The sequence below is a fragment of the Gastrolobium bilobum genome, unplaced genomic scaffold (assembly GCF_033153095.1).
Source record: "Gastrolobium bilobum isolate Gb01-03AN ecotype WA unplaced genomic scaffold, APGP_CSIRO_Gbil_v1 utg15927, whole genome shotgun sequence".
Classification (NCBI taxonomy): Eukaryota; Viridiplantae; Streptophyta; class Magnoliopsida; order Fabales; family Fabaceae; genus Gastrolobium; species Gastrolobium bilobum.
The window spans coordinates 42,590-113,636 of NW_026898198.1; the positions used below are offsets into that span (position 1 = coordinate 42,590).

The 71,047-nt window shown below is 34.4% G+C and overlaps 5 protein-coding genes across 7 annotated transcripts; 4 read left to right on the plus strand and 1 right to left on the minus strand.

Annotated features, from left to right (window-relative positions):
- The first annotated feature begins 17,390 nt into the window (after positions 1-17,390).
- On the plus strand, positions 17,391-19,513 carry LOC133313751 (inositol oxygenase 2-like). Its single transcript, XM_061515160.1, has 11 exons — positions 17,391-17,421; positions 17,541-17,679; positions 17,874-17,955; positions 18,050-18,254; positions 18,405-18,464; positions 18,567-18,619; positions 18,709-18,831; positions 18,941-19,010; positions 19,121-19,199; positions 19,293-19,374; positions 19,470-19,513. The coding sequence occupies exons 1-11, from the start codon at positions 17,391-17,393 to the stop codon at positions 19,494-19,496; spliced, it is 951 nt and encodes a 316-aa protein (XP_061371144.1). The 3' UTR covers positions 19,497-19,513.
- Positions 19,514-23,105: 3,592 nt separating this feature from the next.
- On the plus strand, positions 23,106-33,170 carry LOC133313747 (uncharacterized). 2 transcript variants are annotated; one of them, XM_061515153.1, is made up of 22 exons: positions 23,106-24,172; positions 24,541-24,656; positions 24,821-25,029; positions 25,383-25,502; positions 26,021-26,149; positions 26,241-26,366; positions 27,242-27,294; positions 27,389-27,488; positions 27,581-27,698; positions 27,810-28,019; positions 28,122-28,452; positions 29,288-29,381; positions 29,628-29,736; positions 29,940-30,211; positions 30,318-30,445; positions 30,592-30,826; positions 31,181-31,369; positions 31,468-31,757; positions 31,834-32,014; positions 32,109-32,351; positions 32,570-32,655; positions 32,794-33,170. In XM_061515153.1, the coding sequence occupies exons 1-22, from the start codon at positions 23,346-23,348 to the stop codon at positions 32,939-32,941; spliced, it is 4,314 nt and encodes a 1,437-aa protein (XP_061371137.1). In that variant the 5' UTR covers positions 23,106-23,345; the 3' UTR covers positions 32,942-33,170. The 2 variants fall into 2 exon arrangements, with proteins under 2 accessions (XP_061371137.1, XP_061371138.1); XM_061515154.1 differs by having other exon boundaries at positions 31,468-31,712; positions 31,852-32,014.
- A 112-nt stretch (positions 33,171-33,282) lies between these two features.
- Positions 33,283-43,763, minus strand: LOC133313765 (ATP-dependent 6-phosphofructokinase 3-like). Its single transcript, XM_061515175.1, has 15 exons — positions 43,662-43,763; positions 43,503-43,549; positions 43,372-43,411; positions 42,762-42,824; positions 42,548-42,685; positions 41,441-41,599; positions 41,298-41,351; positions 41,072-41,140; positions 40,817-40,946; positions 39,712-39,977; positions 39,130-39,178; positions 38,844-38,998; positions 38,473-38,604; positions 36,507-36,593; positions 33,283-33,372 (listed from the first exon to the last, which is right to left on the minus strand). The coding sequence occupies exons 1-15, from the start codon at positions 43,761-43,763 to the stop codon at positions 33,283-33,285; spliced, it is 1,581 nt and encodes a 526-aa protein (XP_061371159.1).
- Positions 43,764-47,677: 3,914 nt separating this feature from the next.
- On the plus strand, positions 47,678-52,244 carry LOC133313766 (uncharacterized). Its single transcript, XM_061515176.1, has 5 exons — positions 47,678-48,262; positions 48,407-48,989; positions 49,319-50,466; positions 50,655-50,997; positions 51,061-52,244. The coding sequence occupies exons 1-5, from the start codon at positions 47,678-47,680 to the stop codon at positions 52,242-52,244; spliced, it is 3,843 nt and encodes a 1,280-aa protein (XP_061371160.1).
- Positions 52,245-55,560: 3,316 nt separating this feature from the next.
- LOC133313743 (mitochondrial-processing peptidase subunit alpha-like) lies at positions 55,561-62,512 on the plus strand. Of its 2 annotated transcripts, none has more exons than XM_061515149.1 (13): positions 55,561-55,675; positions 55,803-56,383; positions 56,486-56,782; positions 58,524-58,691; positions 58,809-58,976; positions 59,088-59,168; positions 59,330-59,396; positions 59,665-59,762; positions 60,947-61,019; positions 61,117-61,187; positions 61,331-61,380; positions 61,913-62,025; positions 62,117-62,512. In XM_061515149.1, exons 3-13 carry the CDS (start codon positions 56,576-56,578, stop codon positions 62,167-62,169), a joined length of 1,149 nt encoding a protein of 382 aa, XP_061371133.1. In that variant the 5' UTR covers positions 55,561-55,675; positions 55,803-56,383; positions 56,486-56,575; the 3' UTR covers positions 62,170-62,512. The 2 variants fall into 2 exon arrangements, with proteins under 2 accessions (XP_061371133.1, XP_061371132.1); XM_061515148.1 differs by having other exon boundaries at positions 55,622-55,675; positions 56,135-56,383.
- The last annotated feature ends 8,535 nt before the right edge of the window (positions 62,513-71,047 follow it).

Genomic DNA, 71,047 nt, shown 5'->3' on the forward strand with positions numbered 1-71,047 from the left:
ATTACTGTAATTATTGTGAAAAATAAAAAAAATAAAGTAAAAAAGAGGCTTTTTGTATAAGAAAGAAAGAAAAGCAAAAGGCTAAAATTCAAGAAAAACCTTTCAACTATGATTTGTGTGTAAATATTTCACGTACTTTGAAACTCATCATTTTGATTTCGTGAACTCATTAAACTATGTATATATACCGTGGTTGTATAAACTCAAATTAGAGGTTGATCCAATCAGAAGGTCGAGACACTGGTTTATCAGTTCCAGCAAACTCATCAACTAAAAAAATCAAAAAACAATAAATAGACAATTTAAAGCTTCTAAACTAGGGTTGGCAAAAACGAGCCAACCCGTCGGGTTGGATCGTAACCCGCAAAAAATGAACCGGGTTGGGTTGATGTAAAATTAGTTGTAAACCCGAGCAACCCGACCTGATCCAATCCTAAAAAAAAATGAGCCAGCCCATGGGTCAAAGGACAAGCTCGCGGATTGAGTTTTTTTTTTTTAATTAAAAATAATAATATAAAAAAGACAAAAACTATAATTAGTCGACGCTTAGTTTCTTTCATCGTTTTCAACGAGCCAGCCCTAATCTTCTCACTTAACATTTTTATCAGCCTACACAAAAGACCTAAGCTTTGCGTTGGCTTTCTACAGCTTTAAAATTTCATGTTGGCATGAGTGACTCATTTTTGGTTGATTCATTCCCGGTGATTCTTACCATAGTCGCCTTTACTTGCTGTTCTGTTCCTATATCTTGTTTCCTGGAGATTCTGATCCTGTATCTATGTACACATTGTATGTTGTTTTAAAGCAATTATGTGATGAGTGTCAAATTAGGAATATGCTATATACCAATAAATTGGCGTTAGATGCCTCTTATACTGTCTTCATTGTGAGTTTTGATGCTACTGCAAATTCTTCATTAAAAGAATATTAGGCCATTGACATTTTTTTTGTTAAGATGGGATTGCATTGTTCTCTTCCCTCTTATTTCCTTCGTATTGTGATAGCTTTGATTGTCAGTTATCTCTTTTAAAGTATAAGGAAAACCCATGAAGAATTCATTGGTTCAGCAACAGAAAGACAATCCCATGTCTTTATTGTCATAAATATATTTGAAGTTAACCCGCAGGCACTATTTTGAGTTAACCCGCAAACTTCTTTTTGAGCCAACCTGCGAGTCAACCCAAACCCGGCTCGGGTTGGGCTGGGTTGAGTTTTCTGGCTCATTTTTTTTTTCGAGCCAACCCTAACCCGGCTTGTTTTTTTCGAGTTGAATACGAGTTGGGTTGGGTCGGGTCGAGTCGGGTTGACTCGTTTTGCCAACCCTATTCCAAACTATTATCCAACAAAACAGACGTGACTTTAGGCATTGAATTGAAACAATAAAAAGTTAATACCTCTTAGATGAAAAAAAAAAGAAAAGCAACCAAACTTCGTTGGCACAGGTGATAAGGAGCCTGGATCCTTTAATAAGAGGTCTCGAGTTCGAGCCTTGAAAATGAAAAAAAAGGATTTGGGAGAGCCGCCCCCGAAAGGGTCCGACAGTGCTCGATTGGGGATTAGTCTTCGGTTACGGCCGAAAGATACCCTTCAGATTACTGAAAAAAGAAAAAAAAGAAAAGCAAGGTATAACTAGCCTAGAAAATCGGAAATTGCACCTTCTAAATTATCTCTCCTTATATTATGAACCTTATAAGGAGAGATATGAACCCGTTTTATTGATCCCGTTTCATTTTACACAAAAACTTTTATAATATAAATCTTATATTTTGTAATAATAACTTTTATAATATGAACATTATAAAAGTTTCAATCTTTCTTTAAATTGATCCCGTTTTATTGATGTAAAATAAAAATTGGATTGAAGGTTTTTGTTCTCATGTTGTTTTCCCATTGTTTTATGTTATTTTCAATACAAAAATCACACTTTTTTTGTGCCAAGAAAATTTGCGATCCATAACTTAAAAATCATTTTTTAAACTTTCAAAAGCTCTCAAAAATCGATAAAAATTCTGCTTTTTTGAGATGAATTAGATTAAGATCTTGTGGGTTGTTATTTCTGAGTTGTTTTGTGATAAAAATTGCTTAAAAATTTGTTGTTTTTTTAGCTTTAGTGAAACTCTCATGGCGGAACCCGGTTTTAATCGAGTCGACCCGTCAAAGGAAGAAGCATTGTAAAATATCAAAAAATCCTAGGGGTTAAGTTGAGATTGTGAGAGAGACATCTTGTTTATACTTTTCACTAAAAAGTCTCTTGAAATCCACATCAATAGAAAATTCACTAAAATCATAAAAAAAAATTCAATACCACGAGATTATTTTTCCTTTGTTTAAAATTCAGATTGAATACCATCTAATTTGGATGGACTCTAGAATAATCTTTTAAAATTCTAATCAAATATCGCGTGACTTTTTTTACAATCCTTTAAAGTTTTAATTGAATAAAAACGAATTTTTATGTCCAAACATAATCTATTAAAATTCTTTAAAATTTCAATCGAATATCCCCTTAAGACTAACTTGACAAGGTGACGCATAAGCTCAAACATTTGAAAAGAGAAAAAACATTTTAGAAAATATAAACAACAAATCCACATTCTCAAACTTATATTCATACATCCAGCGCAACTAAGAGAGCAATATTAATTTACAAAAATGTATGGAGGCGGTTCCTTGTTGAGGAGGTTTTGTAGAAAAACATGTATCAGAAATTTGGTTTATGACTGAATCGCAGGGGCAGGGTTTGTTTGTTGGTAGTGCGGCGCCTCTTTCTCAGGTAACGACTAATGAGCTCCCTTTTTTGTTTTTATTTAAAACACAACGAGAAAACAACCAAATAAAAATTAATGTCTAATCAGTATGGATTAGTTCAAAAAGTTGTGTTAATAAATTTCAAAGCAGTGGGAAATTTATACCCATCATCAATAATTTGAAGGATTTTTCTTTTTTTGGTAGATAAGGTTAAGAGGCGTTTGGTATATGAGAAATTTTTTTTAACCAGGTAAATATTATTAGTGAGGAAATAGTTGTAAAGTAAAATAAGTGGAGTGATTTGAAAAATGTTGTTTGGTAGAACGAAATATTACCAGGAAAATTGTCATTAATTTATTGAGATTAAGTTTGGTTGAAAGTAAAAGAGTGATGGAAAAATTTGACAAAATTTTGAAAATACTTCTGAATATGATAAAAGACACTGAGCAAAGAGACGTTGTACATGTGAAGGCATCACTATGCTGGTGCAAGGCATCTTTTTACTTCTAAAATTGCATTTGGTGACCAATTAAGTCGTTGGTCTTTCGCTTTCTATATCTGATCAAGTTCTCTCTTAAGTTGCTTGTTCTTGCTTTTTGACTCCATCCGAAGCAACCCATCATTTCCCCCCTCTTTCTTAAGCTATTTGCTATGATGGGTCTTTGTTTATTCCACTAGATTCCTTCTAATCAGCTTCAACTGAGAAGTGGGTTGTTGAATTGGAGTTAAATTTTTTGAAATTTGATATGGTTTTCACTGAAAGGTTGGAGCTTTGGTTGTTTAAGAGGAGAAAGGTGCTGGGAATTTTGTTCCATATTGTATTTGGACGGTGGGTTGTTCTACTGTTTCTTCGTCAAAAATATGACTTCCCTGATTTAGAGGAGAGAGGTGATTGCAGAGGGGCATTTCTGTAACAAAGTTGGCGAACGAAATATGACTTCCCTAGTTTTATCCGGATACCACCTCGAAGGAGGTATTCCAAAACAGTGATTAGTGTCCCATTTTACACTGATGTCAGCTTTTGATGGGGAAACACAATGCCTGCTTTATTTCTGAAACTCTTGTACCAAACACAGCATTCTCCACTGCCCACATTTACTTACCCATTTATCCCCTTAAAAACCATCTACCAAACACCCGTAGGGGGCGTTTGGTTGAGGAGAAATATTTTGAATACTAGAAAAAATGTAATTGATAGCGAAATGGTTGGAAAATGAGTTTGGTAGAAAAATGTAAAAAAAGTTGTTTGGTTAGAAAAAAATTTACCGGGCAAATTAGGTAAGATTTATAAAGTCTATATTTGGTTTGAGGTAAAATATAGATGGAGAAATAACTTCAAATACAAATATAACCCCATAAAAAGTGAAACCTTGGCACTTTAGATGAGGGTATTTAAATCTACTAATGTGTTGCTCTTTTACCATTTAGCTAGCTAAATGTAAAATACCACATTTAAGTTGTCTTTCTAAATTGTAACTTTGCCTTGTTTTTTATGAACAAATAAGGAATGCTATGCAAATACAATACTTAAAGAAATTTTGTAAAACTTTCTACCAAACATTGCTTTCTTACTTTGCCAAATTTATTTGCATATATAAATTTTAAAAAATCTTCAACCAAACACCACCGAGAGTTTTTAAAATTGTAGCCAAAGCAAAAAGGAGATTAGAGTTGTTGGGACATACAAATAAATTTAAGTCGATGATGAAGCCAGAAAATTTTACTTTCACACTAATTTAGACATAACAATACAATAATGAACCAACACGTACCTAGATTTTGAAAAAAAAAATTAAAATTTCTTCATACATATAAAATAATAAAAAAGAAGAGGACAAACTTAAGTCTTAATATAATGTAAAATAAATATTTGATAAATTTGAGGGGAAGCGATCACCTTTCCTTAACTCCATTATTGGTCATAACAATATTTTGAAACATATAATTATTTTTATAATTAGTGACAACTTTTATATGACAACTTGTTTGCACAAAAAATTATTTTATATTGATACAATCATTCTACAGCACATATTACGGAACATGTCTTAGTCTTAGTTTTAGCTTCCGTCGACGTGCATTTTATCAAAATATTAAGTCAATTTCGTCATTAATCATGGCATGACAACACTGGGTCTCACACTCTCATTCACAAAATTAGGTCACTCAAAACATTAGATCAGTTTTTATTTTATACTTTTTAAATTGGGAGGGTATAAAAATTTAAAGAAGATGCACCGAATTAAATGCCACGGGAGTACCCAAAAAAAATCTCAGGTTTAGGTTGGGTTAAAACTGATCGGGCTCGTTTTATAAACAGAGTAGACCAACAATGTAAGTCACGTTGTATTGTTGTTTATATGCGTGGATGTGCGCAATAGTTATGTGTGGTATACAAGAACATCCATAGTGCAAATGGAACAAGTAACAACCTATATTTTTTTGGAAAACAAAATTCATCATCAATACAGTATCTCATTAATGTTAGACATAGTCGGGGGAAAAACTACGGGTTGGGCTTCTGGGCTCAAATGAATCCAGAACTCATTTAACATGTGGGTTCACCAGAGGCCAGAGTTTAGAATTTGATAACTCGTCTAACATGTGCACTAATTGGTCCAACCGACAAAAGCCACTTACCCACAGGCCACAGAGACGGTGAGGTTACTAAAATTGGTATTCTCAATAGGAATATTACTGAAATTGAATTTCTTAATAACAATTTTGTTAAACTCGAGTTTATACATAGAAACAAAAAGAGATGGAAGAAACATAAAATATAGACACGAAACGTAAAGTTTTTACTTTTTATCACTTAAGGTCAAGATACAAAATTATATATATATATATATATGCATGTAAAAAAATATCTCATAATGAAAATGTGTGTTGAGCCACTTATCTATCTAAAAAGAAAAATTATTTTTCATAACCAAGTATCAAAATTATAAACAGTGATAATTAACAAGTAATATATAATCAAATTGCTCTAACTGCTTCATACACTCTGCAGTTATTAGATCATCGCTCATCCGGATATAATTTCACTTCTTTAAGTTCTTTTAATGCACACAATGATCAAAAAATATAAAACGATTCTCATAGCATAACTTATAATAGAATTGCAGTTTTATAAGACATAATTATAAAAAATATATATCCAAACAAAAAGATATTAAGATTTGGGGAAAACGAAAATTAGGTTTGTTTTTTAATTTTTTTTTTTTGTAAATCTTTTTTATTATTATTAAATTTTTAGTTTTAAGTAAAAACGGTCAAAACGATAAAAACGTAAGTTTTTACCGTTTTTACGCGGCGTTTCTACCAGTTTTTACGCGACGTTTCTACCCATTTTTACCAAAGACCGTTTTTACTTGAGTTTTAATACGCACCACTCTAGTAAAAACTTAAAAATGTAACTTTTTACGTTTTTAGATTAGTTTTTAACAACAATGCTCAATACTACTCTTCTTAATAAATTTCTCAAAATCTTGTTAATTATTTAAAAATTGTATTCACGGTGAAAATAAACTAGATAAAAAATTAAGCATTTAATGTGCTAAAAACTTAAAAGATATTTAATATTTTTAAATAAATAAAACAATTTATTAAGAAGGTATGAAATTACCTAAATGAAAGAGATCACCTCATGTCCTTTCAATAATCAACAATTTATAATTCTCTTAATTAAGACAAAAAAATTTAAATATTTTAAGATACCAATTATATTTATTTATTTTAAATAATCAAAAAAATATAGAAAGATTTATTGAAAGAATATAGCTTACTCAAATTAAATTTAAAATTGGAAGTCAGAAGATTGGTCAGTTAGGAATAGATGATGCCTTGCCCCGTCAGAAGGGTGCAAGTGGAGCTCAACCCTTAGCAACTTGTCATCGAGATATGATTCCCACCTAAGGCTGAGTCACGCTTAACTGTTATATTACTTTTTTTTATAATAATAATTAATGAGTAAGGATATTTTAACTACCAAAAACTCTCATTACTAACTTACTACCCATCACATCACCATTGGATCAAAGAGAGAGAACGTTAAAAAGTTTTGAAAAAAGAGAAAATGTTAATCTAATGGTGATTAGATAGGTAGTAAGTTGGTAATAAAAAAATTTGGTAGTTAAAATATCCTTCCTCATAATTAATAACTACTATTTTTATAATAATAATATTTTTGGTAAAGAGTTGCCAATTGAGACTTTGGAAATCACAAAATAAAAAATAAAAAAATAGTTCAAATGTCATGAAATTGTAGATAGGATCAGTGGCTTCAGGAAATTCACTTAATTTTCTGACGTTATACTGACATTCAGCCAAAAAAATTATGCATTGTTTTATCATTTGTGCGATATTTCCAAGCATACGACTATGTCCGTCGAGACTCCGTTCTTGGGACGACCCATTCTACCCTAACAAGTGATTGTCCGTTATTCTTGAGCACCGGAGGAAAGCACAACTTCGATTGAAGTCGGATTTCTGCATATATATGTGTTTACTGTCTTGTTCTCAGGTTCTTATTTTCCTGATTCTATTTTGGGGTTCATGTACACATGTTCTGCCAATCTTGTGCTTTCATTTATTGTATCACATACATTGGCACTGACAATAATTTCATGAACTTACTAAACTATGTATATTTATCAATTACCGTAGTTATATAACTCATGAGGTTGATCCAGTCAGAAGGCCGAGACACTGGGTTAACAGTTCCGGCAAACTCATAAATGAAACAAATCAAAAAGCAATAAATAGACAATTCAAAGCTTCCAAATTATTACCCCAACAAAACAGACGTGACCTATACTTATATTTATACATCCAGCATAGCTAAGAGAGAAGAATCCATGGAGGCGGTTCCTTGTTGAGAAGGTTTTGTAGTATAAAAAATGGGGTTTGCATTCATCATGCAACGTGACATAAAAAGTATCCTACACACACAATATTTTGTGGAGTCCGCATTTTTTTAAGCAAAAAAAAATTAAGGCACGCAAAACGAATCTCTATAACATTACACAATTACTTTTCCAACAACATAACTCTTATAAAACCCATAAAAAATATTTAGGGCAGGGTTTGTTTGTTGTTAGCAGTGCGGCGCCTCTTTCTGTTACCATGAGCTCCCTCTTTTGTTTTTTGATTTTATTCTTGGGAAAAGTTCATAACTCTTTTATCACTTGGGATGAATTACCCTCTTACGGTTTTTTTTTCCATCAAGTTCCCTTTAACATTAATAATTGACCTAACTTCTATTTTACCCTTTGTTATCTCTCTAGAAGTCGAATCGGCACTTTTGTTATCATCACCCTAATCAACCATAACTTGGATGGAAACTTAAATATAAATTAAATCAATACCATTGCAAGTAAACTTAAATACGAAAATTCACTTTTGAAATTCCAAATGAACGGTTAGTAATTAGGAATGAACAAGAAAACTAAACCCCAATTTTCTCGATTTATCTTTGCAAGAAAATATTGGTTCTATTGATGTTACTCGGTATTATCTTGACTGGTTCTATCAATTTCACTCATATTATTTTTGCAAGAAAAAGACTGATTTGTGTAAAAAATTTAAGACAAGGTACGCAAAAGATTTAGTCAAATGGAACCTGTAAATCATTTACAGAATTACAAAGCCAGGATTGACTCGTGAACATGGCATTCCATAGTAGCAGGCAATGTTAAAAACAAGTAGTAGTGAAAAAAAGAAACAGCCGAAAATATTATTTGAGACAAGGATAAAATCAAAATTGACAAGTTAACTCAATTAATAACAGTGTTAAAGGAAAATTTAGATGGAGAGTAACTGATAAGAAAAAAAGTATATGAGTGTAAGCCATAAAAGAGTAAATCACCAGGTGTTTATTATTAAAATATATTTACAATTCCATTGTAATTTTTATTTCTTCAGTTAGTTGTTATTTCTGATGCACTCACGTTTCTGTTTCTCCTCTTTTCTCTCACTTGCGCAATTTATGGAAGTTAGTTATTCTGTATCTTCCTATATAATAGGAACCTTCAGGATACTGTACACATCAATTTAATGAAATTTGCATTTTATTTCTGCATCCTGTGCTTTCTGTTTCCTGCTATCATATCTGTAAAATGGTATCAGATTTGACATTTCTTTATTCCTTGTCCTAGCCCTTTTCAATGACTCGTGGCGGTGGTAATACTAATACCTCTACCACCTCCAATCCTACTGGTGGTACCTTTTCTGGACCCTCACAATCTGTTGATGACATCAGTAGTCCTTACTACCTTAGTAATGGTGATCATCCGAGATTGATACTGGTCACTCATTCACTCACTGGTTCGAATTTTATTTCCTGGTCTAGAGCTATGCTTATTGCTCTGACTGCAATGAACAAATCCTCTTTTGTTGATGGTGTTCTTCTTCGTCCTTCTCAGGACCATCTTTTATTTCAAGACTGGAATCGTTGCAATTCAATGGTGATTTCCTGGCTTCTTAACTCTGTTTCCAAAGACATCGCTGATAGCTTGATGTATTTCATTAATGCTTATGACATTTGGTCTGACCTTCGCCATCGTTTCCATCAAGCGAATGGTCCTCGTATTTTTCAAATAAAACTTCAGATTTCTTCTTTACAACAGGGTGCCCTTTCCATCAATGCATACTATACCTGCTTGAAAATACTGTGGGATGAGCTCCTTGATTACTCTCCTTCCTATTCATGCACATGTGGTGCTTTACGCTCCATCAATAGTGATCGTAATCAGGATCGTGCTATGCAATTCCTCATGGGGTTACATGAATCTTTTTCTTCGATTCGAGCTCAGGTCCTTCTCATGGATCCACTTCCCTCATTATCCAATATTTTCTCCTTGGTTTTACAAGAAGAACGACAAAGAGAAATCACATCCTCTGTTTCTGTGGTTCCTGATGTTGCTCCGCTTCCTTCAACCGTATCACCACCATCTGTTGTTGTTGCTACTGGAGCAGCCCCATGCTGTCAGCGTCCATTCTGTATCCACTGTAATACTGTGGGCCATACCAAGGATAAATGTTTCAAGTTGCATGGATACCTACCAGGGTATAATCCCAAAACAGCCAGACCCAATTTTCCCCCTCACTCAAACGTTGTCGTTTCACTTGCTTCTGACTCACCCCCTCCTTTCCCAAATTTCACACCACAACAATACCAACAGCTCCTCACCTTTATCTCTTCGCAACCTACCTCTCCCTCGTTTTCGTCTCAACCTACTTCCCCTAAGATTGACATAAACCCCACCGTTGCAAGCTTCAGTGGTGAGTTCCCCTCTTCCTTGCCTTCATCTTGCTGGGTTCTGGACACTGGGGCCACTCATCATGTTTCATGTGCTCCTCTTTCATCAGTTTCTTCCTTTCCAATCTCTGAATCCACTGTGTCTCTTCCCAACGGCACGGTGGTTCCGGTGACTTCTAAGGGTTCTCGCGTTCTTTTCGATTGCCTTATTCTTAATGATGTTTTATGTGTTCCTGCTTTCTCTTTTAACCCTCTGAGTATTGCGGCTCTTACTCGTCATACTGATATTGTTGCTCATTTTCTGTCTTCTCATTGTTTTCTCCAGGAACGTCTCTCGGGAAAAATGATTGGGATTGCTAGTCTGATCTGTGGCTTATACATCCTTGATTCAGCTGCTCTTCTCCCCACAAATCATGTCCCCCACCCCTTTGTTTTTCTGTAATTTCCAAAAATGTTGCCTTATGGCACTCTAGACTAGGCCATCTGTCATTACCAGTTTTATCATCAATGAAAGATTGTTTACATCTAAGTTCTTTCTCTGATAAATTTCATTGTGATGTTTTCCCTTTAGCTAAACAAAAGCGTCTATCGTTTCTGTTAAATCCAACTTTATCTGCCAAACCCTTTGATTTAATTCATTGTGACATTTGGGGACCATTCACCCCTGTCTCTATTGATGGCTATCAATTTTTCCTTACATTGGTTGATGATTGTACACGTTTTACCTGGGTGTTTTTTCTTAAACAGAATCTGATTTTTAATCCATTTTTACCACTTTTTATAACTTTATCTCCACACAATTTCACATACCTATTAAGTTCATTCACTGTGATAACGCTCCTGAATTCAACATCCCCCTTTTTTACACTAAGGGCATTGCTATCTTTCATTCTTGTGTTGACAGACCACAACAAAATTCTGTGGTTGAACGTAAACACCAACACATCCTCAATGTTGCTCGTGCCCTTCATTTTCGGTCATATATTCCTCTTCCCTACTGGCAGGACTGTGTCTCCACCTCTGTTTATCTCATCAATCGTACCCCTTCCCCTGTTCTGTCTCATCACACCCTTTTCACTCTCCTTTACAATCAGTCCTCCAAATACTCTCACCTTCGCACTTTTGGTTGCCTTTGTTATACTTCAACTCTTACCCGCACTAGACACAAGTTTTCCCCTCGTGCCTTACCAGCACTAGACACAAGTTTGCCTTACCAGCAGTATTCATTGGTTACCTATCTGGTTACAAAGGGTACAAGCTTCTAGACCTCGACTCTAATCGTGTATTCATTTCCAGGGATGTTGTTTTCTTTGAATCTATTTTCCCTTTCGCTTTATCTCCTATTTCTTCCACACCCCTGGATTTTGTCCCTGTGTTATCCTTTCCAACTCAATTCACCACTGATGCTTTACCCTCTCGACTATCCTGAATATCTCATCCTCCTAAATACCTTCAAGATCATGCTTGTTCCATTACCACAACCCATCCCATGTCCAACTCCTTATCCTATCATCGTTTATCCCCTGCTCATTTGGCATTTGTGAATACTATATCCACACACTATGAACCCTCCACCTGTTCTCATGCTTCCCAATTACCTGAATGGTGTACTGCCAGGCAATATGAAATTTTGCCCTTGAACAAAACAGAACCTGGGACATTGTTTCACTACCCCCTGGTAAAACCCCAATTGGGTGCAAATGGGTTTATCGCATTAAATACAATGTTGATGGCAGTCTCGAAAGGTATAAGGCTCGCCTTGTTGCCCAAGGTTTCAATCAAAGAGAAGGTATTGACTATTTTGAGACTTTTTCCCCTGTCATTAAACCTACCACCATTCGTCTCCTTCTTGCACTTTCTGCTGTGCATGGATGATTTCTTCATCAATTGGACGTTAACAACGTGTTTCTTCATGGGGATCTCAATGAGGAAGTTTATATGAAACTGCCTCAAGGATATACTAGTCACAGCAACTCCCTTCCTCCGAATCCAGTTTTCCATTTACGTAAGTCTCTCTACGGCCTCAAACAGGCCTCTCGTCAGTGGTTCCAGAAGCTGAGTTCCACATTGCTCTCAATGCACTTTACACAATCTGCCACAAATCATTCACTGTTTCTGAAATTTACTGGATCAGTTATGCTTGCTGTGCTTGTTTATGTTGATGATGTTACAATGATTCTAATACAATTCAGCAGTTTATTTCTAGCCTTGATAACTGTTTCAGGTTGAAAGATCTTGGCTCCCTCAAATACTTCCTTGGTGTTGAAGTGGCTTGTTCTTCTAAGGGTATTTTTCTCAGTCAACGCAAGTATATACTTGACATCCCTCATGACACAAGCCTCTCAGGTTGCAAGCCCAAACTACTCTAATGGAACCACATTTGCATCTTTCCCAACATACTGCTGAATTGCTTCCGGATCCTACTCCATTTAGAAGACTCATTGGAAGATTGATCTACTTGTCTTTCACTCAACCAGATTTATCCTATACTGTTAATCGCCTCAGCTAGTTTCTTCCCGCTCCCTGTGTTCCCCATTTGCAAGCTGCCCATCGTGTTCTACAATATCTGAAGCATATTGTTGGTCAAGGAATTCTCCTCTCCTCAGATTCTGCACTTCAGCTCAACATTTTCTCTGATTCTGATTGGGCCAGTTGCCCTAATACACATCGCTCAATTTCTGGTTTTTGTGCTTTCCTTGGTCATTCTCCTATTTCTTGGAAGTCAAAGAAACAATCTACTGTATCAAGATCCTCTACCGAAGCTGAATATCGATCCATGGCTAATGCAACTTGTGAAATTATTTGGCTTCTTTCTTTGCTGTATGACTTTGAAATTGATTGTCATCTAATCAGAGAACACACCTCCAAAGGCTCGTTGCAAACATTCCCTATTGCCTCTTCCAATCACGAACTTATTTACCAAAGCTCTGCATCCAACACAATTCACTTTTCTTCTTTCCAAGATGGGAATCACAAATATCCACTCTCCATCTTGAGGGGGGTATTAAAAGATATTTACAATTCCATTGTAATTTTTATTTCTTCAGTTAGTTGTTATTTCTGATGCACTCACATTTTCTGTTTCTCCTCTTTTCTCTCACTTGCGCAATTTAAGGAAGTTAGTTATTTTGTATCTTCCTATGTAATAGGAACCTTCAGGATACTGTACACATCAATTTAATGAAATTCGCATTTTATTTCTGCATCCTGTGCTTTCTGTTTCCTGCTATCATATCTGTAAAATTTATGAACTTTTCCCTTTATTTTAAATACAAATTAATTAGTTAAAAAAGTTTTTTTTAATAAATTTCAAGGCAATGAGAAATAATTTATACCCATAATCTACAAAGCAGAAAGGAGCCGAGAGTAGTGGTGCAGACATACAAATAAAATACATGTATCTGTCATGAATATATTTTAAAATTTATAATTATTTTAATAATCAGTGATTAATAGTAAAACTTCGAACTTATGTTAATACCTCTAATATAACATCTTAATATTTTGTTTTTTGGAAATAAAAGGAAACTAAAACAAACAGGAACTAAATAATACAAGCTAAATCCCTCATTACAGATTGTAACAACTCATTAGGCTTCATGAATTTGAATATCGCAGTTGAAACTGCAAGCACGAGTGGCTAATTAGTAAACACACTGTTTCCTTTCTTGCAGTCGTAGATGTGGAGGTAATGACAAGTCCTGAAACGAGAAACATTAAGGCCTTGGACTAGATAAAAAAGAGGATAGTGCAAGCTGTGATCATCTTAATATTTTATATTGATATATTTATTTTATAGTACATATTATTAAATATGACTTAGTTTTAGTCTCTTACTTTTTAAAATTTTATGACTTATCTATCCGCAATGTCAAATTTCAGGCATTTTATCAAAATATTAAATCAATTTCGTCATTAATCATGGCGTGACTAGACTGGGTCTTATTCACAAAATTAGGCTACTCAAAACATTAGATCTGTATGTAACCAAAAATAAAAAAAAAACATTAGATCAGTATGTTTATTTATTTATTGAGACTTGAGACTCTCAAGTCCTGAAACGAGATATATTAATGCCTTGGACTAGATAAAAAAGAGGATAGTGCAAGCTGTGATATTTTATATTAATATAATTATTTTATAGTACATATTATTAAATATGTCTTAGTTTTAGACTTTTAGTCTCTTACTTTTTAATATTTTATGACTTATCTATCCGCAATGTCAAATTTCAGGCATTTTATCAAAATATTAAATCAATTTCGTCATTAATCATGGTGTGACTAGACTTTTATTCGCAAAATTAGGCTACTCAAAATATTAGATCTGTACGTTACCAAAAATAAAAAAAATTAGATCAGTATGTTTATTTATTTATTGAGACTTGAGAGACTCAAGTCTCAATAAATAAATAAACATACTGGTCTAATGTTTTTTTTTAGGCTTAGGTTGGGTTGGGTTAAAATTGATCCAACTCGTTTTATCAACAGAGTAGACCAAGTAACCAACGATATAATGTAAGTCATGTTGTTTGCATCTAGGGATGTTCATGGATCGAACATAATCGAATTTTATGAAAAATTGAATTAAATTAGTTTAAATGATTTGGTTCGATTTAAAACCCGTTTGTTTCGGTTCTGTTCAAAATCAATTTGGTTCGGAACCGATTCGGATTGACTCTATTTTAATTTTTTTTTAAAAACTAAAGTAATAAAAATAATTTTGATTTGGTTCGAAAATGGTTCGGTTCAAAAATAATTTGGTTCTCGAACTAGTTCTAAAAACAAGTTCGGTTTATGAATTGATTCTTTTAAAAACTGATTATTTTTTGGTTCATAGTTCCCTTCGTTTTTATTACTATTTTACACACCCTTAGTTGCATGTGTGGAATACAATAATATTCATGGTGCAAATGGAACAACTTACATGTTCCTTTTGGGGTCAGGGAGAGGGATATGAGAAAAAAATGCAGGTTCTTTATGGAAAACCAAATTTATCTTCTAATGATACAAAGCAATATAGTATCTCATTGATGTTAGACATAGTCCACGAGAAACCTACTGGTGGTGGGGGCTCAGATGAACCCAGAACTCATTGAACATAGAGATGTGTATGGGTTGAATCGAATCGGATTTTTTAAAAAACTGAATCGAATTGGTTTAAATGGTTCGGTTCGGAATTGGTTCGGTTTAGTTCAAAACTGGTTCGGTTCAGAACTGATTCGGTTCTAAAGTGGTTCGGTTCAGTTCAAAACTAATTCGGTTCGGAAGTGGTTCGTTTCGATTGGAAACAGTTCGGTTTGGTTCGGAACAGGTTCGGGTCGAACCTCTTTTGAAAGGAAAAAAAAAATTGGTTCGGTTTGAAAACGGTTCAGTTCAGAAACGGTTCGGTTCGGTTCAAAATAGTTCGGTTCTTAAATTAGTTTTAAAAACTGGTTCGGTTCATGAACTGATTCTTTAAAAACCGGTTCGATTCATGAACTGATTTTTAAAAACTGATTATTTTAATAACGGTTCGATTCAGTTCATGATTCAGTTCAGTTTTTTTGATTATTTTGTATATTAATTGAACATGTGGGTGCACCAGAGACCAGACTCAAGAATTTGACGACTCATCTTTTTTATTAACGTTTTTCCTATCTGATAGAAACATTTCCTTCTTTTTTTTGGAAATAATTTGATAACTCATTTATCATGTGCACTTATTGGTCCCAAGTCCCAATCGACAACAATCACTTACCCACTGACCACAAAGTTGGAAGTTACTAAAATTGGAATTCTCCATAGGAGTATTACTGAAATCGAATTTCCCTTTGTGTTCTGAAAATTTTTCAATTTGGGAAGGGATGTATGTATGCCAGTAGTACTGAAAGAGTATCTCAATAAATTTTTTTTAATACAACAGATGTACTGAAATTTACATTCATTTTTCAAAATTAGCAAAATTGTATATCATTTCAATCCATAACTCTTTTGGTATTTTGTCCGGAAAATTTTTCAATTTGAAGAGGGGTGTAGTACCGAAAAAGTGCCCCAATGAATTTTCTTTGAGTATCACAGATGTACTGATCTCAATAGAGTCATTTTCCAAAATTATTAAAATTGTATACCATTTCAATCCATAGCTTTTTTGGTATTTCTCTTTTATATCCTGAATTTTTTTCAATTTGAAAAAGGGCATATGTATTCCGGTGGTACCGAAAAAGTGTCCCCGCTTAATCTGCTCTTAATAAATTTTTCAAAATCTTGTTAACTATTTGAAAGTTGTAAACACGGTGAAAGCATCTAATGTACCAAAAACGTAAAAGATATTTAATATTTTTAAATAATTAAATGAATTCATTAAGAAGATATAAAGTTACCTAAATGAAAGAAATCACAGCATGTCGTTTCAAAAAATCTTTTTAACTCTTTATCGACATTTTGCTTTTGGTATTCTCTTAATTATGAAAAAAAAAATATTTTAAAATATCAAGCATATTTATTTTGTTTTAAATAATCAAGAAGATATAGAAAGATTTACTTAAAGACTATAACTTGCTCAAATTAAAATTAAAATTAAAATTGAAAGTCAGAAGATTAGTCGGTTACGACGGCAGAAGGGTGCGAGTTGACAGCTTGCAATCGAGATATGATTCCCACGCAAGGCTGAGTCACGCTTACCTATTATATTACTGTCTTTTCTAATAATAACTATTTTTCACTAGCCCCTCCTCAAGGAACCACATATTTCATTTACAACCCCAATGCCAAAAGCTAAATCCACACGCATGTAATGGATTTCCTAAAACTGAAAACATGATAAGGATAACATAACAAAATTAACAAGCCACGTACATTACCTCGTACTCAAGCAACGTTAAATTTTTCATTTACTCTCTCATTGAAGTAGTTAAAATAAACCTAATTTTTATTCACTCACGTTAATTTTTAAAGTTCTTTTGTATAGGAAAAAGGGCCATATCTATACTATTATCTATACTTACGCTGTTTTATTAGGAGAAGTTATATTTACAATCTATTTTTATTTATAATTTTTTACAATTATATTTTAATCGTTGATTTTTATTAATTAATGGTTATTATTTATTGTGAATTAATAATAATTAATAAACTTAATTCGTGAAAATTTTAACCATTGATTAACAGAATTTAACAATTAAAATATGATTGTAAGAAATTATAAATGACAAGTATAACATTTCCCATTGTTATTATTATAATGGCTGTATCTATACTATTATCAGTTGAGGACTCCAAGCTTCCAAATTCCCGGGCAAGGACTTCTCTACTGGACTACTATATATACCACCCTTCAAAGAGTTTTGCCATATCCATTTCATAGTGATTTCTTTTCATTGTTCTTTGCTGTCTTCTTTGAAATGACTATCCTCATTGAGCAACCTGACCTCGGTATGATTGTTTTTGTTTTGTGCCCCCCCTTCTTCTTCTTTTTCATTCTCTCTCTCTATTTTGGCTCTTAGTATGGCACAAAAGTCCATCATAACTAAGGTCATATTACATGCTTTCAGTGTCACAATATGAAGAGAAAAATGTGCATTCTGAAGAAACCAGTGAGCTTGTTTTTGATGGTGGATTTCCACTGCCAAAGCTTGAATCACAGACTGGTTTTACAGCCCCAGAAATCAATGCATTTGGCCACTCCTTCAGGTTTCAGTTCCATCTCATATTCTCTGTTCTTAGTTTTGTCTTTTTCAGAAATGGACCTTTATAGTATGTAGCCATAAAGGTTTTTTGTTTTTTTTCATAAGTGGACCCTTATAGTTATAGCCATAAAAGTCTGCATTTTTATTTCTTAAAAAAACAAAAGAAACTGAGACGAGCCTATGGGAAATATTTGGCAGAACTTATGATGCAGAAAGCGAAAGGCAAAAAGGTGTGGAGGAATGCTATAGGTTGCAACACATCTACCAGACATGTGACTTTGTAAGAAAAAAATTTAATTTCATAAAACATATGTCTACTCACATTAATGAAATGCAATACTGACCGAAATTCTATTTGCTAAATGCAAATATAGGTAAAGAGAATGAGGGAGGAATATAAGAAATTGGACAAAGCAGAAATGGGCATATGGGAATGTTGTGAGCTGCTCAACGAAGTGGTTGATGAAAGCGATCCTGATTTGGACGAACCTCAAATTCAACATTTGTTGCAGTCAGCTGAGGCTATCAGAAATGACTATCCTAATGAAGATTGGTTGCATTTGACCGCTCTCATCCATGGTACTAATACTTTGAATTTCTTTTTTGAATATTCCTTCTGAATATGCTAGGTCAAAAAGTTCAACTTTTAAATTTAAGGGCATAATCATCTATATCCGAATTTGACCCTTTCAACCAATAGGGATTAACATGAGTCTTGGCTTGTTTCAGATCTTGGAAAGATTCTTCTCCTTCCTAGCTTCGGTCAGCTTCCACAATGGGCTGTTGTTGGTGAGAACTGTTCCTTGAATCTTACCTGTATAATTTTTTTTCTCTCTCCCTACTTCCATTTAGTTTTGGTATTTAACTGAATGGTTAATGACATATCTGCAGGAGATACATTTCCTGTAGGTTGTGCCTTTGATGAATCAAATGTGCACCACAAGGTAAATTAATTTCTTCTAAGAAGCCTGTTAATGACACTACTTTTTCATCTTAAATTATCAAACTGGCCTAATTTTTATCCCTGCTGCAGTATTTCAAGGACAACCCGGATAATACCTGCCCTGCTTATAACACTAAAAATGGGATCTACAATCAAGGATGTGGACTAGACAATGTAATGATGTCATGGGGACATGATGATTATATGTATATGGTGAGTCTATATATAGTTTCATCACGCGGATGTTTTAAAATTTATGTATCATTCTATTCTATAGCACTTTATTGAAGATTTAATACTTGGTGCCCTCGAATCTGTGCAGGTTGCTAAGGAAAATGGCACCACTTTGCCATCAGCAGGATTGTTCATTATCAGATATCACTCTTTCTATCGTAAGCATTTTCATCATATTCTATCTTTCTTTGTAAACTTGTGCTACAATTAGGCATTCTCTGCCAGCAAATTTAATGACTATAGTCTGTAACTTATATAACCTTTGCAGCTTTACATAAGGAAGGTGCATATACTCATTTGATGAATGAAGAAGATGTTGAGAATTTGAAGTGGCTCCACATATTTAAGTATGTTATTCTGTTTTAACTCGATAGATCTGTTTATTTGTACATTTCTTTTTCTGCTGCTCACATAACCCCTAATAATATATGTTTGCACAGCAAATATGATCTCTACAGCAAGAGCAAAGTTCTAGTTGACGTCGAAAAAGTTAAGCCATACTATCTATCTCTCATTGAGAAGGTAGGATGATCTTGATGGTTTAGACAATTTGAATTTTTTTTTTTCTTTCTGTTGTTTTTCTTTGTGGGGTTCTTATATTTTGGCCATGTTTGCAGTATTTCCCAGCAAAGCTTAGATGGTGAACCTTGAAGATGCAGGACATCAGGGATCCAGGTCTCTGAAGGAGATTGAGTTTTAATTATTCTAGGTTTAATATCAAAGAAATTTCAAGTCATTATATTACAATGCAGTTATGTACTCATGTTACTCCCAATTACTTTGGGATAATGTTAATGATGATATTGATTTATGTTCTCATTTGCAATCCATAAATATTTACTTTCAATTCCACTCAAAAAAATAAAATAATTACATATGATTCACGCTACTTTCAAGGTTCAAATGATAGTTTATGTGTGATACTCTTATTTGTTATACTTTTTTCATCATTGACCTATAAATTACATATCGAATTCAACAAATGTACAATCATCCAACAATATAAACAGTACTGCTACGTATATCTATGATACAGATAACAAAGGGATGTTTGTGCTTAAAAGTACTAATTTAGCATTTATAGGAGGAAAGATATACTTACCACCAAAATAATTTACCATTTTTATAAGATACCTAAACACCGTTGATTTTTATCAATCTAATGATTATAATTTATTGAAAATTATTGGTCGTATTTATTAATTAATTATTAATTTTCAATAAATCCAAAAAATTATAACAATTAGATTCATGGAAATCAACTATAGTTAAGTTGGTTGTAAAAGTGATAAAATTTTTTTTCGCGGTAAATATATCCAACCCCTTATTTCAATAGCAAAATTCTTTGAAATTCTAAAGACCAGTTCTGATGTGAAGGACTAAAGCATAAGGAGAGACTAGGATGGCATTTTAATGTTACTAAGTGGTAGAGGGAAGTATTTTAGTAGTCCAAGTTCAAAAGGGGATGGTTATCGGCTTTGGATGGAGAATCCTATCCTCTTGACTAAAACAATTTATAATCTCTTAACCATTCTTCCAATATTCTGAAGGGAATGAGAATATTTGTTTGACTTATACAACGATGGCTATTTGATGGTTCAGAATCTGCAGATACTCCATAGAGGAAGAGACCAAACAAAAAATGGTTGGAATTTTGTGGATTTGTGGTAGAATAAAAGATCCCATAAGCGATTCCTGAGTGGCTTGAAATATTTTAGTGAGCGAATTTTGTTTGTTTTTAGCGGGTGAATTTGTTACATTTCTTCGCAGTGACGTACTGCATTAACCAATTAAACTGGTTAATTATGATAACTATACATTCAAGAATATAATACAGATCTCTACAGCTAGGTCTAGGGTAATGGCCGAATTGATGCTGAAAATGTAAAGCCATACTTATCCTTCGATCATAGTGGAATAATGAAGGTGGTCAAACTCATTTGATATATATTAAGTTAGATTATTCGAACCTTGTCCGTTCTTTTTTTCTAAGTGGGTATGCTTGTATACTGGGTGCTTATTTATTCCTCTAGGTATTCGGGCTTGCAGTATTTTCCATAACAACTTCAGATGGCGAACTTGCAGGTGAAGGAAAGTGGATCAGAAGAGGGTGTCCGAATGTTGCTGTTATGTTTATCCAAAAAAGAAAAGAAAAGAATGTTGCTGTTAATTTGACTTTTTGATATGAAAAAAACTTAATATTACCTGACTACATCTTATTAATAGAAAATAAAATAAAATTAATATTATAAGTATATATTTTTAAAAATATATAATTTGTAATTTTATTATAAATTACCGTGGTACCCAATATTTAATGTGACGGTAGTTGTGAAGATGTTCTCTTTATACGAAGAGAAAATATTATTTTTGGTCCTGACAAAAAACACGATCTCCACTTTAGTCTCTTACGAAAAAAAAATTAGTCAGTTAGTCCCTAATAAATTCAAAGTGAATTAATTTAATTGAAATCGTGGTCCCTCACAATTTTAAAAAAGACCCATATTAGTCTTTTAAAAAGACTAAAATGAGTTCACTTTGAATTTATTTTATTAGAGACCACACACTAATTTTTTTTTTATAAAAAACTAAAGTGAAAATCAATTTTTTTTTTTTAGGGACCAAAAAGATAATTGCTCTTGCATGAATGTGTTCCGTATGAAGATATTTCATTATGTATTCTCGATTTCCAAAGGCGTCGTTACTTGTAAACATCTTTCTTAAATTTTGTGCATAATACTATGCTATGACCACGGAGATGTTTGTCGTCACCGGACAGCTGTCACCGGCAGCCATTGGGGTGAACATATTGAGTAAAAACAAGAGACTTTTCGACCAAACTTAAACAACTTTTTAAAGAAATTACTCAAATAATGCGACTTGTAAAGGTAAAATCATTAACTTTCTCACCTCCTTTCATGTGACATCAGTAAAATTATGTGAATTATTATTTTTTTCTTGAGTTTTCAGTATTGAGCTTTGAACTAATTGAACAGGTGGAGACTGGAGAGTCAGGAAAGATTAAATATAACCTTAAGCACAAATTAATGATTTAAATTTTATGCCAATATATATTAATTTGTTGTATAATAAAATTATCTTAGGGGTTTATATTTTATTTTATTTTCTTTTTCTTTTTTCTTTATATGACCTCACATGAGCCTATACACTTTTATATATGTATATAACATAATTTTATTTTCAACTATATGAGAAATATCAAATCCTATATATCACAAATCATTTGTCTAATATATATAGGAAAAACATGGGATAAAATAATATCTAGCAATCTTAAAAAAACGTCATTTGAGGTTTGAAAAAAGAGAGGATATTTTAATAATTTTACGATCCTTTTGCATCATGTAATTTTACTAAAATACCTTGTATTTTTTTTTTTTGATAACAATACCTTGTATTTTTTAAACCCTTAAAACATCATCATTTTAGGATTATAGAGGATAAATTTATCTCATATTGAGAAACGTTAATCTCTATGTATATATAAGGTTTATTATTTCTCCTGCCGCATAAGATAAATTTATCTTCAACAATTTTAAAACTATGTCATTTCGAGAGTTGAAGGAAGTAATGAATGATGTTTTGATAAAATTTATACAACAAAGAAATAAACCAATATTTAAAATATCATTCATTAAATCTCTCAATTATTAAAATGAGTAATTTTGGGGTTGCTAAAGATAATTTTATCTCCTATATAACATGAGAAATATTAATCCATATTCTTAAAATTTTCTCGGTATATATAGATATGTATTTTTTGGTTTTCAATTTTCTTATGTAGTAGAAGAAAATTTTCTCATACTGTAAAGGAAAATATTATATTTATAAATTTTTTATTTATAAATTCTTACAAACTACACGAAATATGACTGGTCATATTTTTATCAAAAGATATATAACCGATCATACTTAATATAATAAGTATATAATTTGTAAAAAAAAATATGTAATCATATGGATATAATACTTGTTGAAGAGACATAAAGACCACGAACCCCGTGATGGTTGGACCGAGCAGAAACTGATGACGTAAGAGAGAAAGGAATGACTGAATAGTCTCAACAGTGAGAAAAGAGAAAAGAATAAGAATAGAAGGAAGGAGGGGAAGTGCACCGCGCACGTGCCATGTGTGCGTGCTGTCCCACCTTTAAGAATTAAGACCACCTCCACCTGTTTAGACTTTAGCCTCTCCGCTTCTTCTTTCCGTTTCTGTCTCTCTCACTCTCTAACTTCCTTTCTTACACAATTCTTTATTACTTTTTTACTCACAAAATTTTCTTCTTCTTCTTCGTCTTCTTCTTCATTAAGTTTTCTCATTCTTCATTCCAATTCACCAAATCCATCTTCCCTTGCTTGCTAATTGCTATTTCACACAACCCCGTTTCATTTCCCCTAAATCCCTTCTTTTTTCCCTTCCCAAAACCCTATACCCTAAATCCCTCTCTGTGAATGAGTTTGCCTCCTTTTTAATGGCTCACACTCTTCACAAACCTCTTTCCTTCACCCTTCTTTTCATCTTATACTTTACTTTCGCTTTTGCTTTTTCTTCCCACTCTCACCGTGATTTCTCCATACTCGATTCCGATTTCGACTCTTTCTACAGCGATTACTCTCCTCCGTCGCCTCCTCCGCCTCCGCCGCTGCCTCACCCTCCATCTCTTTCCTGCCAAGAGGGTCTCAACGGAACTGGGTCTCTGAACACCACCTGCAATCTCAATTCCAGCTTGGTGTTCCACAGCGACGTGTGCATAGAAGGGAACGGAAGTCTTCACATACTTCCTGGTGTGAATTTGAGTTGCCCCGTTTTGGGATGCGTGATTTTGATTAACATGAGTAGGGAATTTAGTTTGCAAGATGGTGCCGTGATTATTGCTGGCACGGTTGTGGTGGCGTCTCAAAATGCAAGCTTGCTTGGTGGGTCAGTGATAAACGTGACCGGTTTAGCCGGTGCACCACCGGCTCAGACCAGTGGCACGCCGTCAGGGACTCAGGGTGCGGGTGGAGGGCACGGTGGGAGAGGTGCCACTTGTGTCTCGGATAATACCAAGCTTCCCGATGATGTTTGGGGTGGGGATGCGTACTCGTGGTCCAGTCTGCATGAGCCCTGGAGTTATGGGAGTAAGGGAGGGACCACTAGTAAAGAAGATAAATATGGTGGAGAAGGAGGTGGGATAATAAGGCTTGTATTAAATGATTCCATAGAAGTCTCTGGGGATCTTTTGGCAAATGGAGGTGATGGTGGGATCAAGGGTGGAGGAGGTTCTGGTGGTAGTATTTATGTTGAAGCTCATAGAATGTATGTGTCTAACTTTGAATCTTAATATTGTATTTGTAAATTGAGTTTTATGATCATGTTTTCTTTTTTCAATGCTTGTGTATTGATCCTATTTGGGTTGATTTTAGTTAGTGAGTGTATATTTTGCCTTAGGTACATGACCTCATAATATGCCGTTGTAACTGTTACATGCTTTTGCTGAAATGCATGCAAATTAGATTGGCGGATTCTCTTGATTTTGCTGATGTTATACTTGTGAGTTTTCCTGGATTGCTTGTGTGATTGGTACTGTATGCAAAACTTTACTGCTTTCTATTTCTCTGTGTAATTTCAGATTGCTTGGGCTAATAAAATAGTTTGTAACTAATCACGTTCTCTCCCAAGTGCAGGACTGGAACTGGCACGATCAGTGCTACTGGAGGTGTTGGGTTTGCTGGTGGGGGAGGTGGAAGGATTTCAATTAATGTCTTCAGCAGACATGACAATACAAAATTCTTCATTCATGGTGTGATATAGTGATTATTGTTTTACAGATGCAATGTTGTTGGCCTCTATCTCACTTTAATTTTAATTTTAGAGAAAAAAATTTCTTCTAATAGCTGGCAAATTATTTAAGTTAAGAAAAATAAATACATTCATGTTAAATAAAGCTTGTTCCGTTGCTTGCAGGTGGAATGAGCCTTGGATGTTCTGACAATGCTGGTGCTGCAGGGACATATTATGATGCTGTTCCCCGTAGTCTTACCATTTGCAATCATAACTTGTCTACTCAAACTGATACACTTCTGTTAGAGTTTCCTAAGGCAATTCTTTGGACAAATGTTTATATCCAGAATCAGGCCAAGGCATTGTTTCCTTTATACTGGAGCCGTGTTCAGGTGATTGAAATGCTTAGCTTATTCCCACTTATTGAAATGGAATAGTGTACGAATTATTGGGAAAAAGAGAAGAAATCTTTTGAAAAGAAGAGAAAAGTGAGAAGAGTAATATGCACAAGACTAAAGAATACTCTTTATAAACGTTCAGAAGAAGTTGGCCAATAATTACATACCAGGAATTGCTAGTAAATAGACAAAGCAGATTTGTTGTTTTTAGTTACTATTGAATTTTTAAAGGAAGTTTATGTTACTTGATGTGGAGGGCTATATGCTGTGATTTTTAATGTCATCTTTCGTATCATCACAATTGAGATTTGAAGGATAGCTGAAATACTATTTTCATTAACTTACAGGTTAGTGGACTAATTCGTTTGACTTTTGGTGCTGTTTTAAGCTTTGGGCTTGCTCATTATGGTTCATCAGAGTTTGAGTTGATGGCAGAAGAGCTTCTGATGAGTGACTCTGTGATCAAGGCAAGTCAAACTAGAAGGCTTCTTGTTCTTAGAATTATAATATTTTTTCACTTGGATTCTGTTGCTTTCATAAAACTGCTTGCTTCCACGTTTGACTAGCTGGGTGTAAACTAGGAAGTGTGAATATTAGGTTAACGATTTATTTCTTGCTCTTTTCCAAATTTTATAAGAAACCATATCGTATAAACTGAAACAATCTAGAAGTTCTCGTATTGCCTCGTTGAGGGAGGCTTTAGTGCTAACGGATGTCCACCTTTACATTATTCCATGGTTTAGTATTGATAAGAGATGATTATTTTAAATGATTGATAATAATGTCTTCTCTTTCATGTTCTTTGATACGTACAAGGGAATTGGTGGTGCTAAACATCTTGTATGTGTCGTACCTGAACTTCTTCTGTTAAATATATGAATGTGTTGCAGTATTTATCTTTTGTTATCTGTTAATTCAAGGGAAAGGAGCTAGGAACACAACATTCTTTTACCCCTTTTTTTTTCTTTTTCTTTTTTTAAATTAGATATATGGAGCTCTTCGAATGTCTGTCAAGATTTACCTGATGTTGTATTCCAAGATGCTTATAGACGGTAATGGTGATTCAATTGTTGCAACGTCCATACTTGAAGCTAGCAACTTAGTAGTTCTCAAGGTTGTTATCCTTTGCATTCTTCTCATTTACAGCAAAAACCTTAATTTGTATTGCTTACTCTATGACACACTTAACCATGTGCGGTGATCAGGATTCATCTGTTATTCAATCTAATGCAAATTTGGGAGTTCATGGACAAGGTTTTTTGAACTTGTCAGGACCTGGAAATTTGATTGAAGCGCAACATCTTATTTTGTCATTATTTTATAGTATCAATGTAAGTTGAAGTCTCATACTCTCATATTGCTGTTCTTATGCTTTACTGTTCCTTTAGAACCATTTAAATGACTATTGAAGAATGTTCACCTTTCTCTATGTGACATAATATTTATGCACACCTTTTATGTAACACTGGACAGTCATGTGGTTCACTTTGATGGAAGTTCTCATAGGAAAGCTTTGGTAATATTAGAAGTTCCAACTGTTGTGGTATTTGGTATCATGAATTTAGTTCGGCAGCTGAAGAATTAGGAATTTTTAAGCAATGGGTTAGGGTTTAATAATGTCAGAAAGGGTTTACAAACTTGGTGGATTGAAGGATTAAGGTAGGATATTTTATACTCGAATGGATCACAGATAATTGATAAAGACCAAACCGGGGCTATCTGGTTGCTGCAAAAGAGTGGTATGGATAGTTGATTTAGTGTTGAATAGTTTTAGGGCACATTAATAGATGAATAGTTAAAATTCTAAACAAAGATTCTGTTTGAGCCTTGAGGCCTTTCTTTCTAACATTGAAAGTTCTGATGATTTTATTAATTTAATTAGGAATTTTATGTTGAGATTTAATAGTTTGAAGCTGTTGGAAGAAGTCACTGAATCTCTTCCCTTTATTGGTCAGTTATTTACTATGTTAAGAAGGTCATGGAAGACGATTGAATTTGATGAATATGTAGACTGAGACCAATTATATAGAGGCATGCTCACATGCAAGAATTGACATAGATAACTTACATATTGTCTTCTTGTTCCTTGTGTACTTATGTTACTTGGATTTTTAATTTCTTAAAATTCATTTCTTTACCTTTAAACTGTCTAATTGTATTATTATTTCTGTGCTAATTCAATAACTATCATATTTGGAATGCGAAGATTGGGCCTGGGTCTGTTCTAAGAGGTCCTTTGGAGGTTGCTGGTGATAGCATGTAAGTTTTATGCAATGCATAATGGGAAAGGTTTGGCATTCAGTTTCTTATTTGGTTTAATATTTCCTTTGCCTTCTTTTGTATAAAATGTTAGGGCACCTCAACTCTACTGTGAAGTTGAAAATTGCCCTGTGGAATTGCTTCATCCACCTGAAGATTGTAATGTGAATTCTTCATTGGCTTTCACTATTCAGGTTTTTCATTGGCCCAATCAAAACCTAAATATCTATATTGGTCAGATCTCTCTTGTGTCAAGGATAATAGTTGTCTTGGGTTGCTGCTGCAGATATGTCGGGTTGAAGAGGTTATTGTGGAAGGCACTGTGACTGGTTCTGTTGTGCACTTTCACTGGGTTAGAAACGTAGATGTCCAATATTCTGGAGTAATCAGTGTATCTGGGCTGGGTATTGTCATTGCCTCTAAACACTATCCTCCCTGCAGAATTTCATACATCACTTGATGGTTTTCAGTGCTTTAATGACGCTCTATTAAATTGTTATTTTTCCTTGTTGCAGGCTGTACTGGTGGGTTGGGTAGAGGAAGGTATTTTGAAAATGGTATTGGCGGTGGAGGCGGTCATGGAGGGTATGGTGGGGATGGATATTACAATGGCAATTTCATTGATGGTGGTACCCCGTATGGGGATGTTGATTTGCCATGTGAACTTGGTAGCGGCAGTGGAAATAGTAGCCTAGCTGGTGCAACCGCAGGTGGTGGCATTATTGGTAAGATCTGAATACAAATTTGGTTGTGGCAGAACAATGTTGTTACTTAACATTCTTATGTGAAAAGGTGGTTTTATATCATTATTATCTTGACTTTGACAGTGATGGGTTCGTTGGAGCACTCATTGTCAAGTTTGACTTTGAATGGTTCACTTAGAGCCGATGGAGAATCCTTTGGAGAAGACAGTAGAGGACAAGATGGTAGGATTACTTCAAGCATTGGTCCTGGTGGTGGCTCTGGTGGAACTGTTCTTTTGTTTGTTCAGACATTGGTACTTGGTGACTCTTCTATAATCTCATCTGCTGGAGGACAAGGTAGTGCTAACGGTGGCGGGGGTGGAGGTGGTGGAAGGATTCACTTTCATTGGTCTAATATTCCAGTTGGAGATGAATATATCCCTTTAGCAAGTGTTAATGGAAGCATTATTACTGGGTTGGTATATAGCAAAGTATACTTATTGTAATCTACTGCCCTTGTTTTATGCATCTGTGTCTGAAGAATTGTTTAATTGTCCCAGTTCATGAATTACTTGATTCTTCTAGTTAGAAGCAATTACATGAGATTTAACCATTTAAATTAATATTGGGAATGACATATTGGATATGGGTATTGGATATGATTTGGTATGGCTCATGGTTTGTGGCTTCATGGAAAAGCCAAACAACAGGGGACCAACTAATGTTACTCTATGTAGATAAATATACATGCATCAAGTAAGTTGGGTGTAATGATAAATTGATGTACAGTTGAATATGTTACATAGTAGGGGAAACAAGGAAATAAGATAGGGCTATTAACTCATTTGCTCTCCTTTTTCATCAGGATTTGCAAGTAGCAGATTGATAGAGTAACAAATGATCTTTTTTAATGGTGTTATTTATTTATTTTGGGGGTGGGGTGGGGGTGGAAATTTGTTATCATGTAATTATGCTATTGACTGCAATTGCTTCTTAAATTGACTTTCAGGGTTTATGATTGTGATTTTGTAACTTTGAAAGCTATGTTTGGTGTTAGTTTTGGCCATCTAGCAGAGCAATGGAAAAAATATTTTTCTTTTTATTTCAATTCTAGTAATTTTCTGTAGGAACCTTGACTGTTTATAACTGTCCTATAATGTCCAGCAGATCCTGACCATACCTTTCAACTCTTTTCTTTTGTTTTTGGGCTGCTTTTAGCTACTTTAAGATATGTGTATGTGAGGGTCTGGACATGTATGCATAAACTTCAACCTAGACTGTTTTGATTGAATTTTTAGTTCCGATTTCAGAGGAGGATTTGGTGGAGGTCAGGGTCTTCCTGGAAAAAATGGATCTATCAGTGGAGCTGCTTGTCCCAGAGGACTTTATGGTATCTTTTGTGAGGTAGATGAACAACCATCCTTCACTATTTTTAGTAATTATTTGTGTAGTTGGAATGAAATTTAGAATATTAGGTGGCTTAACATCATGAATTTTATTTCTTTGTGAATTTTTTGCTGTTACTTACATGTTATTCGACCAATATAATATGTTAATTCCTGTAATTATAGTTGTGATAGAACTTTGAAGATCAGCTCCTCAGTTGCTTTGACTTAGTTGCTTATATTATATTTTAACTGCTGGTTGCAGGAATGCCCTGTTGGTACTTATAAAAATGTCAGTGGGTCTGATAGAGCCCTTTGTCACGATTGCCCACCTCATGTGCTTCCACATCGTGCGATATATATTTCTGTTCGAGGTAGTTTTATTAACTAAATTTACTTTCATCATGCTTGAAAGGAAGAGTAAAGGCTTAGTTATTTTATGTGCATGAATTTACTTAAAAGGTTTCCTGAATAGTCTCTTAGTCTCTCAAACCTTTGGCCAGTGTGGGTGTAATCATATTTTAGTATTTATTGCATAACTTTTAATTGATTGAATTTCGTATTTCCTTTTGAAAAGGTGGTGTGGCAGAGACTCCTTGTCCATACATGTGCATATCTGATAGATACCACATGCCAAACTGTTATACAGCTTTTGAAGAGTTGGTATACACTTTTGGTGGGCCATGGCTTTTTGGTCTTCTTCTCTTAGGTCTCCTTATCCTGCTTGCTCTAGTTCTCAGTGTTGCACGAATGAAATATTTTGCTGGGGACGATTTGCCAGCCCTTGTGCCTACTCAAAATAATACTCGATTGAACCACTCTTTCCCTTTTCTGGAATCACTGAATGAGGTCCATAACCAACTTCTTCCTTCTGAATTTCATGGGTACTCACCACTTTTGGAACACTGCTAAACTTTGCAGTTGATTTTAACTTAGTATTCCTATAATCTTTCAGATTATTGAAACAAATAGAAGTGAGGAATCTCCGAGTCATGTGCACAGGTTGTATTTCCAAGGCCCAAATACATTCAGTGAACCTTGGCATCTACCTCATTGTCCTCCAGAGCAAGTGAAAGATATCGTGTATACCTCTCTTTCTATAAAATATAGTGGATCCTCATTTAGTGTCAACAATATTTAGTTATGCACACCGTGCAAGATGCTTTTTAGTTCATGTTATGCATTAAAATTAATCTTTTAACTACTAAGTATATCCCTTTGTATTGCAGATATGAAGATGCCTTCAATAGATTTGTGGATGAGATTAATTGTTTAGCTACTTATCACTGGTGGGAAGGGTCTATATACAGTATCCTTTGCATCACTGCATATCCCCTTGCTTGGTCATGGCTGCAAAGGTGTCGAAGAAATAAATTGCAAAAACTTCGAGAATTTGTTCGATCAGAGTATGATCATGCTTGCTTGCGTTCTTGCCGTTCACGAGCCCTTTATGAAGGACTGAAGGTACTACAGTCTACAGATTTAATTTTATGAATTTGTTCTCTTACCGTAATTGGCTCTTGGCTTACTAAATTTATGCCTCAAATCATTCATTACTGCCCGAGAGTGAACTTAATTTACAATATGTTTATGTAATTTAAAATACCTGTAATAAACTGAACAGAGTTTTCTTGATACCTCAAGTGACCTGGTTTCTCTAAAGTATCATTTTTTTTAATTGTTGGTTGGTTTTAACATGGAAGCTTTTGATTGATTCTTTTATTGATTTTGTTTTATTCTCTCGCCTTGCCATCCTAAGGGATTGTCATTTGTTAGAATCATCCTTTTGTATTCACTAGTTACTCTATCATCTTACAGGTAGCTGCAACATCTGATCTGATGCTGGCATATCTCGACTTCTTTCTTGGTGGGGATGAGAAAAGACCTGATCTACCTCCTCGTCTTCATCAAAGATTTCCCATGTCTATAAGTTTTGGGGGAGATGGAAGTTACATGAGTCCTTTCTCTCTTCATAGTGACAATATTCTTACTAGCATCATGAGTCAGGTTTGCTCTACTCAAAATTTAGCTTTTATGTGAAACGTTGAAAAATGCTCCACAATGTTTATTTTGTTCTCTGATTATTATATTTGTCTGCTCTCTAGTCCATTCCACCAACTATATGGTATCGATTAGTGGCTGGTCTTAATGCTCAACTACGCTTAGTTCGCCGCGGACATCTAAAAATAACTTTCGGCCCTGTTATCAGCTGGCTTGATGTATATGCAAACCCTAGATTGGCAACATATGGTGTACGAGTTGATCTTGCATGGTTTCAGCCCACAGCTTCTGGATACTGCCAATTTGGACTTGTGGTATATGCTACTGAAAATGAAAGCATGTCATCATCGCGGGAAGTTTATGATGATTCAGGCATAACTGAAAAGCAGTCATGGTAATGCTAACTTTTTATTTGTTTTGTTGATAATTTCATGATTTTAAGATTAACTTCCTATGCTTTGTACGTGCAGTTTTCTTATTGGTCCCAGAAATCCGGTGCATCACATCACAAGCAATGAACACCTGATGATGCCTAGAAGGATGTCTGGGGGGATATTGCATGCTAAGAGCCTAAGAACACTTAAAGAGAAGACAACTTTATATTATCCTATTGCTTTTATTATTTATAATACAAAACCTGTTGGTCATCAGGTATTAAAACATTTTCCCTTGTCAACTTTACTACGTATTAGAAAACCTGGTTAGTCTCCTTGAACGCTTTCCTGACTTTTTCGTATCATTGCAGGATCTAGTCGGTCTGGTTATCTGTATACTTCTCCTGGGAGATTTTATCTTAGTATTGCTTACCTTGCTTCAGATGTACTCACTGTCGCTGCTTTACTTCTTCTTAGTTTTATTTGTCCTCCCTCTTGGTGTACTATTTCCATTTCCATCTGGAATCAGTGCTTTGTTTAGTCAAGGTCCTAGGAGATCAGCTGTGCTTGCTCGTCTGTATGCTTTGTGGAATCTGACGTCTCTTGTCAATGTCGTAAGTTGTTCTAAAGCTGTACTACTTGTTTTAATGTCAACCAATAGTTACAAGTGTGACCATTATTGATTGATGTACTTTAATTGCGTACTTCTAATATGTAGTACATAGTTTTCATTATATATGTGTATCATATATATTTTTCAAATGGTGTCAAATAAGCTCCAAGTATTTCTTTTAACCTTTGACATTAAAATGGGTCTCTTGAATTGACGCAGGTAATTGCCTTCTTCTGTGGATTTATTCATTATACAGTTCATTCACATAACAAGCTTTCCAACTTTCAATCCTGGAATTTTAGTTTGTAAGTTGCTTTTACCATCTGCCATAGCAATGATTGTGGCTGATAATGAAAATTGATTCTACAGATTTACTTAACGTCACTATTTGACAACTTTTCTGCATGTCTTTATGCTTATGTATGTATGCTGGGCCAATGCAGGGATGAGAGTGAATGGTGGATGCTTCCTTCTGGTCTGGCCCTCTGCAAAATTATTCAAGCGCGTCTTGTTGATTGTCATGTGGCTAACCAGGAAATACAAGATCCCTCATTGTATAGCAATGACTCTAACGTCTTCTGGAATTCTTGAACGTTTTAACTTGTCTCTGCATTTTTCTTTCCCTTCTGTATATTTGTTGAAGGGTAAGCAGTCAATCACCTTGAGTGGTATTGTGTATATTCTATAATATTACGGAAAGTTCGTCAAATGGGTATAAATAAGTGAAGTGGGTTGATTACATATTTTTTGTTTGATGATCAGTTACTATAGTTGTACTTCAGAGATAAAGTATTTTTGGGCTCTAGCCCTTTGTATAGGTTGGCGGTTCTGTCAGTTTACTATCTTCTAAAGGAACTTGCTAAAGATGCTTTTTGTAGATTAAATATCTAATTGCAAACAAGATAATGGACGATCCTAGGTCAAAAAAGCATTCATGCACCAACCGACAATTGGTTTAGTGGAGATGAGTATTGAGGTGGAACTTGGTCGCAGCCAGTGGCAGAGCAAGAGCCACCAGCTTTCTAGAACGGAACAATTGGTGAAAAGTTAGTAACGGATGTCAAAGAAGCTGGTGTGATTTTAAAAAAGGATGATTTACAATAATTACAATGTGGGATTAACAGTTAATGGCCGTTAATGTGATGGGTTGTACAATACATGGGAGAAATTGTTGCTAATACGAAGTCTACACAAGTTGTATGAACATACTGACATACCACCATTTATACTGAATAATTATTTGTAGCTTAGTCAATCTATCAATCTAACTAAAAGAGTAAGTTTGGAGTAATGTTAAAATTACTCCCATAAAAATCGAAGCTTTCACGTACACAAGTAGTAGATACCTCAATTTCTATTTGATCGAATAATCTTATTATTTATAATAAAAATTAATATTTTTCGTGAAACATTAATTTAAATCTTAATATAGAATTTAAATTACATGTTTGTGACTGAAATGTTATGAATTTAAATATGAAAAATAACTTCTTTATAAATATGTAAAGATAAAGCTGAGCAGACAAGTATTTATCCTTATAAAAAATGTTGTGGAACATCTGGCTTTTGTGATTGCCATCCCTCCTCCTCCTTTTTTTGGATAGAAACAGGACATTTTGCTGTCTTTAATGAATCTAAATCTGCAAATATAATCCTAATTCTTGCATTCTTAAAAGTATATATTGGAAAAAATATTTTTATTTTTCTTATATATATATTTGTTTTTTACATTTACATTAAAATGAGTGAGTCCCATGAATTTTTTCTTTCTCTTCTTTTTATAATAAAATGTGACCCGCACTTTTTATTTGAGTGTGACAATTTCACATATAAATATTTTCTGTAACAAAAATAAAAATATTAAACCCATATTGTTTTGACCCAAGGAAAGGAACAAGATATAAGGTTAACTCACAATGCTACAATTTGTTTTGTTATGTGTTTTTTTTTTTATCTTGGTTGTGTTTCTGTACATTTCGATAACTGATATGGACATATTCTAAATATATTTTGATAGTAATATAAGTACTGGTGCCGCAAAGAGAAGTTCTGGTCCACGTCAGACATACTTAAACACACATTACAGAGTTTCTACCATCTGATTACAGTGGTTCCCACCAGAACTTCTGCACAGTTTCACCTCACTATCAGACATGCTTTCCCAATCTTGTGCTATAAATAATTTCAGTGAAAGATACTTGATCAACACTACTTCCCTCCAGAGTACTATATGAACACTATAGTAATAATTCAAAAGAAAAATTCCCCTTCTGCTTGAGATGATTAATCAAGTTGTTGGTATTAAAGGCATCTAATATTATGCTGGCAAAAGCAACTTCTGGATTGATCACAGAACTGCAACAAAAACATATGTGGTATTGTATTTACAACTTCAACTAAAATACAGTGGCTTTCAAGAAACCCTCAACACCTTTTATCTCCCCTCACCCCTTCCGTGCAAAAAATAAAAATAAAATAAAGAGATCCATTCCATATTCAATTTCTGGACAGTGTTAAGAGATCCATTCCATAAAATTTAAACCTGACATTAGAATACCATATGCTACAAATCCATTGTTCGAGTAAGTAGTCCCTCATGGCCTGGAGATGAGATTATGCTATCAGGAGTATTATGCTCACACCAAGTATCATGAAAGGTTTTATTTTTAAAAAATTAAGCACATAATATAGTCAATATGATACAATCGAGGATGAGAGAGAAAGATAAAATAAATTAAAAACTTTAGTGTTTTATTAATAAAGAAAATCGGAGATTAGCTGCTGGAGTTTATTCACTTTATTTTACACATAAAGTAACAGCAGTGGGAGTCAATAATAATATAGAAATTTCCCCGAATGCTTCTTTTATTTGTCTAAAGATGTTTTATCCATCAGCTGAATTGGAGTCAGAATATTTGATTTGCTTGTCTCCACAATACAACCATTCATGACCGTTTCCTCCAACATAAAATAAATGTGTTTTGTCTAAATGGAACATGATATCTAGCTCACACTGCAAGTTCAAGTAGACAATAAATGTAAAATCATTGTTTAGTGGAAAGCTAAGTTCAGGAAATGGAAGGAAGAAAAGGATAGACATTTGGAAGGGTGATACTTTTCTTATGTTACATAAGAGGAGAGTATAAATATTATCTCCTACTCAAACAATAAATAGAAGAGAGAAAAATGTTGGAGGTGAAAGAAAAAAATTCTTGTGGGACCCATTTAAAAAATGTCAGTGTAGGAGATAATACTTCTCTTATGTAACATAAGAAAAGTATTACCTATAAGTTGGGGAGACAAATTCCTTTTGAGAAACATAAAACTCCTCGGACTCTACTCGCAGTAGGACCTACCACATTGCTAAAGTGTCGATCCAAGGTTGCAACTAAGATACATGGAAAATTTTGTTGAAGTTGCAAATGTTTAACAAGACCAATAATTTCAAGTTGTTCTTATTTTACATCAGAAACGTCCTCTCTCTTTCTTTAGACAAGGAAAGTTTTCATTGTCTAAGAGGTAGATCACATTTGAAGGCATGAGCATTGTTCTGGACACGGGTCCAATAAGTTGGGCTGGTCGTCCAAGACCCATTAAAGACCTAGTTTTGTAGCACCCCACAGGTGAGCATATAGGTTTCACAGCAGAGAATATCTCGTACCCCTGCACAGCTTACTATCATACACATACGATGGTGAGGTAGTGTCTTTATGCAAAGTTGAGGTCTTGGCTAGCGTTTTTTGGCTCATCCTTTTTATGTCTCCCATCATTAAGAAATATTCTCCCACCTATATAAATCTCTTCTCTCCAACTGAGGAGACACCTGATATCACATACTTTTATGAGCTGTTTACTCTGCCAGATTTTAGAGTCACCGTAGCCTTACACGCATTCCCCATTCACAACCTCCTCTGCAACTGCACTTACAATGATTCTCTTGAGCTTTGGTTTATACTACTGCCTCCTTGAGCATCCATACATTGAGATAATACACCATTTGAGGGATACAAATCTCGCTCCATTTCCACAATAGTTCAAGCGGTAAGATCAAAGCTAGACTTAAGTACTTAGTATTTACATTATCTGCTTGTTTCGAATTATTCATTGTCGTTATATGAACCAATTCTGAATGAGAAATATAGGAAAAATGACTTACCTCGGCATCATCAACTCCAACCAGGAAAAACAAAGATGCATAGGGCCTATATACAATTTTGTAGCTGCGATGCTTAACAAATGAACACTGTCCATAACGAAAATGAATCAGCTACAGTTAAGTAAATCAATTACTGGGATAAACTGACAAATGTTAATAAGGTGAAAACTATATAAAGTATAATATCCCATAATCCTAATACTTTAAAGTTTTTGGTAAAAAAACGTGATGTCAGACCTAATGATATAAAGTATAATAACCTAATATTTATAAGAAAACATATAGAGTATAATAACCCATAAACTTAATACTTCAAAATCAGAAACCAAACATGCTTATAGTATGGACGTGGCTCTTAGAAAAAGGACGCTTAATTCACATCTAAGCTTAAGATTTCAAGCACACTTTCAATAACACTACATCTAAGCATAAGACATAATCTGAAATTAGAATTATTTATAACAAACACACAGACTTTCGACATTGAAACAAAAAAAGAAACTTTGTGTATACAAAAAAAAAAAAAAAAAAAAAAAAACTTTGTTGAAATGGGTATTAATAGAGAAATACATGATTCTTGTGCCTGCTGCAGGAGAATATACGTTTTCTGTTACGGGAGGTGGATTTAACTCAAATAATTTATACGTGTCCATACGTTTACTTTTTTGTTTTAAGAATCAAAATTTTATTATCTAATCATTATAATTTTTTGCTGCTATTTTATTACATCATTGTTACATAGCTGACAAAATAATACATGAATTCAATAATAATGGGACAATTTTTTTTTTTTTTTTTTTGGATACAGACAAAATTTTATACCAACACTTGAATCAAACTATATTTATATAGTCTAACCTTTTAATTGAAATGAAATCTACTCAAAGTTCAACTCTTGATTGGAAAGGTGGTTTTATTTTAATAAAATAGTTACTTTACAATGCAACTCTGTTTGCGATTTTTTTTTTTTCTGGATATATGTTTGCGAAATTTATGTTATTGACAAGCACAGACATTAAAACACAATTTTAATTGAGTCTCTAAGTCATGATGATGGTGATACTTGGTACGAGTTGAATTCTGAACGCGCATTCAATTCTTTATGAAGTTGGTTCGAATTGGAAATTTCATTACGAAAAAGGCCATTTGGTCATGGTATACACGTTTTCCAATGTTTAGAAGTCTCAAACTTTCAAATACTAGAGACGGCTGCTCATATCAAAAAAAAAAAAAAATTTATTTTTTCTTATTATATCATAATTATTTTTCAGTTTTAATAGCTCTTCTGTCGCTGCAAATGGGAAAATTTGCAACAACATTTATTTCCACTAAGATACGGTTCCGTATCCTGATGTGTTTTTTTTTTAATTCTAAGATACGGTCTCATATTCTAGTGTTAATAAATTTATTGCAACTTTTTTCATCTACAGCGATAGCAGAAAGGAAGAACCCTTATTTTTCTCTTTTCAACAAGTTTACCAAAGATCCCCCAATTGATGGATACCATGCCATGTCATTGTTAAGTAAATGTGTTGAAGCCTTCAACGCGATTAAAAATTATTTGTGAAAGTAACCTTGACATGTGGTTGGTGAGGCTCACTTTTCCAATTTGGATATTCCATCATTGTTTACATTAGTGTGCTTTATTATTTGCCTAACGCATGCATTGAGCAAGTTATATACTTGGAAGTTGAAATCGTGCCACTAGACGATTCATGGATAAGGAATTGAAACTAAAATCCAGTTACAGATAAATCAGAACTCTTTCAAATGACTAGCATACGGGACAAAACATAATAAAAGAATATCCTCCTCATGGACGTGGAAGGACAAAAAGGTGACTCGGGTATACTACTTACAACGCAAGATATAGGGTAAAATGATGGCAATGACATGTACAGAGCATAGTAACAAATGTTGCTGACTTCTTTCTTAACCAAATGGCTATTTGAACATCCTACGGTACGAAATCTGTTTCTTCCTTCTTATCTTCAGTGATACCCTTACTAATCAAAAAGCTGGGTTGATTTGTTGAACATAAAAGCCTAGCCCACATTCTATCAGTTATCACTACTTTGTTCTGTCCCTCAGTGATTCTCTGCATAATAAAGCAACCAACATGAGAGAGATTTAAGCAAGACAGACTACCCCGAACCTTGCACACAAAATGTCATGCTGCTATGATATCCTACTCATACAAGTTATCTCATCTTAAAAGCTTGACAAGTTTTTAACATAATATTGTTTTAACAATGCAAAAAGTTTAAATTCATTAAGTTTCCTATCTATTCTGCAGAAGCAGAACCTACAAATATCAAGCATGGTCAACGAACTCACATTAAAGGGTATATAAGTTTGTCTTCCATTGACAAGCCCACTTGTAAAGCCAGTGTAACCCGCCATTGCTCCGTGAACAGCACTCTGAGCAAGAAGTGTGCAGTACACATTGTCAGAAGCATTGCTTGGAACAGCTCGGATCATATAGGTTGGATCTGTCAAATAGAAAAAGAAAAGGCAAGACTTGATATTTCAGATATTGCTACTTTCAGTATACATACATATGTTTACACGCACATACACACGTGCACATACGCACAATTACATAGTTTTTATCTTTACAAACCTATATATTTGAGATTTATGGCCAGCGTCTTCTGTTTGGTAAAATGTTCCTGCAAGATCAAAGATTCAAAATGCTTAATATAAGCGGTAGAAAATACCTTCAGAAACATTCTTCAATTATGAAATAAGTGTTTATAGAAAATAGAGCACATTTTGTGATGCTCTACTTTGTCTAACATATCATCTGTCAACATCCATCAGTAACCATGTGTCCACCACAAGCTACTTATAAAATGACCCTTACTGCCACAGTTTCCGAGATTCTCATAAACCAAGTATAAATGGAAATGCTTCTTTAGTACAACTTTTCGCAAGGTTTCATATAAAAATCAATAATTGGAAACCAGAAACAACAGAAAACATTTTAAATTTCATCAAAACGGATACTGAACTTTCTTTCAAACACGCAAACTAGTGGTGCAGGGTTAATAGGTGATGGACTAGACGAATTTGCCAATAATCTTAGCCTAAATGGACATGGCTGTAAGGTAGCAAACAAGTCAAATATGTATTCAAGAAAGAAATTAAGAGGATAAATAACAATAGGATATCCAGCAAAAACCGAATAAATAACAATCCACACCTTCATCTTTTGGGATATCCATAACCCAACATCTTGAAGAAGCTTGTTTCCGGAAGCATCCTGCTTGTCCATGGATTGCATGCTCTCAGAAACGAGTTCCTGTCCTGCTCCTTCTGCAATCACAATAACCATGTGCCCATTTTCTCTTAGTCTTCTCTCTGCAAACTCAAAAAGTCCACCGGGACCTTCAAGGTAAAAGGGCGACTCTGGAATTAAGCAACAGTCCACATCCCGACTGGCAAGAGTAGCATACATTGCAATAAACCCTGCACCATGCATCCAAAATAAAGCATATATGAAGGGATGTTAGGCTTGATAACTACATCAAGAAAAAAATTTATAAGCATCGTCTTTGATGGTTTGTTTGATTGTTAATAATTTATAAATGATAATTGTTATTGTAAAGAACCACTTCAACTCTAAAACCTTAAGGTGTTAGGTGAGGGTCTTTTTAATGATTTATATTAATCTCTAACACACCCCCTCACACAAGAACCACTTCATCCCAAAACCTTAAGGTGTTGGTTGATACTACATTAATGGTTTTATATATCTCAACGCGTCCCCTCACACGAGAGCCCACTGGGCTTGAAGGGTGGACGATGCACAGGTCCACCTACCTGTGCGAACAAAGAAATTCCACTTGAAAGAAAGTGGAGGGCGGCGAGGATCGAACCCGGGACACGAGGATCTGAAACCATGTAAAGAACCACTTCATCCCAAAACCTTAAGGTGTTGGGTGAGGCTACATTAATGGTTTTATATATCTCAACAGTTATATGTTGATTGAAGTTGGCCTTGCTTCCCTGATGGTCTTTTACTTTTAGAGACTGTTAAATGGCAGAATGATTCACATTCTACTCAACCCAGAAAGATTATGTAAGTAGCATGCGTCTACTCCTCCATTTTCCAACAAGCATGATTTATATATCAAAAAGGATTCTTGGAGCCCCTAGCCACAACCAGTAGAGTAATTGGCATTTAATACTTTGTCGAGTATAATAAGAAACAAGATAAAATATCCTTAGGCTATTGAAGTACGGGATGCTAATGATGAAGCTGATGAGTGGAGACATTATAGTAAGCAGTCAAGAAAGAAACTTACCACTGTACCGGCCCATCAGCTTGACAACACCTATGCCATTTTCAATACTTTCAGCTTCAACATGTGCTGCATTTATAGCACGTTGAGCCTCCTCAACAGCTGTGTCGAAGCCGAAGGACTTATCAATAACCTGTTAAAGCCAGAGACAACAGGAAACCATTTTACAAGTTAATGATGATAATGGGTAGTAAGTAACAAATGGATTCAAATTATTTGAGTTAGAAACCAAAACATGGAAGAGAACAAAGGATGTACCGGGATGTCGTTATCTATAGTTTTGGGGATTCCTACAACTGCAACTTTGAGACCACGCTTTCTAATTTCCTGTGTGGATAATCAGGACGTATGGTTAATAAATTGCTACTTTGATGAAATTAATTTCACGTATTACAGATATCAACAATGAACTACGTATGTAAAAAGCTAAATTATATTCCTAAAACCACAAGCATAATATCCTCATTGTTAAAATTATACATACCTCATAAATCCTATATGCACCCCTCTGAGTTCCATCTCCTCCAATTATATAAACCTGAAATTGACTGAGTAATTAGTCTTATGAACGATGTACTACATTCAATATGAGTTTACATGTTCAGCCAAATAGAAAGAAATACAGACCTGATTGATTCCCCGATCTTGAATACTGTCCACTATCTTAGTGGTGTCATGTCCACCTCGTGACGAACCAAGTATCGTTCCCCCACGCTTATGTATATCATTCACGGTTTTAGGAGTTAGAGTGATTGTATTGTGAGCATAGAAACCTTTGTATCCTCCCTTCACATCACAATTTTTTTTTTCAGTTAATAAGACTAATTAAATATCAAGAAGATGGCATTAGCAATTTAGATTTACTCTATTTCAGAAGGAGGAGATCAGAAGCAGGTAAAGTTTTACTTCCGAACTAAATACCTTTTAAGTTATACTTTACAGCAAATCAAGAATAGGGCATTAATCTCTGTTAAGAACCTTGGGATACACCACTCTAAAAGCTAACTCTAAGGTTGGGAGTGCCCAAGACCTTATAAACTCCACATTAGTTGCTTATACAACCAATGTGGGACTATATATCTCAACACACCCCCTCACACGAGAGCCCATTGGGCTTGAAGAGTGGACAATGCAACAGGTCCACCTACATGTGGTGAGAAAATGGGAGGCGGTGAGATTTCGAACGCTCTGATACCATGTAAAGAATCTTGGGATACACCACCCCAAAAGCTAGCTCAAAGGGTGAGAGTGCCGAAGACCTTAGAAACTCCACATTACATGGTCTCACATTGGTTGTATGTCCAACTAACGTGGAGTTTATAAGACCTTGGACACTCCCACCCTATGAGCTAGCTTTTGGGGTGGTGTATCTCAAGGTTCTTTACATGGTAACAGCACCTCTCCCTACCCAATATCCCCAAACAAATCAATTACAATTCACATACCCCACTTCCCATATTCCCCCACCTTTTATCCCATTCATTCTCTAAGAATATTCTAGAAGAATCCCCTATATAACTCTCTACCATTTCTCTCTCCTTAACCACCCCCAATTCTGTTATTACATACTTCTGATGCTCATCAGTTAGAATACAAGGTTGCAATTGAATTTTGTAATTGCATTGTTTAATATTCATTTTCTGTCCTCGCTTGTATGAAATCCAGACAAGAGGAGAAAATGGTTTTGTTTGAAAATCATGAAAATTGCAAGTAAACTCCATAACATCCACTTACATTGATTCCCAAAATTTTCTTCACGCCATACATATGGAATAAGCCACATACTAACTCCCTAATCACGGTGTTGAGCCCAGGACATAGACCCCCACATGTGACAATGGCAGCCTGAACTGCATCTGCTTCGAAATACACCTGAATATCCAATTTTATACGGTCATAAACACAATAAGTTATCTAAACATATAAACCCAAAAACATGGAAACATACCCTTTGACGAGGTCCGGCACGCCGAAAATGTAACCCTCTAGGACTATCTTTGTGAGCAATAATCTGTCAGGAAAAAAAAGGAGGGAAACGGCATAAATAAAAGCAATTGTGACCAACTAGCAATCTCTTTATCAGAAACTCCTGGACCATTGTTTTAACGTGCATCGTGTTTAAAGAATTTTTGAGGGGCGTAATTCCAATTCATTTTATAGCTCTCCAAGTGGTTATTTGATGTTCCCTTTCATTGATTTGGATAATGTGTCATGCACATACAGAGTAATAATACACTTAATGACATAAGTTTTATCATAAGATAATATAAGATCAATGTGACGGGATAAATTCGATTTCTGTAACGTGTTATGTTATAATGAGATTACCGTCATATTAACACTCTAAAATTTCTCCATATATCAGGCATCAGAGATGCATCACCGCTTTAATTAGCTCAATTAATGGTCAATGCTTCCAGATATATGGAAGCATTTATGTTCAAGCCTTCAAGGTGACCCTGTCTAGGTACTTATAATCAATAATGTATAAAATAATCCAAGAAAGTTTGTTTCATTAGAGAACGGAAACTTAATAAAATAAAAATAAAAATTCTAACCTTCTGAGGAACACTGTCATCGACGTGCACAAAATATTGTCTGGCAAGTGGAAAGTAAATTCAAAACCAAATTAAGTAAAGAGAAATTACAGAGAAAATTGTAAGAAGAAGAAAGGAGATATCGAACTTACTTGACTACTGAGTAAGCAGGATTGTCTTGCAAGGGATTAGAATATGTCTGCAAAAAAACCAAGTTACAAAAACGACGTGTTGTTAGTCATCACTCATTCATATTGATTCCTATAACAAAACAATGCAAAAAGAGAAGAAGAAGGAAAACGACGACGTACTGGAAGATCGGAGATGTAATCAGACAAATGCGGAACATCCTCGAGGACATAACCAGCGGAGCCTTTGATGACCTTAGGCTTGGAAATAGAAGAGGAACCCATCGCCACCTTAAAACGTTCAATGCAGGATCAGAGTTAGTAGCACTTTGTGTTGTGTCGTGGATTGTGATTCACAAAAGAAGATGGTGAATAAATGTATGTATCGCATTCAACGGTTTAACGAGTGGAACAGAGAATGGTCGTATTTATAGTAAACATAGTTCCACCGAACCCAAATCAAGGTTCCCCAAAACTCAGGGCTGCTTTGGTTTTCTTTGAAAAAATAAATAGCAAGTTTCTCCTTACGGTTGACAAGACATAATAAGGGAAATGTTTTGCAATGGTATATGATAAAGCGAAATGTTTTTAACAAAAACATAAATTGTCTCGCTGAACACAAAAAAAAAAAAATGAGTAAAATTCGTTAAGAAGAAGATAGAAAAAAAATGAGTCTTACTTACTTTTTTTTTTATGTGTTGCATAATATAATTTATCTCGTACAACATAAAAAAAGTATACCAAAACTTAGGTTGTTTGTTTTTTCGCAAGAAACCGAGTCCCTACTTGTTGGCCACGTAAAATAAGTATTATAATAGGATTTTATATTTCTTCGTATCTTTTTTACCCAATTATATAGTAAAAAAAATATAATAATAAAGATTAATATAATTTTAAATAAATTAGAATTATAAAAATATTTTTCTCCCCGATAGTTAAAATATTAAACTCATATATTAAATTTAAAATTTATAAAAGGGATAAATAAATGGCTGCTAAGCCTCTCTTTATATATATATATATATATCTTTTGACACGAGTGTCAAATTTAAAGTTTAACATCTCATCTGAGAGCTCTTACATAAAAAAGATCAATTGTGTCAAATGCTTACAAATCAGAGTCGTTGATCTTTTTTTATCTAACGACTCTCAGATAAGGTGTCAAACTTTAAATTTGACACTGGTGTCAAATGATCCTATCCCATATATATATATATATAGGGCAGGATATTCTTACACCGGTGTAAGAGTTAGAAGTCTTACACTCAATCTTGAGCATTGATCCACTTGTATCCAATGGCTTACATTACTAAAAAATTTAGAGCTCTTAGATATAAGTGGGATCAAAGATTAAGATTGAGAGTGTAACTTGCACTGGTATAAAATGATCCTAACCCTATATATATATATATATATATATATATATATATATATATATATATATATATATATATTAGACTAACTGTTTGGGGCGGCTCCGGCTCGCTAAGAATTCAGGTCGAGTATATATGAATATAGATTGTTTCGTTAATTTGATATTTTAAAGACGTAAATTCTTGTGAACTCACGTATGAAATAATCGTGTCTTGACTAAAAGGTTGGAAGCATATGGATTTAATATTTTGATAAAATATTAAGTTTACACAATATATAAAATTAAGTGATTAATTACTCAATGTCAATACCAACAATATCTTTATTCCAAACTAATTGAAATCTATAGCAGATTAATCCAAAGAAAAAAAATTAAGATCAAAAGATAAAAAAATAAAATTAAGAAAATATATATAACATTATCCATTAAAAATAACAATAAGCAATTAAAAAGAAATAAATTAAAATATGTGAAAATAAAAATACATAAGAAGGCAAAAAAAGAATAAATAAATACATAAATAAATAAATAAAGATTGAGAAATAAAAAAAATAAAAAAAAAAGAAGGAAAGAAAAAAGAACAAAATAAAAAGGAGGTAAAAAAAAGTGATTAATTTTAAAAAAAATAAAATAAATAAAAGATGCCAAAGCATGATTTTGATCACCATAAACCTTGTTATCATGTACTGGACCAAGCACTCCAAAAATTATAACCGTTAATTTATTGTTTGTACTTATTTTTATCAAGTCAAGTATTATGGTTCGATATGATTTCGACTTCTATTAGGTTATGACAAAATGTAAATCTCCACTTTTACAAAAAAAAATAAAAAAATAAAAAAATAATGTAAATCTCCACGACGAAATATTTAGAGTGGATAGGGAACACTCATTTTGGGTGATCCTTTTTTCAAAATTGGAAAATTTTTAGAGACATAAGTATAAATATAAGTAAAAAAAATGAGTAAAGTGATTTTTTTTTTTTCAAATTGGGGCAAGAATCATGTGGTTCAGAATCATCCAAACTTTTCTCGTCGTTGTATTTGTATAATGGTTTTTACAAAAGGTAAAGCTACTCTCATGTAACAGGAATCAAAACAATTTTTCTAGTCGAAACAAAAATGCAAATGGATCCCATACATATAATAAAAACAAAAAATAAAAAAAGCTGATACGAAAACTAATGGATCAATAGGTAAAAAATTTTATATCATGTTACATGATACTCATTTTCCTTTTTACAAATCTTTCAGACTATTCAAAAGTTATATTAAAATATAGTGCGTTAAGGGAGGCATTGCCGGCTCCCCTATGGATTTCAGACCATTAAATACTTTTAAAAACATTTTTATTTTTGTTTTTGTTTTTAATTTATTTAGCATGGGTCCAACAATAAAAATTCTGCTTTACATAAATGAGGTGAATCAAAGAGGTCTCAATCAATTGAATCAATTTTGGTGGGGTGGGGGCGTTTGGTTTTAGACTTTCAAGATTTGGATAAATTAAATGAGCAAAAAAGCGTAGAAATAAATATTTGGTTTCTTGATTACCTTGTTTGGCGTTTTTACAGCTGCTAGAATTTTGTATGAGGAAAATAAATATAGAGATAAATGCACCACTAGGATTAGCCTAGTGGTGTTGGGTGTGTGTAGTATGTATTAGGTTGCAAGTTCGATTCTTGTAATATTCAAAAAAAGAGATAGCGATAAATTAATTTATACTAATATAAAACTAGGATCAACTTTTATAAGGGGCTTAGGTAATTTGTATAAGTTCTTAAGTTTTAATTTCATTGTCACGGTTATATAAAAAATATTTATTTATTTTTTCTGTCTTACTGTTATGACCCCTTTATTAATTAGATAGAATCAAATAAAGAGTTATAATCATTAAACCCGTGTACAAAGTCGCGTTCAATATTGACAGCATAACGGCATTGAATCACATGGACTTGATGACGCGTTCAGAAAATTAATGTTTATGGAAAAAACAATTATCCCAGGGTTTAGACTTGAGAAAGAGTAAAGAAGAAGAAGAAAAAAAAAGAGGTTGCTATCTATACTTTATTGCTCATGCCGCCGCCAAGGTAGGTTCGCCATCCATGAACCCATTTCTCTGCATTCTTAATTCATACTTGGGCATTCTGTAATATATATAGCAGCAAGCATTATAAGTGTGTCAAAGTTCCCTCTCATCATATATAATACCATAACATTTTTTTTTGGGTACACAATACCATAACATTTTAGAGTGCAAGAGGTTAGACATTTTAAGTTATTATTATATAACTACTACCTAATTGCTGCACAGGGTTAGGTGCGTGAGGCTCACGCGCGCGATTTTTTTTACTCTTTGCTAGGGTTCTGATCATGTTGTCATCGTTAGTCATCCGCGGTGGTTCTCCATCGAAAACTGTTGTAAATCAATTGTTCTCAGCGAATTCTCCGGCTAATTTACGCAAGAGTGTCAAACGCTCCAAGAATGGTGAGGAATTCTCACCCGTTGTTGTAGACAAAGGTGCTGGTTTGAGATTTCTTTCAAACAACTCTGTTGTGGGAGCACACAGATCCTTTGATGATGCTCTCAGGAAAGATGAGGGCCATGTAGGGGAGGTTGATGGCGAGAAGGTAGAGGCTATGGAGGAAATGGAAGAACCCTTAGATCCACTGAAGGGGGACATTTCAGATTGGGGATTTCAAACCATTTTGCAGCAGATGGTTCGGTCAGAATTAGATGTTCTGGGGAAGCGAAGCAGAGGATGCGAAGTCCCTGGAGGAATGCTCTAATCGTGAAACTCCTTGGCAAGAAAGTTGGCGTGACGTACATGAAGAACAAGCTTGAGAGCTTGTGGGCTAAATCGCGTTCGATTATGGTTGTTGACTTGGGGAATGATTTTTTTTCAATCAAATTCGCTAGTCTGGAAGATCTGAGTATAGCTCTAACGGGTGGGCCCTGGGTGCTGATGGGCCACTACCTTGCAATAAGGAAGTGGGAGCCATGTTTCAATCCTCAGAAGGCTAATATCCACAGAGTTGCAGCGTGGATTCGTCTCCCTGGTATTCCCCAGGAAGTTTGTGAGTATTCCTTTCTGAATCATCTAGGTAACGTAATTGGTAAAGTGATTAAGGTAGATAAAACAACCTCTAATGGTGAGAGAGGGAAGTTTGCCAGAGTCTGTGTTGACCTAGATTTATCCTTGCCTTTAAGAGGTGAGTATTTTTTAGAGGATGAGATCTTTAAAGTTGAGTATGAAGGTCTGTATTTGATATGTCTGAAATGTGGCAAGTATGGCCACAATGTGGATAATTGCCCCGAGTGTTCGAAGCCAGTGGAGGTTAAGGGTGTTCCTGAGGAGAAGAAGGTTGAGCCAGAAGAGTCTTTGCTAAAACAAGGAATTGGTCCTTGGATGGTTGTCCAGAGAAGAAAACAAAAGAATCAAAATGTTCCTAACAAAGGTCCTTCGGGTCTGAGAAGTTTTGGTGAAAATATTACCAACACTAATAGGCAGCCTCTTCAGAAGAAAAATGCTAGTAAAGGGAAATGAACTGATCAGGTGAAGGCTAGTGCTTGGAAGCCTGTTTCGAGTGGGGTTAACCTCAACCTCAAAGTAAATAGCAGTAGCACTCAGCAGCATTCCTCTTTTAGTGGAACAGTGGAGAACTCTGTGTCTGCCCATAGCAATAAAGTTGGGGGGAAGAAAGTGGAGGTAAGTGCAGATTTTATCTTTTCTTCTGATGCTTCCAGTTCCGGTACTAAGGAGTATTTGAAGTTGGGATCCTTGGAGAGTAATGGGAAGGTGAGCTTTTCTAAAAGCAAGAACCTTAAAAATAGAAGAGCTATTACAAGGAGTATTGGAGTTGATTCTGGTCACATTGGTATTGAGTATCCCTCTCCTTCTGTTTTGGGCATTCATCATGAAGATAACTCCAAGTCTTCAGTTATGCCTGAGAAGGATAAATCTGTCATTGTTGTTGATGGGGTGGAGATTTCTGAGGATATACCTCCTGATATATTAATAAGGGCTGAAAATATTTCCATTGGTGAATTAGTTGGAATGGAAATAGAGAGGGTAGAGGATCCCTTAAACTCTGATTTTATAATGGAGAGTACCCAGGAACTTAGTAATCCTGGCACCTGTATGCATTCACAATGAATTATCTTGTATGGAATTGTAGGGGGGCAGCAAAAAAACAATTTAAATCTACCCTCTGCAATTTTATTAGGAAAAATAAGATTGGTCTGGTTGCTATTTTGGAACCAAGAATAAGTGGTATTATAGCCCGTAAAAAAATAAAATAGATTGGTTTTAAGCATGCTGTGGTTGAGGAAGCTGCTAGTTTTTCAGGAGGCATTTGGATTCTCTGGAAAGAAGAATGTTGTTCGGTTACTACCATTGAGCAATCGAATCAGTTCATCCATGTTAAGTGTTGTCCGAAAGAAGGGTCTTCTTTCCTTATGACTGTAGTCTATGTTATCCCTAAGGAGGAAGTTAGAGAAGCCCTTTGGATTGACTTGATAAGAATTGGTGATTCAGTGATTGGTCCTTGGATGATGATGGGGGACTTTAATGAAATTGTTTCTCCAAAGGAAAAAATAGGTGGAGCTCCTTTTAATCTAGCCAGAAGTTTAAAATTTGCTGTTGTGCTAAATGATTGTAATGTGGTGGATATTGGGTGTAGAGGCTCTAAATTCTCTTGGAGAGGTCCAAAATGGCTACATCTGGATAGGGTATTTAAAAGGCTGGATATGGTGTGTGCAAATGCTGCTTGGAGAACCACTTTTGCAGAAGCATATGTGAGAAACTTGCCCAGATTGAACTCTGATCACAATCCCCTATTGGTTTCCTTTTTCCCTACAAGGCACAAGTGGAGAGATAGGCCTTTCAGGTTTATTGCAGCTTGGCAGGAACACTCTTCCTTTCCTCATTTTCTAAAGGATGTGTGGTGTTCGGATCTGAATATTAATCAAAGTCTGGATTTTCTGGTTGAGCAACTAAAGTCTTGGAATAGAAGGGTTTTTGGCTGCATTCAGATCAGGAAGGATTTCTTGTTGAGAAAACTTCAGGAAACTCAATTGAGATCTCTCCATAATTCTGATGAAGGTTGCTTGGCTTTTGAAGAGGCTATTCAAAAAGAGTTGAATCTGGTTTTAGAACAAGAGGAAACATTATGGTTTCAAAAAGCTAGGTGTAAGTGGATTGAGGATGGGGATCGCAATACCACCTTTTATCATACCACCACTATCATCAGGAGGGCTAAGAATAAGATTCTGGAATTGAAGAATGATGAAGGTCACTTTGTGAGGGAGGAAGACAATCTGTTGAAGCTTATTCTGGCCTTTTTTGGGAAGCTTTATTCTGAAGATTGTTTCTGTAGGCCTTGGATTTCAACTAAACACAGCTGGCCAGCCTTGGATAACAGTGATTTGGAAGGATTGAGGTTGAGTATTTCGGATGTGGAGATTAAAAAAATATTTTTCTCTATGGGAGCTCTAAAAGCACCAGATCCAGACAGATTTCCAGCATTGTTCTTTCAAAAGAATTGGCATTTGGTGGAGAAGCGAGTCTGTGATAGTGTGAAGAGCATGTGGAATAATCCTGTGGGTATCAAGGAGGTAAATAAAACTTTTCTGGTATTGATTCCTAAGATCAATAAACCAGAAAAAATTTCTCAATTTAGACCCATAGCTTTATGCTCAGTGATCTACAAAGGAATCAGCAAGTTAATTGTGAGTAAGCTGAAACCTTTTCTCCAGAAGCTAACCCAAATCGTCAGATACAAGATAACATTGTAATTGCTTAGGAGATGATCCATTCTATGAGTAGGATGAGAGGCAAAAGAGGTTTCTTTGCTATTAAAATTGATTTGGAGAAAGCATATGATCGAATTTCATGGAGGTTCATCCGGGAAGTTCTAACAGAAATTAAGCTACCTGAATCTTTCATTGAGCTTATTATGTATTGTATATCCTTTTCCGAGCTAGAGATTCTTTGGAATGGGGCTAAAGGGGGGTCATTTTCTCCTAGCAGAGGTATAAGACAAAGGGATCTCATATCCCCTTACATTTTTGTACTCTGCATGGAAAAGCTTTCTCACATCATAGCTGATGCAGTGGAGAAGAGGGAGTGGAATCCTATGAAAGCAGGTAAGAATGGTCCCACTATCTCTCATCTTCTATTTGCAGATGACTTAATGTTGTTTGCATAAGCTTCTACTAACCAAATTGATTCTGTCATGAATTGCTTAAATTCGTTTGGAGAGGCTTCAGGACAAAAAGTTAGTATGTTGAAATCCAATATATTCTTTTCCAAGAATGTATCTAATGATCTGGCCATTGATATTGTGGAGAGAAGTGGTTTTGCTCGCACAAAGAACATTGGTAGATATTTAGGCTACAAGATGAAGCATGGGAGAATTGGTAAGTCTCACTATGGTGACATTATGGATAGAGTCAATTCCAGATTGAGTGGTTGGAAGAAGCAGTGCTTATCTATGGCTGGAAGACTCATTCTGGCCAAATTTGTCATTTATGCCATCCCAATGTTTAGCATGCATAACAGTCTCCTCCCTGTTGCTATAGTTCAAGCTATCGAAAAGCTGCAAAGAAACTTCATCTGGGGGGATTCTGACAATCATAGAAGACAGCATTTGATTGCTTGGGAGTGTCTTCAGCTTCCCAAGGAGGTAGGGGGTCTGGGGATCATTAATTTGAAGAAGCAAAATGAAGCCTTCTTTCACAAAAATATCTGGAATTTGATTAATAATCCTTCTCAGTTATGGACTCAAGTCATCCTGGCTAAATATGGCAGAAAGAATGAGGTAGCTAAAAATGTTTCTGTTAAAGCATATGATTCTCATTTTTGGAGAGGGATGTGTAGAGTCTGGTTTGATGCAGTGGAGAATTTTAACTGGCAGGTTGGTAATGGACAACATGTTAGCTTTTGGACTGATAAGTGGGCTGGTCTTGAGTATAATCTCCTATATTATGCTAAGTCTATTCCTGAGGATACTGAGATTGAGCTGAAAGCTGATCACAGTACCTTCTCTTCCCCGGAAGGTTGGGATATAAATTATCTGTCCAGATTTTTTAATGCCGAAATCTGTAATGTGATATTGGCTATTCCCCCACCTGATGTTGAAAGGGAAGCTGATTGTTTGGTTTGGAAGAATTGGAGTCCGAGTTTTTCAATGGTGAGAATGGCTTATATTAAGTTGATGAATTTTCCTAAAAGCAACCTGAATGAAAACTGGGGGAAGATAGGGAAGTGGAGTGGGCAAGAAAGAATTAAAATTTTCATGTGGAAGTTGAACCATGGTCGACTGCTGACCAAAGAGAGGATTACTAAGTGGGGAAGCACTTCTGACAGATGTAAGCACTGTCCTGGAAAGTAGAATCCTGTCTCCATGTGTTTAGAGATTGCATAAAAGCCAAGCAATTATGGGCATTGCCTTCACTGCAGCCATTACCTTTGGTTTTTTTTTTCTGTTTATGATCTCAATGAATGGCTAGCCCTGAATTTTAATTTTAACACGAGGTGTTCCTTGGATTGGAGGGATCCTTTTTTCTTCATCTGCTACTTTCTCTGGATGTGGAGGAATAAGGATTTGTTTGAAGACGATTTTACTAGACCTACTGATCTTGATAGCTTTCTGGATAGGCAGTTAGAGGAGAAATGCAGCATGAAAAGATCAGTCTTAGGAGGTGGTAAGCTTAATAGGACTACCCCTGGTCCTCTCAACTGGTCTCAGCCTGCAGTAGGTATGGTAAAAATTAATGTTGATGGAGCAGTTGTGAGAGAGAGGGCTGCGTGTGGAGGGATTTTAAGGGACCATAATGGCAGTTGGCAAGGTGGCTTCTCCTTCTTTCTTGGATCTTGTTCTCCTTTTATTGCTGAACTCCGGGCTATTCTCCATGGATTGGTGTTTGCATGGAATTTTGGCTGCAGAAGCTTTGTTTTGGAATCTGACTCTTTACAAGCTATTAGCGTACTTACTAGTGATAGTAAGAATACTCGAAAGCTTCCTCTGGTAGCTAAGATTCGAGTGTGGCTCCTTAAAGATTGGAGTGTGGTTTTACTTCATATCCCTAGAGCCATTAACAGGGGTGCTGACTGGTTAGCAAAGAAGGCGCTTGAAGATGCGCATGGGCTAAAGATTATTTTTAATCCTCATCCGGTGCTGGCCTTAATTCTGGAGGCGGATAGTCTAGACCCTGGTTAAGTGGTTGATTGTTTCACTGTCTGTGAAACTTTAGTTTGCTGTTTTAGTTTGTTGTTTTAGTCTGTGTTTCTCTTCTTGCTTTGGGGCTTTGCCCCTTTTATGTACCAAAAAAAAGAAGAAGAAGAAGTTATTATTATAAGAATAAAAAATAACGAAAATGATTTTATATATATATATATATATATATATATATATATGGGTTTTATAAGAGTTATGTTGTAGGAAAAATGATTGTGTAATGTTATAGAGATTCATTTTGCGTGCCGTAATTTTCTTTTTTTCTTTTTTCTTCAAAAAGTGTGGACCCCACAAAATGTTGTGTGTGTAGGAAAGTTTGTTGTGTCATGTTAAATGACAAATGCAAACCCTATATATATAAAGGATCATCGGTGACTCAACATCCCAATTTGTTTCACTCCACCAGTTTGAGTATTTTGTTCTTGTCATTTGTTTTGCCAAAAAAGGTTTACCGAAATGCCCGGCGACCTGGTGGTGTACTGCAGTTCAATCGGTACAGGTTTTTTTTGTTCAAATTGATTTTGGAAAAGATATTTCATATGTTACGGTGGCTCGGATTCAATCTTGTATCTTGTTGGTTAACGTATATCATTTAATATATTTATCATAAGGTTGACAAAATGAGCCAATCCGGCCTGACCCAGCTCAACCCGTATTCAATCCGAAAAAAACAAGCTGGGTTATGGTTGGCTCGAAAAAAAAAAATGAGCGAGAAAACTCAACCTGACCCGAGTCGAGTTAGGGTTGGCTTAAAAATATGGCTAGTGGGTTGACTTGAAAAAATAGCTCCGCGAGTTGGCTCGAAAATTGGCTCGCGAATTTGCTGGTTTTCAGCTTATTTAAATGATCATGTAATATTCACCAAAAAAAAAAAATGATCATGTAGTATTAATGCACTAGCTATGTGGCTGCCATAAGCTTGAACAAAGAGTTACAAATTGAGAAATAAAAGCAAAATATTTTGGTTTCAAATTTTCTTCACAACAAATTTGCATCAATATCAAGAAACAATCAGAACAACTTACTGTCAAGTGGGTAAGATATTTGAACCAAACAGAGCCAGCACAGCCTAACAATATAAAAATGACAGGGATGTGAAAAGATTAGGGACTTAGGTTTAGAGAAGGAAAAAAAATGATGACAACATGTGTGGGTTTTGTCTATTATATTTTGTAAAAAAAAAAAAAAAAAAATCTCAACCACTGAGCTGGATCGATTGATCCGCGGGTTGGCTCATTTTTTCACGAGCTGGCTTAGGTCAGGTTGGCAGCTCATTTTTGCGAACCCAACCTGACTCATTTTTGGCGAGTTACGATCCAACCCATTGTTTTTGCCAACCCTAATTTATCGTATCATTTAATAGAATTGTTTCAAATGTTACATCGAGTGAGGATTGAACCCTTATGAAGATATAAATCGTAGTATCTTACATTTGGTTCTTAGTTCAATTGCACTCTTAATTGGGTTTAATCTCTTAGAAAATAAAATTATCTTCTACACACATAAAAGTATATGGGCCTATAATTTCTTTTTCTTTCTCTGATCTTTACATGGCTCACTTTTATATATGTGCAAGAAATAATTTTATCTCTTCTAATATAAAAAATATCAAACCCCTCTTAATTATACTAGTTTCTTCTATCAATTTAATGGACTCTTAATTGGGTTTAATCTCTTAGAAAATAAAATTATCTCTTACACACGTAAAAGTATGTGAGCCTATATTTCCTTTTTCTTTCTCTTATCTTTACATGGCTCACTTTTATATATATGCAAGAAATAATTTTATCTCTAACAATATAAAAAATATCAAACCCCTCTTAATTATACTAGTTTCTTCTATCAATTTTCTAGCAGCCTCCACATGATATATCTTCGGACTGAATTTGGATGAAAAGTATAATGAGTCATATCTCATTGGTTTTAGTTCTCCCAGATGCATAAAAAAAATTAAGCACCAGAATGAATAAAGTGATGGAAATGAAAATGAAGCTATCAGCTTCAAATTTAGTTTTAAATAAATAAGCAAATTTTGTAGATAAATGGACAGGAAACAAGCAAGTTTAGCTTGCATTCTTCAAATGAAAAAAACTACTCTATTTCAATCTATTATTATTTTCTCTCAATTTAGTACATGAATTATGAAATCAATATAAAATATAGTTATCATTATCATGATTAAACAAATGGAAATATGTATTTTAAATTGAAGGTAGTTTTCTTTTAGTATATAAATTTTTTACGTGGAATTAGATGTTATTATCCCACCAAAGCCATAATAAATTCTCTAATCTGTTTAAGAATTTCTGGAAAGAATTACACATGCAACAGTTACTCACGTAACAAAAGGATTACCCCCATAACAAATGGGCCATGGGCTGGACCTTGTATGGGCTGAAGCCCAGAGTCCAATTCATTGTGTTAAGCGACACCTGAGTGACTGAGTCTCCTCCCTCAACCTAAGGTTAAAGGAATCAAACCAAGTGTATCTACTTCCACTTTGAGTTTGAGTTTGAGTTTGAGTTAGAGGTCCATTGCAATTTGCCATGTACAGGAACGTTGCTTCACGCCTCAGGGCCTTGAGGGTTAGTGTCTTTCTTCTTCCCTGTGGTTTGATCTTGCTCTCTTTCAATCATGCCCTAGATCTCACTGTATTTCGATTGCAACAAAATCATCGTTGATTCAGCTAATTAATCCCGATACCAATTTCAGGACCACACCTCCCTGGATTTTCGGACATGTGTTTACCAATTACTGCTTTAGTATTCAAATTCGCTCTCATTGTTCTTTTGGCGTCTTTTCAACTAGTGTAGTACCTCAAGCTAAAAACAATTTATATTCTATTGTGAATTTTGTCTAGGGTTCTGTTTCTTCATCATTTTTGTGCAAGTAATCCATCTGCTGCTTTTAAGTTCAAATGTTATGGCTTCATTTACTCAGCGGGAAAACTTATTTTAATTCCACTTTTGGTTTTTATAAAATTAAGTTGATTGTCTGACGGTTTGGAATTTTGTTTTGCTCTGCCATTGAATACATGAGTTTAGGCTCGTTCTTGCAATAGGGTACCTGCCAGATTTGCAAGTTCAAGTTCTGTTGTCACAACACAATCCTCTTCTAGTTTGGGTGGTTTATTTGGCTGGCTAACAGGAGAGCAATCCAGTTCTCTGCCACCTCTGGATTTCCCACTTCCAGGTGTTACACTTCCTCCTCCATTGCCTGATTATGTTGAGCAGGGTAAAACTATTATTACAACACTCCCAAATGGAGTCAAAGTTGCCTCTGAAACTTCAGCGGTATGAATTGTTGGTTATGTATTATCTGATCTGTACATGTATATATGCTCAGCCAAAAGTCTAAAATTCAAATATATTGACCACATTCTGCTGGTTCTTCAGACTCCTGCAGCCTCAATAGGTTTATATGTAGATTGTGGTTCAATCTATGAGACACCATTAACTTTTGGGGCTACACATCTGCTTGAAAGAATGGCCTTCAAGAGCACTAGAAACCGGAGTCACTTTCGAGTAATTCGTGAAGTAGAGGCAATTGGTGGCAATGTGCAGGCCTCAGCTTCCAGAGAGCAGATGGGTTACACTTTTGATGCTTTAAAGACATATGTTCCTGAAATGGTGGAGCTGCTTGTTGATTGTGTGAGGAACCCTGTGTTTCTTGATTGGGAGGTCAATGAGCAGGTACACCTTCCCCACATCCTTATTCTCCATATGGCTTTAAGCAATGCTGTTGAAACGTGAAAACATAAGGCAGCTTGCCAAACTCCCAAATGCCAATGCATTTAGGAAAACCCTCTTCTTTCGGGAAGAAGTTATGTAATTAATAATCAGCACACAGATAAGACATGGGTGCAAGGTAAGTCCTGAGAAAGTATCAAAAACAGAATATAGTTTTCCAATAAAAAGTGGTTCTAAGAGATATATTAAAAGAGTATTATAGTCCTTAATTTTAGTGAACTTGAACTTAAATGGGAGGCAGTTCTAGTTTATAGTGAGTTAATAGAGGCCTAGAAAAAAACTAGATATATGTGTGTGATTATAAAACCCAGTCGGGGACTTGAAAATTGAATTATGCTAATAAAAAAGTTATTAATGAAACTAGAGTGCTGCCTATGCTGGGGTTTGTCGAAAATAAAGTTCAGCAGTGTGTTTCAGCTGAGATGAAACTGATTATCAGCAATTTATGCCCTATCTTGGTATCTCCTCTAGCTTGTGCTTGTATTTTCTTGCTTCAATTGTCCTCCAGTTACTTCTTTACAGTCTACTGTCAAACTAGATAACAGGTCCTATTTGTGTGTAGAGGTTTACATCTTTGCTCTTACAACCTTTTACAAATACTTTTATGGTTGTTGGATCAAAATCAAATCAATAGCTTGTTATTGTCGGGTTTTTTTGGCTTCAAATATGTTATTCCTGTCCCAAATTACCCTTTAGTTCACATACTCCAATGGTTGGTGCGTTGTTTAAATGGGGATAAATGATTGATCCTGCATCATGCCTCAGGCTGTGTTGTTGGCTAGCCTCATTGGACCACTGCACCTGGAGCTAGTTCTACACTAGCTTAACACGGTTATGAAAAAACCAGACCAGCAGTACGACTGAAAAATGGTGAATTGGTTAGGTGTCTGAGTCTGATCCATGCAACCCAGAAAACTAAAATGATCAGAGAACCGGTGAATCAGTCCATGACCTTTAAGAACTGGTGGTAGAGATCCGATTTAAACTTTTTTTTTACTGAACAAAAAAAAAAGGAGCCAAATAAAGGACCAATGCCAAGCTACAAAGGCCCACGAATGAATTATTATTTTTTAGCCTTTTATTATTATTTTTTATCTTGCTGGACATATATTATGGTCCTTTTATTGACAGCTTAAAGTTTTACCAGTCTACCTGACTTGATTTGTCATGATTTTATGTTAATTTATTACTTATTATATTGTATAATATTAAAAATATTATTTAATTATTACTAGTTTGACCATGGCTCAATCATGGTCATACCAATGAATCATGAGCCAGTGTCTTTATCTGCGCAATTTTAAAAACATTGTTTAGACATATTTATATGGACAGATCAATAAATTATAATTAATGTGTTTTAAAAAAAGGTTGAATGCAGTAAGGTAATCATGAGCTAGAAGCTTGATACTTGTCCTTTGGTATAGTTAAATCTCTATATTCTCATAATGATTTTGTATTAGCTTTTAAATTTTATCTGCCTTTTTAGAATAGTACAAATTTGCTGCCAAAGTCAGTTTATTAGAGCTGTGTTTCAGAGTGATCAATCATGGTTCGCATGGGTAGTGTTGTATAACAATTGTCACTTGTCTGATTAACGGTGACTGATTTTTACCTGCTTAGTGCTTACATGTCTCATGGCCTTTTGAAATTCTGCTGTTATTAATACTGCAATTATGTATAGCTTCTGAAAGTGAAGTCTGAGATTGGTGAAGCTTCCAAAAACCCTCAAGACTTGCTTTTGGAAGCAATTCATTCTGCTGGTTTTTCTGGTGCCTTGGCAAATCCTCTTTTAGCTTCAGAATCAGCAGTAAATAGACTAAATGGTACAATTCTGGAGGATTTTGTTGCTGTAAGTCTTCAAACTTGATGTTTTTATTTAATATTTTTTTGCTCTAAAAAATTTAAAGATTCTTTGTTTTCTGTTCTTTACCTTTCTATTAAAACTTAAAATTTTATGAAACACCAGGAAAACTATACTGCACCTCGGATAGTACTTGCAGCTTCTGGTGTTGAGCATGAGGAATTGTTATCTGTTGCAGAACCTCTTTTGTCCGATCTACCTAGTGTCCCGCGCCCAGAGGAGCCAAAATCAGTATATACCGGTGGTGATTATCGATGTCAAAGTGAATCTGGGGTATGCATTAGAAAAAAAAATGTATTTATGTTTTGTGCTTCTGCTTACATCTCTAGTTTTTACTTTTGGGGCATAAAGCTCTGTCAAGTCTAACATTGCTTGAATGGCCAGAGGACCCATTTTGCTCTTGCATTTGAACTTCCTGGTGGCTGGCATGACTTGAAGGATGCTATGGTTTTGACTGTTCTTCAGGTTTTGATGCTGTCTTCTATTTATTTGCTTTTCGTGTTGAAATTTCTTTTCCTTCTTTTAAGGTGTCTAAAAATGTACCTAAGAATGCATAGTATGTTTACAATTTTATAGTTTCTGTAATGTAAGCCAGCATATAATTGTATTATCTTACTTTGCTATAGATGCTATTGGGAGGCGGTGGATCATTCTCAGCTGGTGGACCTGGTAAAGGGATGTATTCACGGCTATGTAAGTTATCTCTTCTGGCTCTGTTTGAAGATAGGAATAGAGAATGAATCGACTGAAGTCATTACATATAAGAGTCGAATGTATGACAGCATATTATTTCTAATGGTCAAAATTTGATGTATAATTTTTCAACTTGCTTGTTTCTATTTCACCTTCTTTCTGCAACTAAGCATTTTATGCTCTTCCCCTCCCCTCAACCATTGCGCAAAAAATCTGTATACTTTTGTAAATCTTGTTACGTTGACATTCTTGCTTTTATCACACGCAGATCTCCATGTTCTAAATGAGTATCCACAAGTTCATTCAATTTCAGCATTCAACAATATTTACAATAACACTGGCATTTTTGGTATCCAAGTCACAACAGTAAGCCCCTTTCAATCCTGTCCATTATCAAATCATGGTTTCTGGATATATTGGAATTCTTATGTAACAATAACATTGGAATTTTTTTTTGGTAATATAACTAAGGGTGCTTTTATGAAACCTTCAAAAGAGACCAGAACCAGAATTTTATTGTGTTTTGGAGCTACAAGATAATTCAACATCATCATAATAATTTAAGTCCAATTAAATCACCAATGTTAATGATGAAAAAGAATTGGTGCCTTAGTATATAAATGAGCTTGGTAGCTTGCTTAGGCATTTCTTGGTAGCTTTACAGTAATGCGTTTACAGATTTGTGCTGTGTTTTTTAGGCTAGCCTTAAGCTTGTTATGTGTGGTTGATGTGTTTAGTCTAAATAAGATTTTGCATGATCGAGGTGCACTTTGGTGTTAAGTAGAAAGATAAATATATACATCTTTTGTTATATATATTTTATGCTTTCAGGAGTCAGACCCAAGCTTTTTAGGTCGTCAGCACCTCTGAAAGTTTTGATATGCTAGGAATCATGAGCAAATCACCTAGAAGTAAATTGAATCATCATCTGTTTGTGTGTTATTTTATTGGGGATACTTATGAAATCTTGTAAAGTATGGAACAAATGCTTGTGTCTCTAATTGTTTATTATATAAGATATTTAATCAGTGTCCTAAGAATTGTTTAAATGATCAGAGGCTTGTGTTCCTTATGTGACAACTGTCACTTAAAAAGTTATATTGTAAATGTTACTTGTGTCGAACCTATTCATTGTTATAGTAGTTCTATTTGACTGAAATTATATGTAATGTTGCTTTCTATGCCTTGGTTGGAAGATTTTTAATTTGCATGTACAATATATAAATATAAATATAATCCATGCTCATAGATTATATGAAACAAGAATATTGGGTGTGATTTTTTGAATAGGTGGAAAATAGAGTTGGAATGAAAAACCATTTTCAACGGAAGTTATTCAGATTGAAAATGAGTACTATTGGTTTTCGACCTTCTCATATGTTTGTCCTGTCAAGAAAGTGGAACGTGTTTTTCATTCCAAAATTTCCACATTCCTGCTTTCCATGTACTCAACCAAGCATACTTGTTTATATACATAGGATGGATGTGATCCAGCAGATTTGTTCCATTCCTTGGACTCACTTGTGACCTTATTTATGTTTATGTATTAGGGTTCAGATTTTGTATCAAAAGCCATTGACATAGCAGCTAATGAGCTTCTTGCAGTTGCTACTTCTGGACAAGGTATGCTATTATGCTCTTCCTTGACTCGTATTGTGCTTCTTGATTATCACCTTCAGATTGGTAGAGTTATACTTATTCGTTTTGTTTCTGTCTGCAGTTGACCAGGTACAGCTGGATCGTGCCAAACAGGCTACAAAATCTGCAATTTTGATGAATTTGGAATCAAGAGTACGTAAATCCATCTCAAATGAAAATTTCACCCAGAAATTACAATCACAACTTTTTAAAGTCTTTTTCTCCTTATTGTGCTTTTGAATTTTTGTTCTTTTTTTGTAACTATCTGATCACTATTGAACTTAATGTGTTTTCAGATGGTTGTTTCAGAAGATATCGGAAGACAAGTTTTGACATATGGTGAGAGGTATGGCTTAGGAATGACATTATATATTTGCTGTTAATTTGAGCTTAATAATTAATTTACTGTTATTTTTTATGTTTCTGGATGTGTCTTGCTGCTTGTTTACTGAATTTTTCCGTCTGTTTACTCCTTTAGCATTTCATTTTCGTAGTGTGTAGTATTTCAATTCTGCAAATAAGTTTAAGGATGTAGATATGGTGGTGAAAATATGTTTGCTTTTTTACAAAAATAATATTAGCATTGAACATATTAATTCAACTACAGAAAGAACTAGTCTTGGCCATTGCTAGAATATTCTGCTAGGTTGGAGATTTCATCTTTGGTGCTACTTCGCGTTTTTGTGCATTTGCAATTGGAATTTCTATGCTGAATATGGATTGATGCCACAGCAGTTTTGATTTTTGTAGATAAAAAACAAAAAGGCAATATATATATATTAATTTTAGTATAAAATATTGCATATTCCCATGCATTTGCGGTGTGCTTGAAAGACTATGGTCTGTGTCTAAAAAGATGTCTTTACCCTCTAACCCAGGAAACCTGTAGAAAATTTCTTAAAGGCAGTGGACGAAGTAACTTTGAAGGATATTGCTTCAATTTCTCAAAAGCTCATTTCTTCCCCTCTCACAATGGCATCATATGGAGATGGTATTTAATCTTTTTGACAAAAAAAAAAGAAATTGTGATTTTTTTTTTATCTTCTTTGGTAGTAAAATCTTGCCTTCCCATGTTTCTGCAGTTTTATATGTTCCAAGCTATGAATCGGTGAGCAGCAAGCTTCGATCAAAATGAGATGGATGGAAAGAGAATGCTTAAATCCAGATGTCTTGAGTCTTCTTGACATACAATCAGATCTTGTACGGTTGGAAGGTGTAAAATTAAGTCAAAATTCTAAATACTATAGTAGTCAATAAATTAGTAATCACGCGGCAGGAGCATTTGCATATGTCATTACTTTTGGGTACATAATAATTGACTTCAAAAGAGTTTTCACATGAATGTTTTTATGTTTGGCAGAATTAAAACTGCTGGACTATTTTTGGATTAAATCCCATTTTGGGAAACCAAGTCTTGATTAATTGATCAGAAACTTGTCAAGTGTAACACTAATTGAATTATAATTTATTGTTTGTTGTCTCAGATTTTATAGTGAATACAATTATGATTGGATTTGATATAGGATCTGGTTGACTGTTTTTTGTTAAAGTGTTTTTTTAATTTAAAACTACATAATTTTTTTTTTTGAGATATTTAGATAATAAGCCTTTTGAAAAAAAAAGGGGGCTAAAATTCACAAAAAAAAATTATTTTAATGTTTTTCTTATAAAATAAAAATAGTAGTTTGTGAAAGAAGTATAATATATATATATATATATATATATATATATATATATATATATATGATAAAAATATTTCTCAAGCAGCTTGAGATAAGTTTATCTCCGCTTATTCTAAAACTTCGTTGTTTTTTTTTTATTTCCTTATATTATTTGATTCACCTTTGAATGGTTATGATTCTCTTTTTCTCTCTCTTCCTTTATCACCATTGATCAATCTTTATATGATTATGATTTAGTAGTCGGATGTAAAATTATCTAAGTAGCTTGAGAAACGATAAGCTATATATATAAAAAGTTTGACATCTTATTTGAGAGTCATTGTTCTTGTCTTGACCTAACGACCCTGATTTGTAAGTATGTGATACTATTAATCTGTTTTGATCTAACTGTTCTCAAATGAAGTGTCAAAATATTTCTTTGATATCAGTGTCAAAAGATTTTACCCCATGTATATAGTAATAGCACGTGTTCTTTCTGATTTAGATTTTTTTGTTAGTGTGGCTCAATTTGATTTTTAAATCATGTTTTTTGATAGATGCTATGAAAAATGATAAGGAACTAGGATTAACCAAGGAAATTAGAAATTTAAGACAGCCATAATGCAAAAAAATCGTAATAGTTAAGAATTTGATTTCTATCTTTTGATAATAGTTTCATTCCACCCAATTTAAAATGATAATAGTTTTCTAGATTTTTCAAATTCTGTATTAAAAATGAAAAAAATGAAAAGTTACTAGGATTAACCAAGGAATGATAAGGAATTATGGGTGCCATTAAATTCTAGTTTTGGGTGGAATCAAAAAAATTCTGCAGATGCTTCATGCAAAACATCATGAAAAATTTGACAGTCTTCACGCTAACAGTATTCTTCATTCAATCTTAATGCTTTGTCTATGATCAGGCGGAAAATTCTGTTAATTATTAAATTACTTTTCTCTCTTGTATGTCAACTCTTCTAAAAATATATGGAATACAATTTGGTTGGTTATAAACGGGTGAAACCTTCTGAATTTAGAAGACTATTCTTAAATCTTATATTTAATTTAGAGATATGTCTATCTTTTTTCATACTTACTTATCTTCAAAATCGTTAGACTATAATTTGAAGAGAATAGAAAAATGACGCAAGTTAGTTGAGATTCTGATCTAACGATGTTGAAGATGAATAGATAAAGTAGACATAAAAAATATGACATAATATTTTATCCCTTTAATTTAGGCCGAGACCCTCACAATCCTTAAGTATCCATAGGTTAGTCATCTTAACCATAACCATCTCTTATAGAGTTTTTCACAACATTTTTCTCATCTTATAACTCTTTTCCCGATGACTTCAACAACTATTATCCTTGGATTCTTAAAGATAGAAAGATTGTAAAATATATGTATGGACTATTATCATAAGTTTTCTGATACACAAAATCCCTTAAAAATGGCAAATGTAGAGCATACTTGCTCCTTTTGAGAATAGATTATGGTTATAACATTATATTAGGTTTTCGAAAACAGAAGAGAAACTTAGAAAATATTCATAGAGATAAGACCACACTAATTTTATTTCTGGTTCAATTTATGTCTTCTTACAAACAACAAGCTTCCTTTTATAGACAAGGCAGATACACCAACAATTATTTGTGACAAAATATTACAATCCAAAACTTAAAAAGTAATTATTTTTTTTTACAAAATACACAGTAATCCAAAACGATAAAGTAATTTTTGACTTTAGCATACTACAAGCCAAATTATTAAAGTAACTTTAGACTAAAATGACTTTTTTGGAAATGGCTTTTGTCTTTTAGTCATCGTTATGCATGACCGATTGGCTGGGTGTCAGAGATTGAACTCTTCAGGCCTGATTGGTTCATCTATAGTATTATGAAAATGAATTTCTTATGAGTCTTGTGATGAACTCAGGCCAATTGGGCTAGAAAATGTATATCACCCTTTTCAACGTAGAGTAACACACAGAGGTTTCTTTTTCACTATTTCTCCAAAGATTTGAATTCTTTCAACACGATCCGTTTTACAAAAAAAATTTACAAATTTTTACAAATTATACTATATACTTCCGGAAGTATATAGTGTGATCTAGTATACTTCCGGGAGTTTATAATGTAATTTATAAGAGTTTGTAAACAAAAAATTTGGAATAAAGACCCAAATTGGTCCCTGACAAAAAACTCGGTGCCCAAATTAGTCCCTCACAAAAATAAACTCGTTAGATAGTCCCCAACAAAGTGAAACATGACCCACGTTAGTCCTTCTGTCAATCCAAAACTAACGGTGTCAATGACGGTGATGACGTGTCACGTTAAGTGACATGCTGGAGGCCACGTGGGTTGAGGAACGATGTCGTTTTGAGAGACTCATCCACGTTGGTCAGTATGGTCCCTAACAGTTTTAACAAAGGGGACCAGTATGGTCCCTAACATTTTTATCGGGGTCCTTTTTAGTCCCTGCTAAAGTTCTGTTAACACCAGTGCCACCATTTGCTATTAACACACCAGCAATGTCATTTCCCTTTGTACTTGCTGATATTAGTCATGCATAACACAATCAACTTCTGCATAATTCACACCATGACATTCTTAGTTTAGTCTTTATACATTGTTCCCATTCCTTTTTTTATCTCCATCGAGTTTATACAACATTTTGTGTCAATAAACATAACTTCAAATACATAAGTCATGCTACATACATTGCATGAACAACAATTCATTACACCAGCAAATCTCAACATGGGAAAATATAGTACAAAAGTTATGAATTGTTGTAATGAATTGTATGTATTCCCATTACACCTTGCTACATACATACATTGCATGTACTCTTTAAATGTTGGAACCTGACACTCTTGATCAACATCATCCCCATCATTACCTTTAAAACCAGAAAACCAAACACCAAATCAAAACAAAAACTAAAAAGCAAAACTTTTTTCAAACCAACAATAAAACAAGAGGAAAAGAACCATCCCCATGTAGGACTAGCAAAACAAATAAACCCAACCAAAAAAAAAAACAGTTATACTCAACAACAGCATTGGAGAACACTCCCACCACAACTTCAAACCCAAAACAAGGTCAAAATCCAAGAAGGGAAACACAAGAGCATGTTGTTGCTCATTACAAGGCTATGAAAAATAAGAGAAGTACCAAAGAAAAGGTCAAGAGTGAAGAGGGTACCTGGATCGGGTTTCTTGGAGTCGGGTAAGGCGGTGGAAGGGTTTTCAAGAGAGTGGAGATGAGTGGTTTTGGAGTGTAAGCAACCCATGGTTATGATTAATATGGTTATGGTATATGTCTATATGATATATATAAAGTGTGTTGTCTACATAGAAACGAAGGTTGAAGAGTACAACACTAGATTCTATAGAGCCACTATATATAACGTGAGAAGGGTCAGAAGCAGGACCAGAAGAGTGTTGGTTCAGTGTTTTAAAACCGAAAATGTTGGGGTTTCCCGTGCTGCAAGTGACTGAGTCACTGCTACTGTTGCTCGTTGCAGCGACGGAAACACAGAAAATAAAGAGAGAGAATGATGAAAAAGGCCAAAACCAAAAAAGTGTGAAAAGAGGAGAATGAAGTGTGTGTATGTGAGAGAGAGAGAAAGAGATGAAGGGAAACAAGGAGCAGAGAAGGTCACATGACAGGGTCTATCATGGAGCACGTGCTTCCCCCAAGTGAGATACTGTGAGGCTTTTTCTAATGGCAGTTTTCTTTTCTTTACTTTTTTCTTTTTTATTTTATTTTGGGGGCATAGACTTGGAAAATTACAACGTCAGCTTGTAAGTTGTAACAGACATCAAAAGAATGCTTCAAACTCAAACATCATTACACAATTTGAAGTTATTGTGTAATGAACAACAATGTATGTATCTCAGCAAATCTCAACAATCCAACATTACACCAGCAAATACATAAGCCATGCTGGTGTAATAAATTGTTGTTCATGCAATGTATGTAGCATGGCTTATGTATTTGAAGTTATGTTTATTGGCACAAAATGTTGTATAAACTCGATGGAGATAAAAAAAAAGAATGGGAACAATGTATAAAGACTAAACTAAGAATGTCATGGTGTGAATTATGCAGAAGTTGATTGTGTTATGCATGACTAATATCAGCATGTACAAGGGGAAATGACATTGCTGGTGTGTTAATAGCAAATGGTGGCACTGGTGCTAACAGAACTTTAGCAGGGACGAAAAATGACCCCGATAAAAATGTTAGGGACCATACTGGTCCCCTTTGTTAAAACTGTTAAGGACCATATTGACCAACGTGGATGAATCTCTCAAAACGACGTCGTTCCTCAACCCACGTGGCCTCCAGCATGTCACTTAATGTGACACGTCATCACCGTCATTGACACCGTTAGTTTTGGATTGACAGAAGGACTAACGTGGGTCCTGTTTCACTTTGTTGGGGACTATCTAACGAGTTTATTTTTGTGAGGGACTAATTTGGGCACCGAGTTTTTTGTCAGGGACCAATTTGGGTCTTTACTCAAAAATTTGTAAATATAACCCTCTCTTTCTTTAATAACGAAAAAACACAATTAGTATTCCTCCCACTGGTGCATTATTTATTAAAGTTGGAATAAAATAATATATTTAACTGTATTTATTCTATTTATTCCTTCATGGTTGATGAATTGATTACATTTGGTTTTATTTATTTATTTATTTTTACTTTTACTAAAAGAATACCTAATTCTGTAACATCTCAAGGGATTGCTTGGTGCAAGGATCAAACACTGTCTCAAGCAGTTTCTTGAAAAAAATTTGGGGGCCAGAGGATAAGCCAAAAAATCTTCAGTTGGGTGATTTGTCTCGTCCTTTCTCCAGTTGCGAAGCTTAGTGCACCCACTGTTACAATAAGGGGCTAGCCCAAACGGGCCGTACCCCGAGGACATGGTGCCCGAAAAAGATTGAATGGGGATACCTCCTGGCAATGTACCAAAAAAAAAAAAAAAGTATATGCTCCTTGTGTTACCGCTTTTTTCTTCACGTGTGTTCTTTACAAAAAATATACATAAATATGATATTGAAATGGCTTGGACAATTTTTTATCTTCATCTGTGTAGATTATCAAGTAATTAGAATATGCATGTGGCAATGACATAAATATAATTTTTCTCACATTTCTTATGGAGATTAATTATTTATTTATCAAATGTATTCAATCAATAATTATACTCATATATGATCAGTGAATTAAAAAAAAGGCAATGGTTTTCTCATGTTACATGAGATAGCATTGTCTTGTGTAGAGACATAATTAGGTGGGTCCCGCAATTAAAAAAAAAAAGAAAAAAGCAAAAAAAATGTTGGCTCAAATTTTGAAATGTGTATAACATGAGATAAGATTTCTCATGTAACATAAGAAAAACATTTCTCATTAAAAAATGACAAAAAAAACCTCATAATTATATGAGTATAGTATTAATTAATTGATTGTCTTACATGGGTGAGATATACAAAAAGATTATACTAATAAATATCATTCCTACAACCGAAAGTATATTCTCAGCAGTTTCCTGCCAAACATGTCATGTCTGTCTAATTGTTCTTTCTTTTTGCTGTAATTAACTTGTTCCCCAGCTAACCCTAAGAAGGAAGCTTGGTTCCAATTGGTCAAAACAATACTTTGACGAGTAACATAGAAGAAAGATATATATATCTATCTGTCTATTATCAGATAAAGCAATCAACATCATTCTTTTCCGTATTATCAGTGGTCATGCCCGCTTCTGTACTTTCCATTTTTCATAATCTTGGAGAGTCATAGATAGTTCTCAACCAAATGTTTTTTATTCTTAATTGTAAAACGGATCACTTCATCAGGTCACATATTCGATGATGAAAAACCAAAATCAAATAATTAAGATCTCACATATGTCCCGAACTATAAAGAAAGATGACAAATATTTGAGTGCTCAATCCGAATTAATATTTGTGGTAAACTCGTGCTCGCTAATAAAGTTCAGACCTTTCACCCAACAAAGAATTACACTTCACAAGGAACGTCGAATTTAGAGACTTCCATACCAAAAAAAACTATTAAGTGCATTATTTACGGTTCCTCCTTTCTAGCAAAAAGAAATATTAAGAATTAAGTACATAAGATATATGAAATGAGATCATCATGTTTCCTTGTCAAAATAATTGTAGGTTCTGAACAAAAGTTAGACAAGTACTTGGCCTATTACCTCTTTGGGTGATGGTGAAAACTGAAAAGTACTTGACAGTTTTGTAAGAAAATTGCAAGTTCTTTGAAATCCTACTTTAACATCAAGAAGAATGTTCTAAATGGAACTAGCTAGAACTCTGTTATGTTATGCCCGAAAATGATGAAAGTCAAGTATTGTGGCCTATGGGGTGGGGTGGTAGTACTTAATAGGATGAATGTGTCCCCAATTGGCATTAATTACTTGCTTTGCTGTCTTGCAATGTTGTTTTGTTCTTAATTACAGCGTATTTAATTACTTTGTACTTATTTGATGAGAACCCTCATGATGCTATTTTTGTCTCCCATGCATATTATATTAAATAACGATGATAATAATTAATAACTCTTAGTGGTTATGAGAATAATTACATTTTCTAATTGAACAAATTACGTAGACCAGCAATTGAAGGGACAAGATATAAATATCCCAGTGCAAGGGTAAGAATTTAGCTAAATATAGAAAGTGTTTATATTTAAATCTTCATTTAAAACTGTAATATGGAATATACATATACACCGTACCAAGAATTGTACTCCTTAAGAAATATTCTTAAAGACGAATGAGTATTTTGGAGGGGAAAAAAGTTATGGTTGTGTATTTTGGAATATTTGAATATACATAAACTTAAATCCTTCTTTTTCTAGTATAATAACTAAAATTAGTATAACTGATTATATTCCTCAGAACTGTGTCACCAACCATGCATAAGTATCAAATATTATAAGCAGTGGAATATTTATTAGAGATTGCAATTGCAAACAAAGGAAAAAGGGGGTAGCCAGGGGGAAGATAGAACTCTGTAAAGATATGTGGGCTCCATGGGTTGGTTTGTCAAAGGTCAATTGAAATGGATAATCAAAGCAATTTGATTCTCTTATTTTCTTTTCTTTTTTAACTAAAGATCTTATTGGTCGGAAAGAGAAATATGTGAAATGATGTTTTACAAGTTGAATTTAATTTTCTTGTGTCCCTTGCTAATTGCTAGGTTCAATTAAGTTTCTCTCAGATATACCCTTAAGATAGGATACATTCCTCAGGACTCCCTCTGATATTTTAGCCCAAAATTCAGATACCCCTCCATATATTTTCAGCTCCACAAAATCAAATATAATCAAAGCTTACAATAATTTGCAAAAGAAAAGGGGCAACTATCTATATACTGCAAACATCATCAGGGTCCCTCCATCATTTTTCTATTGACTGCACCAAAGAATGTAGTTATAAACGTGAAGCCTAACCATCATCTGATTAAGATACTTTATGAGACCCAAAGATTTCCATGCTGATGCCGGACCCACATAATATAATGCCAAGGGTCTATTCTTTAGTTTCTGTTTTTTTTCTATGTGGAAATAAAAATAAATAACACAAGGGGCAAAGATGATGACAAAAGGGAAAATAATAGTACTATCCCTTCCCATCCCCCCCCCCCCCCAAAAAAAAAATATAAATAAATTTTTTACAACTGTTCATTACTTTAATTTCCTGCAGCGCTAAACAGTAAATTATTTGGTGCTTCTGGTCCAAGCTTCATATATAGATTTATATTTTATATAATTATGATTTAGCATAAGTTGCAGTAATTAATTAGAAGAGGAGGTGGTGGTCCATCAAGTACGTCTCCTCATTTTCCTTGATAATCAAGCAACCTCCTAATACTGCCTACCCATCTCTCTGTCTCTCTCTCCCTCTGTGTGTGCGCGCAAAACATTCATGGCAAAAGCATCATGATCTGCACTCCATCGCAAAACCCATGTGAGTTTCTATCATCCTTTTCCCCGTATTTTTTTCTGGGTGTCTCACTCTGTATCTTTTTCTCTCACTATACAGGAAAGCATTTGGCTTTATTATACTTATGTCATTATTCTTTTATGAAAAAATAATGAGACTCTAATTCTGCCCAACTCGTCTTTATTACTCTATGTTCCAAGCTTAATGATACTGACACGTATTAAGAGAAAGTAAGTTTTTACATGAATAGTATTATTATTATTATTATTATTATATATTCTATTGGGTTTTTGATGTTGAGAGAGAGTTAAACTGTAACCATTCATAAAAACTATAGCATTATAAAAATGCTTATTTCTAAT

Excerpts from the sequence above, each read along its gene's own strand:
- LOC133313751 (XM_061515160.1), top strand. The coding sequence starts at position 17,391 with ATGACTATCCTCATTGAGCAACCTGACCTCG. Across the intron at positions 17,422-17,540 it reads CATTGAGCAACCTGACCTCG|TGTCACAATATGAAGAGAAA; the intron begins GTATGATTGTTT and ends ACATGCTTTCAG. Across the intron at positions 19,375-19,469 it reads ATCTATCTCTCATTGAGAAG|TATTTCCCAGCAAAGCTTAG; the intron begins GTAGGATGATCT and ends CCATGTTTGCAG.
- LOC133313747 (XM_061515153.1), top strand. The coding sequence starts at position 23,346 with ATGGCTCACACTCTTCACAAACCTCTTTCCTTCACCCTTCTTTTCATC. Across the intron at positions 24,173-24,540 it reads TATGTTGAAGCTCATAGAAT|GACTGGAACTGGCACGATCA; the intron begins GTATGTGTCTAA and ends TCCCAAGTGCAG. Across the intron at positions 31,758-31,833 it reads ATAACTGAAAAGCAGTCATG|TTTTCTTATTGGTCCCAGAA; the intron begins GTAATGCTAACT and ends TTGTACGTGCAG.
- LOC133313765 (XM_061515175.1), bottom strand. The coding sequence starts at position 43,763 with ATGGGTTCCTCTTCTATTTCCAAGCCTAAGGTCATCAAAGGCTCCGCT. Across the intron at positions 41,600-42,547 it reads AGAAAATTTTGGGAATCAAT|GGAGGATACAAAGGTTTCTA; the intron begins GTAAGTGGATGT and ends TGTGATGTGAAG. Across the intron at positions 38,999-39,129 it reads CATAAATCTCAAATATATAG|ATCCAACCTATATGATCCGA; the intron begins GTTTGTAAAGAT and ends TCTATTTGACAG.
- LOC133313766 (XM_061515176.1), top strand. The coding sequence starts at position 47,678 with ATGAAGAACAAGCTTGAGAGCTTGTGGGCTAAATCGCGTTCGATTATG. Across the intron at positions 48,263-48,406 it reads AAGGAATTGGTCCTTGGATG|GTGAAGGCTAGTGCTTGGAA; the intron begins GTTGTCCAGAGA and ends TGAACTGATCAG. Across the intron at positions 50,998-51,060 it reads GTGGAATCCTATGAAAGCAG|CTTCTACTAACCAAATTGAT; the intron begins GTAAGAATGGTC and ends TGTTTGCATAAG.
- LOC133313743 (XM_061515148.1), top strand. The coding sequence starts at position 55,637 with ATGTACAGGAACGTTGCTTCACGCCTCAGGGCCTTGAGG. Across the intron at positions 56,384-56,485 it reads TTGCCTCTGAAACTTCAGCG|ACTCCTGCAGCCTCAATAGG; the intron begins GTATGAATTGTT and ends CTGGTTCTTCAG. Across the intron at positions 59,763-60,946 it reads TTGGTATCCAAGTCACAACA|GGTTCAGATTTTGTATCAAA; the intron begins GTAAGCCCCTTT and ends TTTATGTATTAG.